The sequence below is a fragment of the Thamnophis sirtalis genome, unplaced genomic scaffold, assembly GCF_051295495.1.
Source record: "Thamnophis sirtalis isolate CommonGarterSnake01/CBP01778 unplaced genomic scaffold, rThaSir2_p1.2 scaffold_2, whole genome shotgun sequence".
Taxonomy (NCBI): domain Eukaryota; kingdom Metazoa; phylum Chordata; class Lepidosauria; order Squamata; family Natricidae; genus Thamnophis; species Thamnophis sirtalis.
In genome coordinates this window covers 120,102,021-120,174,109 of record NW_028261382.1, presented here as the reverse complement: position 1 = coordinate 120,174,109, position 72,089 = coordinate 120,102,021, and the positions used below count along the sequence as shown (strand labels likewise).

Genomic DNA, 72,089 nt, shown 5'->3' with positions numbered 1-72,089 from the left:
ATCAATAAACAGCCCAGACTAAAACAATCTCTCTTTTTTTTCCTCCTTTCATTCAATTGTGCTCAATTCTCAGAGACTGCCTGTTTTCTTGGGGCATTCTTTTCAGAAGTGGTTTATCATTGCCTCATTCTTGGGCTGAGAGAAAGTGACTGGCCCAATGCATACAGCTGGCTTTGTGCTTAAGGCTGGACCAAAACTCAGTCTTCCAGTTTCGAGCCTGTTGCCTTAACTCATTTACCAAATTGGATTTCTTAAAATAATCCAACAGACAGCAAAATCAACCAAGCAAGACAGGGCAATTTTACTTAAATTTATAATATGTCACAGAGCTTATGATACTATGAGATACATATGCAGAGGACAGTATACCAAATAGTTACATATCCTAGAAATGGTACTTTCATTAATTGAAAATATATGTAATTCAGGGGTGAACTGTTGGGTTGTTGGAAATCTCTGAACTTCGTTGTTTTCCTGCAGGCATCTTGTTACCAGGCTGGGTAACATTATCAGTCTTTATTTATTTATTTGTCTTGTATGCCGCCCACTACCGGAGGACTCCGGGCGGCTCACAAAAGACAAGGGAAAGGGGGGAACAAGACAAAGACAACATATTAAAAACAAAACCAACATTCACAATTTCTATGGAGGTAGATGCTTCTCAGCTCCCCCCAGCCTGCTGGAACAGCCAGGACTTGGTGGCTTTGCGGAAGGCCGGGAGGGTAGTAAGGATCCGGATCTCAACAGGGAGCTCGTTCCAGAGGGCCGGAGCTGCAACAGAGAAGGCTCTCCCCCGGGGAGTCGCCAGCCGACATTGGCTGGCAGATGGAATCCGGAGGAGACCCAACCTGTGCAATCTAATTGGTCTGAGATAGGTAATTGGCAGGAGGCGGTCTCTCAGGTACCCAGGTCCGATGCCATGTAGGGCTTTATAGGTAGCGACCAGCACCTTGAAGTGGATTTGGAGACTAATAGGTAGCCAGTGCAGCTCGCGGAGGATAGGTGTAACGTGGGTATACCTTGGTGCACCCACAATCGCTCGCGCGGCTGCATTCTGGACTAATTGGAGTCTGTAAGCAAGTTCAGGTAATATCAAGATCCACTAACTAACTATACTTTCTCCTTGTAGAAAGGAAGAGGAAGGAGAAAATTTCATTTAAATCACGACTGCATTTCTCCTCCTGGGCTGTTAATCTAAACTCTCAATTTTATGTTTATTTCTGGAATTTTCACAATGGCTATAATAATTCTGTTTAAGAAAATAAATAAATAAACCTCTTAGAGCGGAAGGTTTTCTGTTTTTAAGAAGAAAAGAACAGGAAAGTAATTTTCTCCCATCATTCCACCATTGTAACTTTTTAAAGTGAAGTGTTCCCTTACCTGGTGGATTTGAAGAAAAAAAAAACATTGACTGACATGTACGTATTTATTTATTTACCTTCGGTTTAATAGTTCAGCTGAACCACAATCAGCAATTCCATTGCTTTGCTGTAGGGAAAAGGCAAGCTGAAATCTTTTGAGAAATATAACAAAATAAAGCAGAGTCAATCATAGTTTTTATGAAACGCTGCCCAGATATATTTTAGCTTTTTTGGACTGAGGCAACCATAGCTCAACTGAAATGAGGTCAAAATGATGTGCAATGTCATGATCCAAACTCCAGCCTTACATATGTATATCCTGGTTAAGTCCACGTACTTCCAGGGCTTGTCTAGGGAGTCATACACAGTCATACCTGGCCTGACAATGACCACTGTTCGCTGTTGGTTGGGAAGAGCCACCTTAATAATGCTCCGATTCTCAGCCATGGGCCTCCTTCCTATCCTTCTCCTGCAAGAAGCAATCACCGTTGTCAGGCTACTCGAGAAAGGTAAGATGTCCTCACTGCTACCCCCATTTGAAGGATCTCGATCTGGAGAAGGTGAGGAGAAGCCATTGGAGAGCGAGTCGGCGGAGTGTAGGTTACGCCTCATGTGGGTGATTCTGTCAATCAAGCCAAGTTTCTGCTTAGACACAGCTGTGTCTGGAGTGGAGGCAGCTCTTTGTACCGATATTTTTTTTTCCTTATGAAAGGGAAACGAGAGCTGGAGTGAAGGTAAGTTCGTTCACAAAGGGTTCCACCACAAAAGCGCGGAGGACAAAATCGCGCTCGACGAAAGCGCGCATTTGACGTCATCACAGCGCGACGAAAACATCGCGCTGTGATCGAAAAATGTAAAAAAAGCGAAAACCTTACCCTAACCCCCCCAAACCTAACCCTAAACCTAACCCTAAACCTAACCCTTAACCTAACCCTAAATCTAACCCTAAACCTAACTGTTAACGTAACGCTAAACCTAACGCTAACCCTTAACCTAACGCTAAACGTAACCCTAACGCTGTAAACCTAACCCTAACCCTTAACCTAACCCTAACCCTAACCCTAACCCTAACCCTAACCCTAACCCTAACCCTAACCCTAACCCTAACCCTAACCCTAACCCTAACCCTAACCCTAACCCTTACCTTTATGTGAATTGGCTTGCTTTAATTTTAATTTTATTTCATTTTTTAATTTTTTTCGTCGCGCTGTGATGATGTCACATGCACGCTTTCGTCGAGCGCGATTTTGTCCTCCGCGGTTTTGACGGGTCACATTCACAAAGATCTCTTCATTGTTGAAGTGCAGATACTCCGTCCAGAATGGCACAGGGGAAACCATTGTACATGACCGAAGAGGCATGCTCCAGCCGTTCACCCTCCCACTTGTCTACCACCGAGGGGTGGAGCCGAGCCAGGCGAGCGGAATGAAAAAAAAATGTAAAAGACGGATAAAAAAAACCCCTTCCTCCATACTTATATCTTAATTTATGATGCAAGAGTATATATTAAATCTTTGTGACCTGATATTATAATAGACATTTTCTCTCTTTCTTTCCTTGCCTTAAAGGTAAAGGTTCCCCTTGCACATACGTGCTAGTCATTCCTGACTCTAGGGGGTGGTGCTCATCTCTGTTTCAAAGCCGAAGAGCCAGCACTGTCTGAAGAAGTCTCCATGAGACGCACAGAGCGCTGTTACCTTCCCACCAAAGTGGTCCCTATTTTTCTACTTGCATTTTTTATGTGTTTTTGGACTGCTAGGTTGGCAGAATCTGGGACAACAGCACACTACATTACACTGCACTAGGGATTTGAACCGCCAAGCTGCCGACCTTCCTGATCAACAAGCTCAGCGACTTATCCACTGAGCCACTGCGTTCCTTGACTTACCAGTTTTAAAACAGGTGTCATTTCAGTGGTGATGTGAAATACCTGATTCCAGGCAATGTTTGCAATGTTTCTCTGTTCTTCTCTGATCAAGAAAGCTCTGGGCTTTCTCTTCTACAGATGTAAAATAATATATACTTATCCTTTATCTGGCAACACACGTACACAAATACTGGCACACTGTTTTCTTTATCTGTTGCCAGTTCCTATTCTGCCTCCGTGGCATCTCTTCTGAGTCACTGCCAAATGGTGTTGCCTTGATTTATGAGATGGTTGCTTCTTTGCTGTTGATCATTGTTCTTCAGCACATCATGTACTACTGTAACACGCTCTACATGGGGCTGCCCTTGAAGAGTGTTCGAAGACTTCAGTTAGTCCAGAATGTAGCCGCGCGAGCGATTGTGGGTGCACCTAGGTACACCCACGTCACACCTATCCTCTGCGAGCTGCACTGGCTACCCATTAGTCTCCGGACCCGCTTCAAGGTGCTGGTCGTTACCTATAAAGCTCTACATGGCATCGGACCTGGGTACCTGAGAGACCGCCTCCTGCCGATTACCTCCCTTAGACCGATTAGATCTCACAGGTTAGGTCTCCTCCAGATTCCATCTGCCAGCCAATATCGGCTGGCGACTCCCCGGGGGAGAGCCTTCTCTGTTGCAGCTCCAGCCCTCTGGAATGACCTCCCCATGGAGATCCGGACCCTTACTACCCTCCCAGCCTTCCGCAAAGCCACCAAGTCCTGGCTGCTCCAGCAGGCCGGGGGGCTTGTGAAACATCCAGCCCCACGGAAATTGTGAATGTTGCATCTTTTTTAAAGTGTTGTCTTTGTCTATTTATCCCCTTTCCCTTGTCTATTGTGAACCGCCCGGAGTCCTCTGGGAGTGGGCGGCATACAAGACAAATGGAATGAAATGAAATGAAATCTACCCCTAGATAGATTGAATCTATTAATCAGAAAAGAGGTGGGACTGACTTCAGAACTTTGGAACCCTTGATGCTTTCTGAGCTTGGTTGTTTTCTTGCAGGCGTTTCTGTGCCCAACTAGGTAATATCATCAGGGTGTGATTTATCTAGCCTGATTGGTCTGCCTCTCCCACCCTTCATTTGGCCATCTCCCAAGTTTAAAAATTGTAAAAGGAAATCTCCTGTCCTCTGCTTAGTTGCTTGTATTTTCTCCAGTTTCCCACTTTTCAACAACTCTGAAACTTAGCTCAGATCATACCCGCCAGTCACCTGTGTTGGTAGGTGACAAAAATTCTTTAAATGAATTGGTGGCAAAGCATAATTCCTTATTTTGAGGCGGTTTTGGGATGGTATCTGAATAACAGGGAAAATGCTGCCTTTCTATGAGTAAAGCTAATGATGATTAAGACTACTTCATTCTTTTGGTGAGAAAAAAGGCAACATTGTAAGACTAAGATGGGAAATCAGGAATATCCGGGTATTAGTGTGTGTGTGTGGCTCAGACCACAGATAAAAGGTGTAGGGTTTTTATTTTATTTTTATTCATTTATTTGTATTATTCTGCTTTGGTTATTTTTTGCAAATAACTTAAGTGAATGAACAAATCCAACAAATCTTCCATCTTCCATGTTCCTACTGTAATTCTGCCTTTACCGGAGGGTTTTCATTTCCCTTATGGCAACATCAGTAGACATCCTAAAGGCTTTCATCTACCCACATTGTAAATACTTCTTAGTACTCTGAAAGAGCTTCACTGCTTCCTCAGTAGCATGTTGAGTGCAACCCAGCCTGACAGGCCTATCATCTAGCACTAAAGCATCAATCATTTTGTATTTTCTATCTATGTGGCTCTCTTGGTAAAATTATAGGAGGGGCTTCCTGCTGCCTTCTCCAGCACAGTGTGAAATGATGTCTTTGCCATTGTCACTGAAGTGATCCTCTCTTCTGACCTAGGTTCCCTGAGAAAGCATAATTACACTCTTAGTCCCCAAAATCCTCTTTTATTTAAATGGCTGTGAATTATGGTCATTCACAGCCCATAATGATTCACAAACAGTCTGTGAAGAGCCCGATAGATGTCTGCTCGAGTTGCCAAAGTCTTTCAGGTAATGTTGATAAACATCCACCTTTATCTCCCTTGAAACGCTGCCAGAGACCTAATTGCCAGTTTTGCAAGGTCAAATGTAGCAAGTCAAACAGAGCTTCTCAGAGTTTGAACTGACCGGAATGAACTAATTGCTTCCAGCAAAGGCTCACGTCCATTTGCTCCTCTTTTATGTCTTATGGGAGGAGTCAATCATTTCCATGCCTTACTCCCAAATCACCCCTTTTTTCTTAATTGTTCTTACCTTCTGGCAGCTCTGCTCATGTGCGCACTTGGACCATGCACGGGGAACTACCAGATAGCCCTGGCCCCCTCTCTGCCTCTGATACAGAGCCCCTATCCAAGCCTTCCCCAGACTCCAGGATTGGCCCATGTTCCTCCCCAACCTCCTCATTGCCTGACTCTGATGCCAGCTCCGTGGGCCACCGGCAGACCACAACATCATCTGCCCCTAGCATCTTTCAATAATGCTGTTCCCCAGTACAGTTCCGGCTTGTTTTAGCTAGGCAGCTGAGATGCTGGAAATATAGATGTCTGCCATGCATTGCCGAAATGCTTTGCTCATCCCTCTTAGCAACAATTCCCCATCAGAGGAGGCAGCACAGCAGGACTTGAGAGTGGGTACGGATGGGGAGGATGGGATTGCAAGTAAAAGAGAAGGAAGTGATAAAGTTGGCTTGGTGCAATATGCAGCACATTAATGCCTATGTAAAAAAAAAACCAACACCCAGGAGTGTGGCATTGGATAGTAGCCATGCTAATTCCTCCAGAAATTCTGGCAACCAGTGGTCAGCTGCTGGATGGAATGAATCTCCCCCTTCCTCATCAGAGAGGGAAGGATTGTCAGCTGCTAAAGTCCATCCAGCAGTTCAGAATGGCATCTGTAATAATTGGCCGAAAATGTTAAAATTCTAGCCAGCAATGAAGCCTGCTAAACCTAAAGTAACTATAGCTTTGCTAAGAGGTGCTATAACTCAGGTAAGACCCTTCCCCACAATTCACCAGTGAGAGAGTAGCTGAAGAGTGGGATAACAGCCTCAACCACAATAATAGAAGATCAGATGACAGATACAAACTCAAGGTAAACCGTTCCAAACTTGAGTGCAGAAAATACAACTTCAGCAACAGGATGGTCAATGCCTGGAATGCGCTACATGAGTATGTTGTTACATCTTCAAATCCCCAAAACTTTAACCTAAAACTGTCTACTATTGACCTCATCCCATTCCTAAGAGGTCTGTAAGGGGCGTGCATAAGTACACCATCATGTCTACCGTCCCTCTCCTACTGTACCCATTTATTCATAAAATTCACGAATATGAATTTCATTCATATTCATGTTTATTCTTATATCTATTATCTTGTAAGTGACTGACAAATCAAATAAATAAAATAAATAGACTAAGCCTATTACTCTAGATAATTATAGGGAATTTGAACCGGTCTGTAAAGGAGAAGGGGGGGAAATGCATGCAAATACATAATAATGAATAAGAAATGATTAGAAATTGATACAGAGCATAGAGGTAACTTAAAACCATTCAAAATTAGAAACCGACTTACAACCAGTCTTCACACTTACAACTGTAACAGCATACCTACAGTCACATGATCAAAATATAGTTGCTTGGCAACCAGCATGTATTTATGACAGAATTCCAGGATCAAATGATTATTATTTTCAACATTTCCATCTTTCTTCCAACAAGTAAAGTCAACGGAGGATGCTGGGCTATTTAACAACAGTAGAGATTCCTTTAACCATAGAAAAGTTGTAAAATTGGGAGCAACTCACATAACGCTTTGCTTAGCAATGAAAATTCTGGTCCAGTTATGATTGTAAGTTGAGAATTACCTCTATAGAAACAGGCATGTGGCTAGTTATGGTATAAGTACAGTAAGACTTTAGGGTTTAGAAACAAACAGATATCATAAATTTGGTCACTATTTTTGTTCAATAAAGCATAGGATCATGGGACATGAATAACATGAACCTCATCATGCTACTCAGGACAGATCCTCACAGTGAAAGATGAAACCACTGCAAATTGACATCTGAAAAGTCAGCAAATTGATGTGGACTGTGGTTGGATATTTTCACTCAGAAAATCACAAAATAGCCACAACTCACAATTTTTTTGGCACCAGGGACCAGTTTCGTGGAAGACGATTTTTTCCACAGATTGGAGGGGAGGATTGATTTTGCACCTAAACTAGGTCTCTTGCATGCACAGTTTACAGTAAGGTTCATGCTTCACTTGCTCATCTGCCACTCATCTCCAACTGTGTGGCTAATTCTTAATAGGCCACGGACCGGAATTGGGTTTTTTTTGTCTGAGGGTTGGGGACTCCTGCACATAGGACAACAATCTTCTCAACTCAACATCCAAGTATTGGAGGCACTATCTTTATGGCAGAGGTTTAGTTCAGTTACTGTCATACAATTCAAGGATTGGCAGTGAAGGAAAGGATAGGTTTTGTTAGGAATATAATCTAACGGTTGGGTTGGCAATATATAAATCATGTAACAATGTTGTACCTGTTTCTTTAAAGCATACTGTAAAATGTGATTTGTCGCTGTTTTCCTCAATTGGCCATAAGAGGGAGCCAGAAGGACTGTTAGCTCTCTCTCTGTTCATTAGATGCTGGGCTGAACTGATCTGAGTGTCGTGAGCTATTGTAAGTTTTGCAACTGTTAGCAAACTTTGTGTGCTGAACTCATTATATGATTACTGGACTATGTTATTTGAATTATCCCTTAATTGAAAAGACATTGATGACTGACTGTCTTATCTGTATATGACTTGGACTGTTTGATGGACTCTGTTACCTCTATTTCCACAAAAGTAAAAGCCTATTTAAACTGCAGTGTCTCTGTATGCTGGTTTGTGTGTTCTCCAACACAACTCTAACAACGCTTCTCTGAACGCTCTCGCTCTTCCAATGGGGAGCTTACTTAACAGGTTTGTATTAACCATGGTAAGGCTTTCCCATTGTTCATTCACGAAGCAAAAATGCAGCCTTTGTCCAGGTTCAAAGAAGGTAGATCACTCCAATGACAGCCAAGTTTCATGTGATCACACTATTTTAAAAAAAACATCAGAGGTGGGAGTCAGATGCATGGTATACATGACTGAGTGCACCAAAGTGGTCTACTGTAGTATCATAAAGTCCTTAAGGATGTTCAGCTTTTGGATCTATACAGATAACACTATTGTGGCCTGCCAGTGGCCAGCAGAGCTGGCAGCATATTCGGACAGTGAACAGGTTGGGGAGGAACATGGGCCAGTCCTGGAGTCTGGGGGAGGCTCTGATGTGGCAAAGTTGGGGCCAGGGCCATCTGACAGTTATCAGCTCCCTTCAGAGTCAGACATCAGTGATAGAGACAAACAGGTGGAGCTTGTTCCCAGTGTGCGCATGCGCAGAGTTGCCAGATGAATGGTACAGCTAAGAAAAAAGGGTCGACTTAGGAGTAAGGCCACAGGTGGATGATGAATGGCCCCTCCCATAGGGAATAAAAGGGGAGCGAAATGGGAGGGGTATTTGCAGGGTGTCTTGTGTGCATGTGCACACAACAATCAGCTGTCCTTTGTATGTGCAATTGTGCCAAAAACCAGTATGTGCATGCACACCAGCCAGCTGATTGATGGGTGCACATGCATGCCAGAACCCGTAAATTCATCTTTTCCAAAGCGCAATTCCTTCGTGTCCTTTGGATGTGCAGCTGTGCCAAAAACAAGTATGTGCTACTCTCGTAAATTATTTCCACTTTAGAGTCACTTTAATTTCAGTGAATAGATTTCTTAAAATAGTGGCCACTCCTTTTCAGGACAGTCTGGAAAAGAGCACATGCTTCCTGCTCTTTTATTTAAATATAAGACCTTTTCCAGGTTTCATTTTCAGTGCAATTTTACTCAGAAGAAAGTCCTGTGAAATTCATTGAGATTAACTCCCGAGTAAATAGGAGTCATTGGGAATATGCCCATAGAGCTGCTACAGCTAAATAAATAATGTGAAGACAACAATATTTTTTTTCATAATTGAACAAAACAGGGTATCTATCATTTTATTCCTGAGTATTATGCAACAACTAAAATGGCATTACCCAGTCTAGATTCAAATATGTACCATCCAAGATTCTGGAGACGAGATAGAGTGACTCAATGTGTACCCTTTTGGCTTGCCTTTATTTTCACCACTACTCTTCTTCAAAAAGACACATCTGAGTCATGGTCACTGACTCAGACCATGGTATCTTAAAAGAAGGGAAAATATATTTGTGACAAGAACTCTAAAGAACATTATGCAACATTCAATAAAAATAGATGACTTCCATGTATTTTCCTTTTTTTCATCAGATGAGCTCCTGATATAGTGACTTCCCCTAATGCTCAACTATCCTGCAGAGATATTAAGCCATCTCTTTCTTCTTCTTCAACTTTCTTTTGAATGTGTCTTTCTTTCCTTTTTCTTTTTGAAGTTTTCTTTGGAGAAGTCAAATGTAACTGTGAAGAACTTTCTTGACAGTTTTCCAATCCCTTATAATTTTTTAAAAAAACAATGTGGTCTGTATTTCCAAGCATTTCCTTGTGTGTCCAATCATACAATCTTACAATCAGACAAATTCCTTGTGTTTCCAATCACACTTGGCCAATAAACAATTCTATTCTATTCTATTCTATTCTATTCTATTCTATTCTATTCTACTCTACTCTACTCTACTCTACCCTACCCTACCCTACCCTACCCTATCCTACTTTATCCTACCCTACCCTACCCTACTATACTATACTCTATTCTAGTCTGTAACACTCCAGTCTTGCTTTAATTCCTGAGCACCATTTAGGGTTAAATCATGCTATCTTTTGTGCTTTGGTCATTTCCATTATCTTTTTTAGGTAGCCCTTTGGGATATTTAGAAATTATGCATCATTGTTGCATGGCTAGACCATACTTGTTACCACAAATTCTGCAATGAATAGCATATTTACAATTGACTTTGAAAAGTAGGAAAAGATTATCCTATAGCTTCTATTAAGAATCTAGAGAAATGTCTTTAGGATTGCTCAAAAACCTTCAGTTGTATTTCTTTAAAATAAGTGGGAGTACGTGATTATTGTCCCCAAATATGTGATCTTACGATTTTTTTTAAAAATTATCAATTGTTTCACAATTATGGAAGTAGAAACCTCATAGTGTCTAATGGTCATTACAGTTCCTTATTATTCAATTGTGAAATTCCATTTTTCATATTGATAAACAAAACAATAATGTGATATATTGTATAATCACAAAGCAACTAAAAATGGACTTTTATTATTGTTTTCCCCTAAGGCTGCCCTCAAAAAAATATTTTCATATTTGAAACTGTGGAAAATACATACTGAAATTTAGCTCAGATACACAGCTATGTTTTTTGCAAAAAAACAATAATAGTTGGAATGTTTTGTCTGAAAGAGGACCTTACAGAATCATGAAAAACTGTCCATATTGTTTTTTACATCAGGAAACAAATAAACCTAGTATTAATTAACTGGAAAATGTAGATGCAACAGAAAAGGTTTTCAAAAGCTTTTTATATTTTTTTAAAAATTTGCTTTTGACATCTAATTCCAATGTGAGACAATCCAACATGATGTTGAAATATCCTTTGATGTAGAAAGAAAAGGGTAATTAAATAACTTGAATTACTTACTTTATTATGTGATTTGACTTTAGACTCTGTGTGATTTACCTTTGGTAGTCTGTAAATAAGATTGCAAATATGCAAAGCAACAACATAAAGTCACACTTCTTCAATCTGTTGTTGGCTTTTTAAATTTAATAAAGGTTAAATTTCAGAATGCTGTTTTTCTTCCTAATTTGAAGAAAGAGAAGTGGGCGAAGGTAAAATTGTGCTGTATATTTCATGATAGGAAAAGCAATAATTATGTGCTTTGCTATCAGTTTCCCTTGGGTGCAGCCTGTGAATTTGCTAACCAATGCTACAGTCCTTATCCTCCCACATCTTTTACACTCTTTTTTTACTAAAATAATTATAACTGATCAAAGCCGATACAAAAATATTAGTTCTCTTTAGGAGGTATTGCTATAATTAGTGCTTATTTAGAAGTTAAGGAATTGTCTTGGCTGACTGCCAGGTATGGACGCCAGCCAATCTGTAAATATCTGCTTTCTGCCTAGGCTGTTTACAATCTGCAAAACCACATTCAACTTTAGCTCCCATCTAATGCCAGAGTAAGGAAAGTAGTGATACATTTCAAATGTTCTCTATTGTAAAAAAAAATCAGTGATTTTGGGGTGTCCTGATATTGCCAGGATCTCTAAGACCAAGAAAGACACATTGTGATTCTTCCAAGTGGATTTTTAAAAAATATTGTTCTTCACCCATAGACAGAATCTTGCAAAACTAAAGCAAACATAAAGCATATTTCCTGGGAACTATATGGAGGAGCTGTCTTCACCCTTTTTCTGTCAAATAATCTATCTGAACCAAGTTGTCTCTTTCTCCTTTAAAATACACCTCCTCCCACCTGGAAATCTGGACCAGAGATGGTATTCAGCAGGTTCTGACCAGTTCTGGAGAACCGGTAGCAGAAATTTTGAGTAGTTTGGAGAACCGGTAAATACCACCTCTGACCGTCCCTGCCCCCATCTGTTCTGCTCTGCCTCACGAGTCCCAGCTGATCAGGAGGAAATGGGAATTTTGCAGAAACCTTCCTCTGCAGTGGGGAGGGAATGGAGATTTTACAGTATCCTTCCCCTGCCATGCCCACCAAGACACACCCACCAAGCCATGCCCACAGAACTGGTAGTAAAATTTTTTGAATCCCACCACTGATTTCGACCATATTCCATCCAGATATTTAGCATAGCAAAAATTAAATTATCTTTCCCTCATATATCATGATGTACATTATTAATATCAATTATTAGAGGGGAAAGTGATCAAATATACATCCAAGGATGTATAGTATCCATTTTTTAAAATTCTATTTACAATTAGATAGAAAAACAGAGGATATATTAAATGGTGCAATAGTGGCCTTTCTAAATAATATAAACATTAGATTAGATTATACACTTAGATTATACACAAAAACAATTTATATTTGCCCCACTATCTAATGTAAAGATTAAACAAATAATTTTGAAAATATCAAGTGGTAAAACATCAGGATTGGACATATTTTTATAGAGTGATATAAAACATTTATAGATCTTTTGGTGCCAATATTTTGTCAATTGTATAATGAGATAATTGGTAAAGAAATATTATCAGAGATATTTAAGGTATTTATCAAAATCAGGTAAAGACCATCCCTAATATCCTAATTATCATCTAATCTCATTGATTAATATTGATACAAAGATTGTAACGAGATAGATTACAATAAGTGACATATATCTGTTATTAAAAGTGATGAGGCAGGGTTTATAAAATCTAGTCAAGCAGTAAACAACATTAAATTAGTTGTTGTAAGAAAACAGGACGTAGAACCAGGGGGCAGCATCAAGAAAGGACTCAGCCTAGAGTCCTTACATGTCCATAAATACTCCACGTCCAGCCTCCCCTTGAATATTTTGACTCTTATTTAGTGCCAATCTAGTGTTGACCTCTAGTTGACTAGATTCTTGTATTTAGGCTTGAGCAATAAATCTTATGTATAGTTCTGATTCTTTGATAGTTGTAGATTTAATGGACTTGAATAAAAATGAAGACCAATTTGTAATCTTACCATTAGGCAGTGTGTAAAACTCTAACAAAAGATATTTACAGTACATATTTGCTGTATGAAACAGGTTTGGATTTCCTTCCTTTGAAATTCATAAAGTGGATCAAGATATTATATGAGTTGTCCACATCTACAATAAAGTTTAGTTTTTCTCCTACTTTCCCATTACTAGGCAAGTATACTGCTATTTTCACCCTTGATATTTGTGTAGAACTCTTGACTTGTGCAATTAGAGAGTGAGAGAGCATAGAGAACTTTATGGAATGGTGCATAGTTCAGTTGATCATAAACTGGTTTTATTTGCAGATAACATTCTTGTGTTTATTTCAAAACCTCACTTGCTATTCCAGTGTTGATACAAATAATAAATGCCTTTAGTAAAACAGCAGTATACGCAGCTTGCAAACCAGAGTGGATAACAGTAGATAAAAATTTGGATGACTATCCATTTAAGAAACATCAATTCTGTGTACCGTATAATGTCTATGTAATACAGTACTCACTTGAAGGGAGTACATTGTATTAAATCCACAAAGTAACATTTATGCCTTTTCTAAATGGGTTATCATATTTGAACTTTCTCAAAAAAAGTCATTAGAGATGGATGACTTTATCTGTCAACTCAGATTCAGATTTTCATGGTTCACCTACATATTAAAACAGTGAAAACCCATAAAAGGAATATATTGTATGCTATGGCCGTCTGCATTGGGTATCCATCAATAAGAAGTCAAGAATAATAAGCAGTGTTTCAAAATCACCTCTCTTCAAAATAATAAAATATCTGCCTTGGAGCAATGCACAATATTTCAAAGCGAACCTTCTATTCTAAACCAGCGATTTCCTGTAACAGAAATTTCATGTGGTATTGGAAAATAAAATCTTTCTCCTAAATTGAGAATTTTTACTCTGAACTAAAGTCATCAACAGTTGAAACAAACTTGCAAATCCACCATCTGACTCCTGGACCACATGATGGGTTTTGCACTGCTTTGAGGACCAATATTTCTACTGATCACCATTCTGGAACATCAAGATACAGACAATGTCAAATAGAGGTTATTGCTGTATTTCCTTCCGCCATCATTGAGTGTATTTCCCTGCCATCATCTTAGCCAGGATCAACAATTTAAATTTAGGGAATTGCAGGATCTAAGATATCTTAAGAATACTAATCTGCCAATTGAAGAAATGAAAATGCAGCATATCTGGAAAAGAAAATCAGCGAAGATTTTAACTGTAAGCAATTATCTTATGTATGCCTTTGCATTTCCACTTTGTATTAAAAGAAAATGGGCATTTTGAGTTGTGTGTGGAATATTCATGCATGGATATTTATGTATACACATACATTTTCATTTACATAACATCCAAAAATAAACAACCAAGAACAAATTATTTCTGTGAACACCAAGCTGTTAAATAATATCTGAATCTTAATTAGTGCTGAAGAGGACACAAAAAACCACAGAATAACATACCAGTCCCCATTCTTGACAAGAACAGCTTACATTGTCTTTTCTATATATTTTTTTAAAATGAGACTAAAGACCTTTATGTAAGTTTGTAACCCATACAAAGCAGACTAAAATACACGAAATGTTCACAAACAGAATTACATAAATGAATATGATCAAGCTTTGCTACATTCTGCAATGTTAAATGATGCTTTTTATTGCTACTGTTTTATATTATTGTATTGGTTGAAAGCTGCCTAGAATTGTTTGGGGAGGTGGTTACATAACTATTTTAAAGAAACAAATAAAAGAATGTATTTCCTAATGCATTTTCTAAGGCATTTCTAATTTTATTTTTCTTTTAATTAATATTTTGAAATGATGCTGCAAAGCAAAATGCTAGCCCTAAGTATCTTTCCTCCTCCTCCTCCTCCTCCTCCTCCTCCTCCTCCTCCTCCTCCTCCTCCTCCTCCTCCTCCTCCACCACTCTTCCCCCCTCTTCCTCCATCATCTGAATTGGTAGCTGAAAACAGAAAACAAAAAAGACCAAACACTTCCACACCAGCAATCAACAACCAGATAAGCAAAGAATACCATTAGATCAAGAAGCAAACAATACTCCAATCCAGGAACTGGAACGCAGACAAACAAGCTAATAGCAAACAATAGCCCCATGATGGCGAACTTATGGCACATGTGCCAGAGATGGCATGCAGCTCCCTCTCTGATGGCCCATGAGCCATTGCCCCAGTTCGGCTCCACTGCACATGTATGCATGCTTCCCACTGTCAGCTAGTCTTCGGGTCTCTGCCATGCATGCACGGGGGTCAGGATACATGCGAGGGGCATGGGCATATGCTGGGAGCAGGACACATGTGGGGGGAATGCATGCATGCATAGGACAGGGGACAATGTGGGGGTCTGTGTGCATGTGCTTTGGGCACTTGGTCCAGAAAAGGTTAGCCATCACTGCAATAGTCAAATCAAGGAAACACCAAAACCACTCTCAGAGACACTGGTAGGGCAAGCCACTAGCATAGAAAATCAGACCAAATATTCCTTGCTACTAGCATTGATTATGTTATCTAGTTTGGTAAAGAAATTCCTATTTGCTATTGGAAGTGGTCTGGCCCAATAACTTGAGTCTGACATTTGATAAATGGCTATTTTGTAACTACTGGCCATTCTGTGAGAATGCTCAGAAGAGGTTCTCAAATTTCTAAAGAGGTTCATAATTTCACAAGAACTGCCGTTTCCTCCCTCAGGCATTTTCCCTTCTTCCACTACTTATTTATTATTGTTTTTATTTATTAGATATTTACCCCAACTTTATTACTTTATAAATAACTCAAGGTGGCACATATGTATAATACTCCTTTCCCTTCCTATTTTCCTCACAACAACACTGTGAAGGGAGTTGGGCTGAGAGAGAGTGACTGGCCATCACATCCCTTTCATTCCTTTGCCGGGACTAGAATTTACGGTCTCCTGGTTTCTAGGCTAGCACCTTAACCACTAATCTGATTAATCCAATGATGATATTTCACAGAGGGCCACAAATTCAGGACTTGTCCTTAACTTCCCCCTACAATGTGTGTGATTACATGAAAAAAAATCTTTAAAAATTCATAGAAAGGATACTATATTGATAATGAATTTTAAAAGCTCATTCTTAGCAGAATACTTTAACAATGAGCTTTATGTTAGCAGTATTTTAAAAGAAAGCATTTACAGAAGATAACAATTTCCCCTGTTTTGTCACTTGGTTTATTAATAGCCCCCCCCCCCCCCAAAAAAAAATTATAGCTTCTTTTAACACCAAGACTATTCCTGCTGCTGGAAACTTTAATACAGTTCAAGTTAAATATGATATTTGTGTTAAAATACAATATTTTTGGCTCTGTGTGACAGCCCAAGTAATAGCAGGGAAAAAAAAGTTTTACATTTTCTCTGCTGTTTAGATGTAGTAAAAGATGTGCCTCGGGCAGCATCTGCAGATTTTTTTTTCAAATATATTGATCTTATTCTGAACTTGAAATTCATACAGAGCTACCCTGGTCACATACAACCAAAGACATGAAGAAGATTGCTTCAAAATTCTTCCATCAATAGTTCAGTAGAGAAAAAGCTAAGCAGATGGGCTTTTCTGTGGTTTAAATTTCCAGCCCTCTAAATATGATAGAAGAGAAAAAATGTAGATGTTCTCACATTCATTGAATGTGCCACATAGTTTACCCATTTGTTGTTGTTGTTGTTGTTGGTTGTTGTTGTTATAGTACTGCAAGGCTAACTCATTGCTCACTCCACGAGTTCAATTCTCAAGGACTCAGTGGTGGGATTCAAAATTTTTTACTACCAGCTCTGTTGGCATGGCTTGGTGGGTGTGCCATGGCTTGGTGGGCATGGCAGGGAAAGGATACTGTAAAATATCTATTCCCTCCCCACTTCAGGGGAAGGTTACTGCAAAATCCCTGTTTCCTCCCAATCAACTGGGACTCAGGAGGCAGAGAATAGCTCGGGGTAGGGCCAGTCAGAGATGGTATTTACCGGTTCTCCGAACCACTCAAAATTTCCTCTACCAATTCCCCAGAACTGGTCAAAACCTGGTGAACACCATCTCTGCTTAAGGTTGACTTACCCTTCCAACCTTCTGAGGTCAGTAAAATGAGGACCCCAGATGTTGAGAGCAATATGCTGACTTTGTACACTGCTTAGAGAGGGTTGGAAAGCACTGTGAAGTGATATATAAGTCTAACTTCTATTGCCAGTACCTCTTCCCATCCTCTCTGCCAGTCTTCCCACTTTGCAGTAATTTCTCCCTATGTAATCATGCTAAATCCTAAAGATTGCTTTGTACACAACACACACCCATCACCTGATATTTGATATTTGACATAACTATATTCTGAACAAACCAGCAGTGAGATTCACTTACTTTCCCTACCAGTTTGCAAATGTGAGCGTGCATGCACATTTTGCTCACAGTGCTCATGCATGGCATTGGGGCAGGTGGGCAGAGCCTCCTGCAGTTGCTGCTACTGGTTCGCCCGAACCGGAGAGAAACGGCTGAATACCACTTTTGGAGCAAACATGTATAGGATTTGTAATTTGGATTCCACCCAAAACATAGCAGGTTGGTAGCACATGATAGAACCCCCATGTCAGTGAATGTCACCTCAAATAGAGTGGCCATATTTACACAACACAGTGTACCTAAAGAAATATACTGGATTATGCTTTAATTCCCAAAGCAACTAAACTGCATTATCCTTTAATGTGATAGTCTGATTCAGGCAGCATATAAAGATAATGACTGGGCTCTCATAATACAGCAAAATGCATTTTAACCTTCTATAATGTAGTGCGCAATCAATGCCAATAAATTAGATTTGACTGAAATGCAACAACAACAACAGAAGCTTTTGGAGACAAGCTGAATCTGTCCCCAAGTGATGATTGAATTGCCCAGCACCTCAACCAAGATTTTCTAGAAAAGCCCTTCACACCAAACTTTGGGTGTGGCTTACAAAGGGAAAGAAGAATAGGAATAGGAATAGGAATTGGAAAGTAGAATAGAATCTTGGTCTCCCAACTTTGTTCTTCCAGCATCAGCACAAGATTGCCACAAGTGCAACTCTGCATTCAAGTTAATCTTTTTTGGACTTACCTTATTTACATCTTTAGTTAAAAATCCTCTAGATTAGTCCAAAGGTTTTTTTTTTAGTTTTTTTAGTATTATTGAATACTTATAGGCCGCCCTTTTCCCTGAGGGGACTCAGGGCGGCTTACAATAATGAGGGAGGGGAGTGCAAGACAAGACATAAAAGAAAATGTGAGTAAAAAAAAATAACAATAAAAGCACAACATTCACTCAGCATTCGGGCGGGGAGAGAGTAAAGTCCTATCCCCAGGCCTGACGGGATAGCCAGATCTTGAGGGCCGTGCAGAAGGCCTGGACGGTGGTGAGGGTGCGGATCTCCACGGGGAGATTGTTCCATAGCGTCGGAGCTGCAACTGAGAAGGCTCTCCTCCGCGTAGTCGCCAGTCGGCACTGACTGGCGGATGGAATTCGGAGGAGGCCTACCCTGTGCGATCTGATGGGACGCAGGGAGGTAATTGGCAGAAGGCGGTCTCTCAAATAGCCAGATCCACTACCATGGAGCGCTTTGTGGATGGTAAGTAGGACCTTGAAGTGTACCCGGAGATCAACAGGTAGCCAGCGCAGTGTTAAGTGGGCGAACCGCGGTGCGCCCATGATCACTCGCGCAGCCGCATTCTGGACTAGCTGAAGTTGCCGGATTCTCTTCAAGGGCAGTCCCATGTAGAGCACATTGCAGTATTCCAGCCTAGAGATCACAAGGGCTCGAGTGACTGTTGTGAGGGCCTCCCGGTTCAGGTAGGGCCGCAACTGGCGCACCAGGCGAACCTGGGCGAATGCCCCCCTGGTCACAGCTGACAAGTGATGGTCGAAACTCAGCTGTGGGTCCAGGAGGACTCCCAAGTTGCGGACCCTGTCTGAGGGGTATAAATTTTGCCCCCCCAGCCTGATTGATGGGACATTAGCCAAATTGTTGGGAGGAAAACACAACAGCCACTCGGTCTTTTCCGGGTTGAGTACCAGTTTGTTAGCTCTCATCCAGTCTTTAACAGCCTCAAGGCCCCGGTTCATCACGTCCACCACTTCATTGAGTTGGCAAGGGGCGGACAGATACAACTGTGTATCGTCCGCGTATTGATGGTACTTTATCCCGTGCCTCCGAATGATCTCGCCCAGCGGTTTCATGTATATGTTGAATAGTAGGGGGGATAAGACCGAGCCCTGCGGCACCCCATAAGTTAGGGGCCTCGGGGACGATCTCTGCCCCCCCACCAACACCGACTGCGACCTGTCCGAGAGGTAGGAGGAGAACCACTGCAAAACAGTGCCGCCCACCCCCACCTCCCGCAGTCGTCGCAGAAGGATACCATGGTCGATGGTATCGAAAGCCGCTGAGAGGTCAAGGAGAACTAGGATGGACGCATGGCCTCCATCTCTGGCTCTCCAGAGATCATCGGTCAATGCGACCAAAGCGGTTTCTGTGCTGTAACCGGGCCTGAAGCCGGACTGGAAGGGGTCAAGATAGTTAGCTTCCTCCAAGGTACGCTGAAGCTGGAAGGCCACCACCTTCTCAACAACCTTCCCCACAAAGGGAGGTTGGAGACTGGACGGTAGTTATTAAGAACTGCTGGATCCAAAGACGGTTTCTTCAGGAGGGGTCTCACCACCGCCGCCTTAAGCGCAGTGGGGAAGTACCCCTCCCGAAGAGAGGCGGTAACAACCGCCTGGATCCAGCCTCGTGTCACCTCACTGCTGTTGGCAACCAGCCAGGAGGGACATGGGTCCAGTATACAGGTGGAGGCACTCACAGCTCGCATAGCCTTGTCCACATCCCCGGAGGCAACATCCTGAAACTCAACCCAGAGATGGTCTGCCAAATCATTCCCTTGTGTCTCGGCTGGATCTGCAGGAGTGGAGTCCAGGTCCGATCGAAACCGAGCAACTTTGTCCGCCAAGAACTGAACATACTCCTCAGCCTTACCCTGTAGGTGGTTCCCCGTCTCCCTCTTATTTAGGAGGGAGCGGGTTATCCTAAACAGGGCGGCTGGGCGGGACTCGGTGGACGCTACCAAGATGATAAGTGGGTAACTGTAAAGTGCCAATGATGTTTTCTACTTGTGAACTGGTCTTCAACTCCCTTATATTCTTGTACTGGGTAAATGAAGAGCTGTCGTGGTAGTTAGAATGCAGTATTGCAGGATAACTCTGCCCCCTGCTAGTAGTTCGACTTGACTGGCTCAAGATTGACTCAGCCTTCCATCCTTCCAAGGTCAATAAAATGAGAACCTAGATTGTTGGGTTAATATGCTGTCTCTATAAATCACTCAGGGAGAGCTGCATAGCATCATAAAGCAGTATGTAAGTCCAAGTGCTATTGTTGTTGCTATTGCTTGCATTCTATGTTGTATTCTTTGTTCAATTGCTAGTTACAGAGAATTGGTATGATGTATAATGGAGGCAGAGCTAGTATATTGATCCTACTCTAATTGAGATGTATATGAAAGCGGAACATTAGATTTCCAAGACACTAGCAGAATGACTTAAGTCCTATAGTAACTATCTCAGTGTTTTTAATCCGTACGGTATTAATATGTATACATTGAAAACTTAAAATATATTAATGCTTCTATATGAAATAGTTTGTTTTTGAGAAATAGGACATATGTGCTGCTTGCTTATAAGATAGAAACCACCTACTTTGTGCTAAAAATGAGTTACGTACACGCAACAGGGCAAGAAAGGAGCAAAGCTACAAACATAAAATTCAAGTTATTTTTCTTTTCTTTTTTTAGAGAAAATACTTTTTTATGCCACATAAAAAGTCTTGTGTCGCATTATTATAGAAGAGGGCACATGGATTAGTCAATAAACCATTTCATGAACTGACAATAAAATTTCTACTCTGAAACCAATAAGTGGAACGGATGAATCCAATAGACTATCACTCCATTCCTGCATTTGGATAGTCAGAAGAGGGGAATTAAATGGGAAAGACAAATTTGGAAATTTGGGATCTGTCTGGATTGGAATTTTAGTATCAATCTCCATTTTTCAGAAAAATAACGGATTTTTTCCCCCACCAAAAATGCTGCTTGTGGTCTATTCTTGCTATATCATTTGCAATATTTTCCTTCCTTCCTTCCTTCCTTCCTTCCTTCCTTCCTTCCTTCCTTCCTTCCTTCCTTCCTTCCTCCCCCTCCCTCCCTCCTTCCCTCCTTCCCTCCTTCCCTCCATCTTTCCTCTTCCTCCCTCCTCTCTCCCTTCCTTCCTTCCATTTTTCAATGTAGACTCAATTTGACCATTGGTTTAGAATAGAGCTGATGTTTCTTGAACTTTGGAAGTGAACATTTTGTATGTCCTCCAACAACAGGCAGAAATAGGGTTTTAATCTGATATTTAATAAGCTGCTACATGGGTCTCTTTTTTAAATAGATGCTTCATGAATGAATCTCATTCTACAAGAGTACACTTTGTCCTTTCAGGCAGCCAAATATTGGTAGAAGCCTGGTAGCCTCTTTTCCAACTGATACATTTTAATAAAAGGAACAAGCTTTTGTGAGCCGCAGCTCACTGTCAGATATATTGTGTAGGTAAACAATGTAGGATTTAACCAGGCTTGAGAAAGAGAGAGAGAAAAAAAAGGGGGGGTGGGGAGGATGGGTTGAATGTGCAGATGCAGTTTACATGGGAAATAGATTACAAATATATCCTCAATTAACAAATGCAACATCTTAAAAACCTGATATGTGAAATAAAATGAAAGCTTTTGTAACCTGCATATCTACACAGCCGACCTTCGCTTTCATTTCAACTTAAACAGGCTAATTCTGATTTTAGGGTGCCATAGACTAGTATGCCCCCCCTCCTAAATGTCCTTTTGAATACACCTGGTTTTCCTTTGCAAAGTTTCTCTGTGAGATGTTCCGTTTAGCTTGTGCTCAGTTCTATGGAAGATTTACAAATTACAGATTAACAGAGTTGGAAGGGACCTTGTAGGCCATCTAGTCCAACTCTCCGCCCAAGCAGGAGACCCTACACTATTTCTGACAAATGGCAGTCCAATCCCTTTTGAAAACCTCCAATGATGAAGCTGCCACAACATCCGAAGGCAAGCTGTTCCATTGGTCGATTGTTCTCAGGAAATTTATCCTTATTTCTAGGTTGAATCTTGGAAAATCGCTTGACCCCCTCCTCTTTGTGGCAGCCCCTCAAATATTGGAACACTGCTATCATATGTCTCCTGGTCCTGGTCCTTCTCTTCACTTGACTAGCCATGCCCAGTTACTGTAATCTTTCTTCATATGTTTTAGTCTCCAGTTCCCTAATCATCTTCATTGCTCTTCTCTGCACTCTTTCTAGAGTCTCAGCATCTTTTTTATAGTGTGGTGACCAAAATTGGATGCAGTATTCTAGGTGTGGTCTTACTAAGGCTTTATAGAGTGGTATTAGTACCTCACTTGATCTTGATTGTATCCCTCTGTTAATGCAGTTTAGGATTGTATTGGCTTTTTTTGGTTGCCGCTGCACACTGCTGGCTCATATTTAACTGGTGTCCACTAAGACTCCAAGACCCCTCTCACAGCCACTGCTATTAAGCCTGGTTTCACCCAGTCTATATGTGTATTTTTGTTTTTTCTTGCCTAAGTATAGGTCTTTATAATACAATACAATAGCAGAGTTGGAAGGGACCTTGAAGGTCTTCTAGTCCAACCCCATGCCTAGGCAGGAAATCCTATACCATTTCAGACAGATGGCTATCCAACATCTTCTTAAAGACTTCCAGTGTTGGGGCTTTCACAACTTCTGCAGGCAAGTCATTCTACTGATTAATTGTTGTAGCTGTCAGGAAATTTCTCTTTAGTTCTAAGTTGCTTCTCTCCTTGATTAGTTTCCACCCATTGCTTCTTGTTCTACCCTCAGGTACTTTGGAGAATAGTTTGACTCCCTCTTCTTTGTGGCGACTCCTGAGATATTGGAACACTGCTATCATGTCCTTCTTTCTATTAAACTAGAAATACCCATTTCCTGCAACCATTCTTCATATGTTTTAGCCTCCAGTCCCCTAATCATCTTTGCTGCTCTTCTCTGCACTCTTTCTAGAGTCTTTACTTTTCTCTACATTTAATTTTGTTAGATAGGGTCCAATGTTCAAGTCTGGGTAAAAGACTAAAATTAAGCAGCCAATTCTGTTGCTTCTTGAGTCAAAATGGAAATTAAATTTCTCTCTTTGATAGCTAATGCAAGACGTTTTGCCTAGCATTTTAAAATCAATATGTCTGTAACTGTTTTATATCAACTCAGGTCATTGATCTAACATTGTCCTTCTGACCTATCTAGCAGCAGGTCGTGACACTACTTTATTATCCCAAACATCAGATGTTGTGAACTGAATTTGAGCTTTTCATATTGAAAGTTTATGTTCTGTTTTGTATCTTCACCACCATCGTGTTTCTTCTCTTCTTTGGTTGCTCTAGGAAAGGGGTGTCGAACTCAATTTCATTGAGGGCCACACCTGGGTTGTGCTTGACCTTGGGGCGGGGGAAAGGGGGGGTAGAGTGTGTGTGGCCTCAACATCACTAGTGTCAGGACCGCCTGTGATGGCTTGAGTACTCTGCCAGCAAAAACGGGCTCACGAGGCACCACAGGCCGGTCCTTTGCTGTTTCCAGGGTGACCTGGAAGTAGATCTAAGCATCTTGTGGCCCCTAGGAGAGCGGTCAGCAACCCACGGCTCTGGAGCCGCATGTGGCTCCTCCCTCTTCTGTGGCTCCCTGTCGCTGGTTGAGTCCACAATTGATAGGGTTAGGGTTAGGGCTTTTGGTTAGGACAGGTAGAGGAAAAAGGACACCGCACTAGGAGGAGAATCTATTGTGGGGGAACCAGAATTGAGTGGGGGGATTTTGGTTAGGGCCTTTGTGGCTCTTTGAGTGTTTAATGTTTCTGACCCCTGCCCTAGGAAGACCATGCCAATCCCCATTCAGATATCCCAACTCTAGGAATTAAGAGATTACACAGGGTCGTAAAAAGAAAAAAAAATATGATTTCAAAAAAGGCAGAAGAGAGATTGGGGTGATTAGCTCTCTACTATTGGCAAAGCTTCCAAATAAATAGCCAAATGCAATAAGTTCAGAATTTGGAAAAGGGTGCTGGGTTAAGAAGTTAAACGGGTTTAATATAACCATAGCAACAGAAACCGTTTTTAAGCAGAAGGGATCAGGATAGGTCAGAGAGAAATACCAATTAGAGTGCAGTGCTTTTAGACATGGTTCTTTGTAGCCGTGTCTTCATCCCTATTTTGCTGTTCTTAGCCTAACTCTGCAGAATTATGGACCGAGAAAGATGTTTCTCACATACCAAAAGAGCTGCAGAGTTGCTTTTTAGAGTGAAATGGCTGGCGTAGAAATTAAATAAATAAATGCAAGCAGTCCTCAACATACAACCATTCATTTAGTGGCAATTCAAAGTTACAACTTACTGTTACTGTAAATTGTAACTTACAACCACTTTGAACACTTACCACCCTCATGGTCACATGATCAAAATTCAAATGTTTGGCAACTGACTCACATTTATAACGGTTGCAGTGTCTCGGGCTCCTATAGTTACATATTAGCAGAGTTGGGAAGGACCCTGTAGGTCATTTAGTCCATCCCCAGCCCCCCACCCCCACCCCGTTTCCAAGGAGACCCTACACCATTTCATGCGATCAGCTTTTGCAACCTTCTGACAAACAAACTCAACGGAGGATGCAGATTCACTTTAACAACCACGTTACTAACTTAACAAAGGCAATGATTCGCTTAATAACTGTGACAAAAAAGTCGTAAAATGGGGCAAACTCACTTAACAAATGTTTCACTTAGCAACATAAATGTTGGGCTCAATTGTGGTTGTAACCAGAGGACTACCTGTGCATAAATGATCGCATCCATTATTATACAGAACTTTGATGCACAAAGTCACTGTTTAGGAAATTGGGTTACAGACTGTATTTATTTCTCAAACGTCCTGAGTAAAAGAAGGAAGAAAAGAGAAACTTGATAACATTTTTTAAAAAAATGTTGGTTTTGTGATGACAAAAGCTGCTTTGTACTAGAATCCAATTTATCAGATTTAGGGGTCTTCTCCTAAATTGGCATGCATGTCCAGTATATGAGGGCAGATGGGTGAACCAAGGCAAGCTTTAAAGTGGAACAAATAAAAGCCAATTATTTTGGCTCCCAAAATAATCAGGAAAATATGCTTTGTAACAGTAGTCTCCACCCTTTTTGGCTTTGCGGACCAGTGAGGTGGGGGAAAGAGGGGATGGTTCCACATGAGCACAAGTGCACAAGTGTGTGTGCACACACAGCTCCATTTGCACAAGAGCGGGAATGTGCACATTACACACTCGTTGCTCTCGCAAGTGGAGATGTGCACACAAGCTGTCAGCCTCTGTTTTGCTGCTTGCTTTCGGCTGCCATTGAAAGGGAGAGGGGGGGGACATTGTATTTGTGTGGGGAAATGTCTGTACAGGAGTGTCCGTAAAAAGGGAGTTGTTCTCACCATCTACTGTGCATGCTGCAGAGAAAGGATTTGCCGCCAAGGACAACTGTCTGGCATACCAGCCTGATGGTGCTTTTTGAAGATGTCTCCCACATGACACCTGTGGGGTGTACTGATTGGACTATGGGTTGTGGTTACCAGGGGGAAGGGGTTGGGTCACATATTGATATCTATGATTACGCGCGCTTTTGCCCCAGATCTTGCTTTGCTTAGCTGCTATCTTTTCATAACCAGAAAAAGTATTCTTAATTCTGCAAAATGGAGTTGAGTGGTTTCTTTCTTGGTTACTGAGGGAAGCAGCCCTGACACAAGCGCTCACCCATCACTTCCTCGGTCTGGTTCTGAACGGCCTTGGCCCAATAGTGAGCTGGGGCCCAGGGGTTGGAGACCCCTGCTTCAGAGCATACCGAAGTGTTAATGTAGCATCTGTCTGAAAGCCTTGTAAAACACCACATTTCTTCCTGGAATCCTAGTGCTGCCTCTGGAGCTGTCTCATGCTTAACAATAAGTTTGTCTAGAGCAGGGGTGTCTAAGACACTGAGCTTGTCAATCGAAAGGTCGGCAGTTTGGCGGATCGAATCCCTAGCGCCGCGTAATGGAGTGAACTCCCGTTATTTGTCCCAACTTCTGCCAATCTAGCAGTTCAAAAGCATGTAAAAATGCAAGTAGAAAAATAGGAACCACCTTTGGTGGAAAGGTAACAGCGCTCTGTGCACCTTCGGCATTTAGTCATTCCAGCCGCATGACCACGGAGACATCTTTGGACAGCGCTGGCTCTTTGGCTTTGAAACAGAGATGAGCACTGCCCCCTAGAGTCGGGAATGACTAGCACATATGTGCGAGGGGAACCTTTACCTTTAAGGGTGTTTAACTCGCGATGATACCTTGTCATCATGTGACGTATCACAACTTTTTTCCCCTTCACTAAACTGGCGATGGGCATGGCCAGTGCATGACTCCTCAGGCCCGTGAGCCACGGGTTTGACACCCCTGGTCCAGAGGTTAAGGCACCAGGTTAGAAACTGGAAGACTGTGAGTTGTAGTCCCACCTTAGCCATGATAGGCAGCTAGAGGATCACTCTCTCTCTCTCTCTCTTAGACCAGCTCACCTTGTTTGATTGTTGTTGTCGGGAAAATAGGAGGAAGAAAATGAACTAGATATATTCACCACCTTGAGTTGTTCATAAAAAAATAATAAAGCTAGGCCACATAATAATAATAAAAATCCATCTGTTTTAAAGAACTGCCAGGCCAGCACTACTCTAAAGCACCTTTTGAAAATCAAATCCAAGGCACTCCCCATCTCTAACCATACCATTCAGGCTTAAAGCCTTTTAAAAAAAAAACCACAGTGACCAGTCACGAAGCATTATTGATTATAATACAAAAGCTTGGCATTTCTAATCTACTTAGCAAATGCCATGGAATAAAAACATGTCATTTGCTCTCGGGCCCAGGTGATCGAACTGAACCTCTTAACAAATTGTCAATCAGCAATTTTTGTAGGGGGATTCTCCTTTGCAGAATTTTGAGTTGACCTCAGCCACGTTAAGAATTACTAGGAGAAACGTGCTGTGCATATGTTTTAATTTTCTACTTTTGGGCTGCCTCCTTTCACAAATAGGGTAGATTAGGAATGCGTGGAACAATTAAAAGAATTTTTTTCCCTCTAAAACTTTTTAATACAAATCTTGAGGGAAAAAATCATTTATGGATAAGGGGACTTTGAATTTATTTTTTCAAATTGCATTTCTGAGCTAATAGCAATAACACTTATATAAAGCTTTCCAGTGCTTTCCAGCTCTCTCTAAATGGTTTACAGAGTCAGCATATTTGCCTCCAACAATCTGGGTCCTCATTTTACCCGCCTCGGAAGGATGGAAGTCTGAGTCAGCCTTGAGCCTGGTGAGATTCAAACTGCCAAATTGCAGACAGCTGGCAGTCAGCAGAAGTAGCCTGCAGTACTGCCCTCTATCCATGGCGCCACTGCCTAACCAACTCTTCTCATTTCCTTTTTCTACTCCAGGTTTTAATTTTAGAGCTGATCAATCTCTTTGCATCAAGCAGAGTACTTAAATTTGATCCTTGTCCATTAGTTTAAGGTTTTGTATCCACAAGATCATATTTTTACATCTTTTCCAAAGTTTGATATTTCATTCCTTCCCTACATCTGTGCTCACTCAGATCACTTTGGAAGGTCCCCGGTTCTGTGTTCCCCTTTGTCCACTAATAAGTGTCTCATCTCAATCTATGATCTAATCACATTATTTCACTCCTGCTTTCACATTTGAAGCATCTTTCCTACATCCAGCTCATGACTAGCTCTGGATACACAGCAGTGGTGGGTTGCAGGAGGTACGTCCCGGTAGGGGTGTATCGGTGCCTCCCCGGAGCGCTGGGTACCGTTCTGGTACAGTGCTCCAGAGGGCTCACCCGCCCATTGTCCTTACCTGTCTTTAAACTCTTCAGCACTTCCGTGCATGTGCACAGCGTGTACAGTTCCTATGAAATGCTCTGCCGAGCAGCTGGAGCATCACGGAGGTGTGCAGAGGCATCGCTGGAGGGTAGGACGCATGCACGCACTGCGCACATTCATGTGGAGGATGCCGGGCCCCATTGCAACTGATACAGATCCAGAACCTACCACTGGTACACAGCTTCCTTGTATCCAGGAGTGGGCTTCAAAAATTTCAGCAACAGGTTCTCTACCCAATTGCTGGTTAGGTGTGGCCATGGTGGGCATGGCCTAGTTGGCCTCCTATATCATGGGGGGGGGAGTTTTCACCTTCCCCAGGCTCCAGAGGCTTTCCTCAAGGGAAAAAAACTGCCTCCCCCGGGCTCCAGAGACCCTCCGGAGGCCAGAAATGGGTCCCTTTCCAGCCTTCCAAAACTTCCTGGAGGCCCATTTTTCCCTTTCCCCAAGCCTCCGTGCAGGCCCTGCACTTACTTTGCATGCAAAACGGGCCACATGGAGGCTGCTGGGAGGGAAGGGGTGGAATGGGAGGGGCAGGGTGGGAGGCAGGGCAGGGCCGCCAGCGGTGGGATTTGGAGGTTCTCTGAACCGGCCATAACGTTAGCTACGGGTTCTCTCAAACCCGGGCGGACCTATAGCAGCCCACCCCTGCTTGTATCCCATTTTTCAACTACTTATGGCAAATCCCAGGGAGAGGATGTTAAAAGAGAACCAGAATGGTGCCTACACAATCAAAGCTGCCATCTTCTGCAGGCTACTTCAGCTGACTGCAGTTCTGCAGTTCAGCTGTTTAAATCTCACCGGCTCAGGGTTGACTCAGCCTTCCATCCTTCCGAGGTGGGTAAAATGAGGACCCGGATTGTTGTTGGGGGCAATATGCTGACTCTGTAAACCGCTTAGAGAGGGCTGAAAGCCCTATGAAGCGGTATATAAGTCTAACTGCTATTGCTATTGCTATTTATGGGTAGTCCTCGATTATCAACCATTCATTTAGTGTTCAGTTGAAGTTAGAATGACACTCAGGAATTCTGGGAGTTGACATGCACAAGTCATAAAAGGGTCATTGTTCCCCACCCCTGCTCTACCTGGGTTATTATTTTCTCCGATTTTGCTCAGCAGTTGCTCAGTGCCGAAAGCCACTTTATCCTCACCTGTCAGCCTCCTTCTGATGGCTCTCCTGCAAAAGTCGAATTGCTTCTTCCAAAGCCTGTTTGTTTGACTGATGTAGGTCACTTTGCCAGGAACTATGACACCCACCTGCATTGAAATTCTCTGAAAAAGTTCAGCTGTTCTCATCTGGGACATAAGTATTACCAACAAACTTCAGCCGTGGGAATTTACATCGCCATGAAACTTCCCAGTGAGTATCTTCTGTACAATGTCCCAGGGTAGGGCATAGGCTCATCATACTTAAATAGCTTCAGAAAACACATGCGATGAAAATGTCTAATATCCTGTATTGTAGAAATGCACTTTCATGAGGTCCACATTGCAGTAAAAAACCCAACCTTTGTGAATTCATTTGCCAATGGAATTCATAAAAACAGTAATTGAAAAGTCAGGGTTATTTACCACTTGGTTGATTTTATGTTTCTCAGGTTGTAATAGTACTTTTAAAACAAATTCGTTAAGCAAGAATTATTTTTCTACACAAATCTCTGAGTTAGGAAATCTAAAGGAAAGTAGACCTCCTGCCAAACGCCCCTTTTAGATGTTTATGTTCATATTTCCTATTAGTCTTTTTTCCTTTGAGGTTCCTTACACAAATTATGGGCTTCCATAACAGACCTCAAAATGCTTTAAAAAAAAATAGAAGTTTAAGAGCAACATTCAGTGAGAACTCATATGTTGTTGTTAGTTGCGAAATCATGTCCGACCCTTCACAACCTTTTCCTCCAGGCCTTCCTGTTCTCTACCATCCTCTGGAGTCCTTTTACTGAACTCATATACTGTACATCAAAAGGTTTCAGACAATCTCAGAAGGTCTCAGTAAACATAATGGGTTTCCAACGCACTAAAATTGTTAGTTGATAAGGTAATTTGTGTCACATGTATTTTGCATTTGCAGAAACAATCCATCTACCTGTCCCTTTCCGTCAGTTTAGCAACATATTGTAACAGGCTGAGCAATAGTTAGGCTTATATACCGCTTCATAGGGCTTTCAGCCCTCTCTAAGCGGTTTACAGAGTCAGCGTATTGCCCCCAACAACAATCTGGGTCCTCATTTTACCCACCTCGGAAGGATGGAAGGCTGAGTCAACCTTGAGCCTGATGGGATTTGAACAGCCAAACTGCTGAACTGCAGTGCTGAATTTAACCACTGTGCCACCTCGGCTCTATGATATAGTGACTCTGCTCTGCTCTGCTCTATGCAGGGTGGAGAAGCTGCAGTAATTTGTGGAACATATCTGAGGGTCTCTGACATGTTAACTGCATATACTTCTTTTTCAGCACACCATAGTAGATCCAGCTTTCAACATCAAGGTATTAAGCCATGTTTTTACCCATTCCGGTGACAGACAAATAAACCAACAGACTGACAGACTGACAGACAGACTGACAGACAGAAGAGATTAATAGATGATAGATAGATAGACAGACAGACAGACAGATAGATAGACAGCAGATTAATTCACAATGTAAACCCAATGCTAGATTCAGGTTGGCTAGTTTGATTAAATATGATTATTTTCCTGGGGCAATTATGTACTGTATGTGTGCATCAATATTGTTAGCAAGTCTGGTTCTTAAAATTAGATACTTACAGACTTAACTGATGGTTTTTTGCTTTTTTAGAAAGTTAAAACCAGAATAAAGTACATTATTGTAAAAAAAAATTGTTTAAGAGATTGTTCTTTGAACAACAACATATTCCTGCTTTGTTAAGAAATCAATGCCACCTTGCCAGTTATTATTTCCCAAATTGCTGCAATTGAGGCAAGAGACACAAAAGAACTGTTCTATACATCAAAAAGACAATCGAATTTCAAAAATGATTTTTATCTTTCAAATTCAATGCCCCATGTCGAGAGTACCACGCTATAATTTAATTTCAGTACAATACATAAGGGTACAAAAGGGCTTTTCATACACACATATATATACACACATATAGATTCACAAATACACCCACATATATTCCGACATGCACTGATTTGGAAGCTAGCCTCATCCTTTTTCTCATATATGACAAAATGTGGAAACTGAGCAGCGAAAGGGAGAAAAAGAGCCAGCACACAGATTCATAGATAGAATCAAACCTGACATAAATGACTATTTGGATTTCCCCCATTAGCACTTACTTCTCCATAAACTAGCTAGACTACTGGCTATGTCTGTGTAGGTTTATTGTTTTATTTTAAACAGTCCTCTTGAGTTAAAGCTGAACGGTTCTTTTTCCTTCCACACGGAGAATAAAGCTGTGTACCAGGAGCAGTGTTTGTGGCTGCCCTCATTAATAGGCAATTTTGTGATTTGACAGCTTTGCCGCTTGGAGAGGCTCCGTTTCGGGAGGGCTTGGAAGATGCTGATGCCACGAAGCTTGAGCCCACTGTCACAGAATTGATCTACTCCAGCCCATTTGCCGGGGGGGGGGGGGAAGTATCACCCTCGGAAGGTTTTGTCTCTGCTGCTCAAAGTTGAGACGAGCCGGTGCCCTCTATGCAGACAGAACATGCTCCTTTCAAAGAACTCAAGGAAGCTGCAGGTAAGTTTTGCCTGGCATATTACATCCAAGAGCAGGAGAGGGAAAGGGAACAGTTTTAATTTTTCTCCCCCTTGCAGCATAGATTCCTATGTAGATTAACAAATGTGATGTGCCTGGAAGGGAGTTATCTCCTCTGCCTCTCAGTAAGAGCTGATCAACGCAACAACTAAGCTGGGATAATCAAGGCATGTAGCTCTAATTGTCTAATTGTAAATCTCCTTTTCATCAACTTGCTGGCTTCCCTCAAAGCTACGCCAAAGGGGTTCTTAAGCTGGGTTGCTTGATCCTTGTGTTCAGCCACAAACAAAGCTGGAAACGGCAAGGGATACATTTCTGCTTTCCCCACTCAAGTGGGGGAATTTCCCCAAACCCTTTTTGAAATTTGTTCTCCTCCTTTCAATTTCAACTCTGGCAGTGGGGCAGGAGCGTGGAAGACCTGCCTTCAGACCTTTTGTCATTCATCTCTGCCAGGGGATGTCGGTAAATGGTGAGAAGAACAAACTCTGATAGCTTATCTTTCCTCTCTTTCACAATCTACTTGGCAGGGGGGAGGGAATCATCATAGGAGTTGTGTTCTAGCATAATTGTCTACCAACCCCCTCCCCCCAAATCTAGCTGATTAAGGAGATGGAGAGAATAACCTTCTTGTAGGGTAGTCAGATCTGTGCATGGGGTTTTTGTAATCGGGTCAATGCATTGTTGGAAGCCAAGGGTTTAATATAGGTGGGATGGAAAACCTAGAGACAGGAATTTCACCTTACATTAGACTCCCTGTGATTACTTTTTTTTTCCCTAGGAAGGCAATGAGAAAATGTGTTGACCAGAACGGACAGAAGCAGCCAGACAACAATGGAGAACAACACAGGCAATGGACAGAACGAGACAGAAGTTCTGCCAAATCTGGAGGTGGTCACTACTGAATACCAAGTGGTCACTATCTTTTTGGTTCTCCTTATTTGTGGGTTAGGCATTGTGGGCAACATCATGGTGGTATTGGTGGTACTTAGGACAAAGCACATGAGGACCCCCACTAATTGTTACCTGGTCAGCCTTGCAGTAGCTGATCTCATGGTCCTTGTGGCTGCTGGACTACCCAACATTACTGAAAGCATTTATGGATTCTGGGTTTATGGCTACATTGGATGCCTCTGCATTACTTACCTCCAATATCTTGGCATCAATGCTTCTTCTTGCTCTATTACTGCCTTCACTATTGAGAGGTACATTGCCATTTGCCATCCCATCAAAGCTCAGTTTCTATGCACTTTCTCCAGAGCCAAAAAAATCATCCTTTTTGTCTGGGCGTTCACCTCTGTCTATTGCATGCTCTGGTTTTTCTTACTGGATCTTAAGATGGAAGTCTACAAAGAAGCCACGGTTGTGTCTTGTGGGTATAAAGTGTCTCGGAGTTACTACTCTCCAATTTATATGATGGACTTTGGGATATTCTATGTCATGCCAATGGTCTTAGCAACTGTCCTCTATGGGTTGATTGCTAGAATTTTGTTTCTGAGCCCAATTTCATCTGACTCTAAAGAAAACTCAGCAACATGGAAGAATGATTTGGTTCTCTCAAGCAAAACCAAAGCAACCAATAAGAGCATCAACAGTGCTGTGGCTTCAAGAAGACAGGTAAGAAAACTACCCTCCAAATCAGGGGTCTCCAACCTTGGCAACTTTAAGACTTGTGGACTTCAACTCCCAGAATTCCTCAGCCAGCAAAGCATGGAAGCATGGTTGAGGAACTCTGGGAATTGAAGTCCACAAGTCTTAAAGTCAAGGTTGGAAACCTCTGCTCCAAATGGTTTGGGAGGTTCCATTTGTAGCAGGAGTCTTCTGGATGGAAAGTCCAGACCAAATGAGGCTTCCATGTTCACAGATGCTACATTTGCATTTATACATCATACAAAACTTCCTTAGTTTATTTGGTTATTTCTATTACAATAAATATGTCACTAACAATCAAATATTTATGTTCTAAAAATATAAACCCAGAAAAAAATTAAACTATCCACACTTTAAGACTGCCCAAAAAGTATGGTGACTAAATGGTTCTTACAATACCAGTCAATATCTGCACCATAATTTCAACCACAATTTCAATCTAAATTCACCATAATTTCTGATTCTAGAGATCAGAAGCTGGCAACAACTTAGAGCAAGAAGAATTTTCAGTTGACCTTCTCTGAATGATCTCAGCTAAGAGGAAAGATTTTTTCTTCAGTGATCCACACCCAAGATATTTAACGCTTTAAGAATAATAAGTTTGTATGTTGTTTGGAAACAAATGGATGGCCGACATGATACCTTTTGCATAGACATAATAGTTCCTTTGATTCTTTCCCTAGATGAATCTGACTGTTGAATTTTTGCAGGAAATATCTGGGCTAGATCCAAAGACAGTCCTATAAACAGTCCACTGCAGTAATCTAGCTTGCAGGTTACCAATGCATTTAACACTGTTTTGATGTGATTCATGGAGTTTGGCTTAGCAGATTGTATGAAGTGTGATTTGTAAACTGTGTTTTATGGTTTAGCATGTTGTATGAATCCAGACAATGGTTGTTTATTTTATCAACTATCTTTTTTTTAAAGTAAAGTGCTTTATGCAATGTGTGAACCAGACCATTTAATCTGAATGACAGAAGCTGAGGATGAACAGTGGAATGAGGGGGAATTGCAGAATTTATGCCCTGGTTTGTTTGATTTTATAAATATTTTTGGAGTAATTTCAGCCGTTAGTTTGTTTGACAAATGAGTTTCTAATGTAACATGCTAATGCTTTTCTAATGAGTTCCAAATGTAACATGCATTCTTTTTTAGTACATCGAGTATACAACTACAGTATACTCTGTAATAAGCATAGTGATATCTCAGCATGCAACACCTTTAAGTTATAACTGGTAGGATTATCATATCATAACTATTTAAAAAGCAGGGAAATCCAAAATGATGAGACTTAGTGCTATAGGATTGAGCAAGTTCTGGAGAACCAGTAGCAGAGATTTTGAGTAGGTCGGAGAACCTGTAGTGGAAATTTTGAGTAGTTCGGAGAACCAGCAAATTCCACCTCTGGCTGGAATGGAGTGGGAATGGAGATTTTGCAGTATCTTTCTCCTGCCACGCCCACCAAGTAATGCCCACCAAGCTACACCACGCCCACCAAGCCATGCCCACAGAACCAGCAGTAAAAAAATTTGAATTTCACCACTGCAGCGGTGGCTCTGCAATCCGAAACTGGAAGTGCCAAGTCTAGCACAATGGGGGAACCAAACATCACTGTTGTCGTAACTATGTGTATTATTCTGTGGTTACATTGATGGTTGTATATGATTTTTGGCAGTACCTATCTTCAAAGCCAATGGAGGCTTCATAGCACAGTAGGTTTTTGTCAGCAGTTGCAGCATCTAGTTCCCTAGGTTGAACATCACAGTGGCATAGGCTTCTTTCACAGCATCTGTGTAGTTGTTGACCTCAAGTCTCTTCTTAGATTCCCATACACTCTAACTGGTGAGACTTACAGTACTCATTCATTCTGATGCAACCCATTTCATCTGGGCTCTTCATTTGGGAGTCAATGCTGGTAGCAGTGATGTGCGGTGAGGTTTATGGCTGGTGAGGCAGTCCTCTCCCCCGACACCCCACCTCTGCTCCGAGCACAGGCGGGCGAAAGAAAGTCACTTTCTTTCGCCTGCCTGTGCTCGCGGCAGAGCTCAGGCGGGCTGCCGCGAGCTCAGGCGGGCGAAAGAAAGTGCTTTAGTCAGTGGGTGTTGCGGGAGAGGAGAGAATGCCTGAGCATTGCATTTATTAAAGAAAAAAAAGGAAATTTGAAGGAAAAGAGGGAGCATGGGGTGGGAGTGGGGAACACCAGAAATGGAGAAAGAGAGGAGGAAGAGTGACTGCGATGCTGCAGCTTTAAACAGAATGACAGAGTTGAAGCCTCTAAAAATGCGCCCTCTACCATGAGGCAGGAGAACTGCGTGCCTCAACTATCTTGGGATTTTTTAGGCTTTTAACCCTCGCATAACTCTGCTCAAGCACCTAAAAAGTCAGACTAGATGAGGCATGCAGTTCTCCTGCCTCATAGTAGAGGGCGCTTTTTTAGAGGCTTTTTTTAAACAGGCAGTCATTCACGGTGTGGCAGCAGCTAGCTAGCCTAACCTCAGCACTCGCCTTTTCCTGTTTACATTTTTTTTCCTTTTCATGATTGACAGTCGTGAGGCTGTGCCTCTCCTGCCTCCCCTGACTGCATGTCACTGGCTGGTAGACTCTGTGATCCAAGACTTCTAGGTTGGAGACACAGTTTTGTCAACAAATGCCAAGGATGGAGCAGAGAATGTACCAAAGGTGGTATTCAAAATTTTGTACTATTGGTTCTGTGGGTGTGGCTTGGTGGGCATGGCATGGCTTGGTGGGTGTGCTTGGTGGGCATGGCAGGGGAAGGATACTGTAAAATCTCCATTCCCACCCCACTCCAGGGGAAAGTTATTGCAAAATCCCCATTTCCTCCTGATCAGCTGAGACTCAGGGACTCAGGAGGCAGAGACTAGATGTTCAGTCAGAGGTGGTATTTACTGGTTTTCTAAACTACCCAAAATTTCTGCTACCGGTTCTCCAGAACTGGTCTGAACTTGCTGAATACCACTTCTGGAGTGTACATGTGACATTTCATTGTTGGATATCCTTTTGGTACAGAGTCCAGGACTCAAATCTGGAGACGAGGTAAGGGACTCATGATGATGATGATGCTTTCCAAGTATTTGAAGCGATTTACATTTGTCAGTTGGGTGTCATTGCAATGGTTTTTGGTTCTGTGGGCTTGGTGTTTTGCATAGACTGGTAAAGCACTTCAGTCTTGTTGAGGCTGATAGTCAGATGGAAGAGAAACATATAGGAATTTGTTCAGTGTCAACTGTCGATCATTGTTCTTGTCCACTAGGAATACGTAGTCATCTTGAATGATGGCATGGAGGCATTTTGTCTCTGCATTCAAGTGGTGAAGGTCAAAATAAAGCCTTCTAGTTGGTACTTTATGTGTATCCCTCTTTCAGACTCTGAACAGCATTTGGAAATGAAGAATAGATTGAATAGGATATTATCAGACTCTTAAAACCACATGAAAAGTCACTGACCTTTCATTCTGGCATCACAGATTTAATATCAATGCTATTATAATTATTATTTAAGTTCTAACTTATCTATTAGACTTGCATATTTGTTTTAATTTAAGCCATACTTATTGTACGACTTGTTGTTGTTAGTGGCAAAGTCATATCCAACCCATCAGGACCCCATGGACAATGTTCCTCCAGACCTTCCTGTCCTCTACCATCCTCTGGAGTCCATTTAAGCTCAGACTGACTGCTTTGGTGACTCCATCCAGCCACCTCATTCTTTGTCATCCCCTTCTTCTTTTGCCCTCAATCGTTCCCAGCATTAGGCTCTTCTCCAGTGAGAACCTTCCTTCTCATTAGGTGGCTTATAATCCATAAAAAGAACTCTGGACAATGAGTAGATAATAGACATTTTAAATAAATTAAAAATAAAACATTAATACATGGAAAATGCAGATAAAGAGATGTCTTTCTGCCTCTCTCACAAAAGGTGAAGAGATCCACTGTCATTGCATTCATTGAGGCACTAGGGATGATAAAGGGAATGACTTTTTTGACACAATACAAAACTAAACGTATGGATAATCTCCAACAGCTATGGTAATGATGTTGATCTACAGTGTAGAAAATTGAAAAGGGCGACTTGAAAAATCCATGGCAGAAGAGGTAATCAATGAGGGAATTTAACACAATTGGACTTCAAGAGCAGCTATTAGGGAATAACAATGGAAATTGACTAACCTACTATAGGTTGCATGGTTCTAAATGCAGCCTGTTGGTCACTCTACGTGAATGCTATGTGAGAGGATGTTTTTAGCCTGATCCAGTAGGGCTGTCTTTAACTTTTTCATACTGAAGTTGTCTGGCTAGATGGAGAAAATAGTGCAGGCAGCCTAACATTTTTTTTCTCCATCAGACCACCAAATTAGATGCCTGCTTAATAGGCTTGTTTTGGTGAGAAGTTTGAGGATGCTGTGGTTGACATGTGGAGATCTTTGGTGGTCCTTGTTGGTTTGGTGGATGGCCAGTGGTATTGATGCCAGAGCTAGCAGGAGAAATGGAATGAACAGTGGTAGCAGCAACAGAGGTAAAGACAGCTGGCATGGTGGCAGTGGTTCAGTGGTGAGTTCTGGATTCCGTTCCGACTGATACAGTTGGAATGGTCCCTGAGCCTCCCACATGCACTCATGCACTCGTGCAGTGCGCATGCACATGCGTGCATTCCGCACATGCATCGTACTTGCCTGCGACACTCCCCCAAAGCTCCGCAATGCTCCAGCTGCTCGGCAGAATGTCGCACAGGTGCCGTATGCGCGCTGCATGCATGGAAGCGCCAAAAGCTTAAAGCACGGGCATGTGGGTCCTCCGGAGCACCATAACAGAATGGAATCTGGTGCGCCGGGCTGGCTCCCATACACCTGTACCGGGATGTACCGCCTGCAAACCACCACTGCAGTGGATCAAAAATTAGAGGCTGGCTTGTTGCTGAATGGAACTGCATTGGGTAATGATCTTGTAATTGCAGAAGTTCCCTGTTGAGTGGACTGTAGTTTGAGGGTTCAGAAGCTGTGATCTGTTGTCCTTCCTTCAGCTGACAAGTAATGTGGAATTTCCCTTCTCCCCAATTCTTGGGATTGCCATCATAGAGATTGTCAAGACAGATTGGCTGATACAGGATGAGGAAATGGCAGTGGATGTGGGACCCTGGTATAGTGAGGTGTTTAGACTATCCGTCTATAAAGTTTCAGTCCCAAAAGATCTGTTATAACTTTAGACTGGATTTATCTAAGGATCAGAGTATCATGATGGTAATTTAAGGGTGGTACTGCATAAACCACAAATTCAATATACTCTTGTCAATACCATTACAGTTTTATATAATATATAGAGAAAGGGAAAAAGTGGAAGAGAAAAGAAATACCTCTGCCAAAATCTGTGTATTAACAAAAGTACATGGAGAAAATACCGTATATGTGCTTTCTTAGCTAGTCGTAATGTGTAATAAAAACTCTTGCTTTACATTTAGTGTAGAATTAAACTGGACACAGTGTACATATTTAAAATTTGGATTTCCACACTTTGGGAGATCAAAACATCAAAAGATGTTTTATATATTATCTTGTCAGACTTCTACATATGGTTTGAATGAGGTATCTGACTGAGTGATGGATCATGTCTAGTTCCATTGATTTATTGATGTATCTTTGATATGAGGACCATGGCTTCCAGAAATTCTTTAGTCCTTCCCACCCTTCGTGGGCAATTATTTCTGTGTTTGTGTAGTTCAATATGTGGTTCTTTCTGAGCATATCGGTGGCTATTATTTCTGACCTTCTTTGGTTTATTTGTTATCTCTTGTTTTGCCATGGCAGAGGAAATCTACAGAGCACACTTCAGAAAACATTAAAATCTTTTGTCTTAACCTGATATTAGATTAGTCTTTCGCAAATTTTGCCTTCCACATCTACATTGAGATAGACAAAATCTGGTAGAACAGAGCTTCTGTAAAAGTATAGTTCCATTTCACAATAGGTAGGTTTCATAGAATCACAGTGACAAATAAAATATACCACTTAATTTTTATTAAGGGAAACATACATGTACATACATGTCATTTTCCCAATACATCTTGGAAACCATTAGCCCAATAAATCCTAAATAAATGTATGTATGTATGTATGTATGTATGTATGTATATATATATATATGTATATATATATATATATATATATATATATATATATATATATATATATATATATATATATATATATATATATATATATATATATATATATATATATATATCAGAGAAACCAAAATGACAAAACAAGGTATACCATAGCCAATAATAGAACTTAATGTACTTATCCAAGCATGTTTTTCCCCTTTTTTTGACGACAGATCTCAGATCAAACAGGATTCATTAGCTCCATATTTACGTTATTCACAGTGCAAACAATCAGACACACACACCCAGAGTTCAAGTTAACGACTTTATTATGTTCTGCCTATAATAACGTCTGGCAGTCTATTCCAGGGAACAATTAGATAAGACTCCAAGGAACTTGGGAAGGTCAGTCCTAGCCTTTTTGTACTTGTGTAGTGATTCTAGTGTCAGGGCTGAAAGTCATTTTTTGCATTGGGCCTTCTGGTCTGCCGCATTCAATGCTATGGGAAAATGGAGGGGGGGGATTATATGGCGTATGGGAGATATATAGTCAAAATAACATTCCTTTCTCAGAGAATCAAGGACATCTTGCCCTGCACCTGTAAGGGCATGAGTAGGAGGCATCTCCAGTTGGGACAGTGTCTGAATGGGCCATGTGATGGATATGTGGGTCCTGGACAGGGATTTGGACTTTCATTTGGGTGGGAAAAACCTGGAAGCTTCCAGATTCGGGTTTTCCTAGATGTGCCAATATGACATCTCTAATGAAATGGAACTTTGAGGAACCTCAAACCTCATAGTCTTCTTTCATTGGGGGTTACTTGGAACCCTGACATTTAGACAAGCTCCATGCTTGATCCTTCCTCTCTGCCAGGCTGGATGCTTCTGAACAGCTACAGAAGATATTTCTTAGGTAGATCCACAATTAATTCATGGAATTCATGAAGTTAAGAATGGAAAAGCAATTCTTTCAGAGATATCTATATATGGGGCCTCCATGCCTTGTAGCACTCTACAATTGATTGCTAACTGCTGAGGAGTGACTCTCAAAGAGCCCAATATTACTTCAAATGTGAGAGTTGGGTTCTTCTTTCTGGTTCTCCTTGATCCAGCAGGACTTGTTTGATGTTCTGAAGCATCAAAAGGACGGTATGGAGCACACAGGCATTTGATTATAAAAACTATCTGCAACTCATTAAACCCAATGTGTCTTTTTTCAGGACCGCAGGACAGCTGAGCTAAAGAGAAGTCTTAGCAGCTTTAAAAAGCTCCATAAATGGGCTCCAGAAACACTTCTGCCTTCCACATAATATCTTTTTTGCCCTTGAAGCTAAAGCAGAAACATTTCTGATGCTGATAGTCTTAGCAGACGTTCAGGGCTACATGGCAAAGGAAGCAGAGCTGAGAACCATAAAGTTTCATAAAGTTGCATAAAGTTTCTATATTTCTAAAGGTTTTAAAGACAAAATAACTCCCAGCAGCAATGCTGTGGAAGATTTCCTACCTTAGAAGGGGCAGAACAAGATGATTCCTTGAAGTATAGTTAGTTCTTGACTTACAACAGTTTGTTTAATGTCTGTTCAAAATTACGATGGCCCTAAAAAAAGTGACATGACTGTTTTCCACACTTATGACCATCACAGCATCCCCGTGATTTTTTGTTGTTAGTTGTGAAGTTGTGTCTGACACATCATGACCTCATGGACAACGTTCCTCCAGGCCTTCCTGTCCTCTACCATCCTCTGGCATCCATTTAAACTGACACCTACTGCTTCAGTGACTCCATCCAGCCACCTTATTCTCTATTGTTCCCTTCTTTTGCGCTCAGTCTTTCCAAGCATGAGGCTCTTCTCCAGTGAGTCCTTCCTTCTCATTAGGTGGCCAAAGTATTTGAGTTTCATCTTCAGGATCTGGCCTTCTAAAGAGCAGTCAGGGTTGATCTCCTCTAGGACTGACCGGGTTGATCGTGTTGCAGTCCAGGGGACCCGCAGGAGTTTTCTCCAGCACTATAGTTCAAAGACCTCAATTTTTTGGCACTCACAGCCTTCCTTATGGTCCAACTTTCACAGCCATACATTGCAACTGGGAAAACCAAAGTCTTGACTATACACACTTTTGTTGGCAGGGTGATGTCTCTGCTTTTTAGCATGCTGTCTTGATTTGCTGTAATCCCCATGATTATGTGATCCAAATTCACATGCTCGGTAAAGGACTCATATTTATGACAGTTGCATTATCCTGGGTCATGTGATCATCTTTTGCAAACTTCTGACAAGCAAAGTCAATGGGGAAGCCAGATTCACTTAACAACCATGTTACTTGACAAATGTAGTGACTCACCTAACAAATGTGGCAAGGAAGGTCATGAAATGGGGCAAAATTCACTTAGCAAATGATTCTTAACAACAGATAGATGCTCAGTTGAGGTCATAAGCCAAGGCTACCTATACCTTCCAACATTATGATCTTAATATGATATACATACAGTAGGCAATTTGCAACAGACTGGAGTCTGCAATTCTTTTTGTTTGGTGCTAAAGGTTGCAGTGGGTTAGGTGAGGATGGGGCCATGGACAGATAGTGACAAGGAGATGGTGTTGTGTTATGGAAATGGATAAAGTGACAGGATTCAAATTTTTTCACTACCGGTTCTGTAGACCTGGCTTGGGGGGCATGGTTTGGTGGGTGTGGCATGGGAAGGATACTGCAAAATCCCCATTCCCTCCCCCACTCCACTAACCTGCTTTCCAGCTCTGTTCTGTGCAAGGCAACAAAAGAAGACCCAGGCAATCAGCTAGGACTTGAGAGGCAGTGAATAGATTGGAGGCAGGGCCAGGCGGAGGTGGCATTTGCCGGTTCTCTGAATTACTCAAAATTTCTGCTACCGGTTCGCTAGAATTGATCAGACCCTGCTGAATACCACCTCTGATAAGGCTCCTTTTGCACAACTTTGGTAAGTAGGGATGTTCAACTATGAAACATTGCAATGACATTTTATTCTTATGCCTCCCTAAATCTGATAGAAGCTCATTTAATGTTGACTGTAAAACAGAGGAGGACTCCAACGGTTTTAAAATAGAATATCTAAAATAGTGATACAAGGATTACATCTAATTTATAACATATGATTTGCCCCTCCTTCTCCAATTTAGACAAATCACAAGATTTGATCTTATAGAGTTATTATTAGGATAACTTAAATAGCCCCATTGAAAAAGTTAGATTGCATAGTCAGAATATAGATCTAGAAGTAGATGGAGTAAAAGTCTTAAGAGAAGAATATGGGAGGCAGCAAAAAAAAAAAGACTAAAAGGTCAGATGTGGGCAAGAAATGATGGATTAAAAAAAAGAGAGAGAGATTAAAATATCTTCCATGAATACATATCAATAAAAACATGTATATTGATATTAGAATTATATAGGCTGGATAATTATTTTGTATGTAGTGTGACAGACATTAGGATAAATAGATATGAAGAGTGAAATATGGCAACTATAAATAAGAATTAAGCATTAATTGCAAAATTAGAAATTGGATGATGGTATTATTAAACATGCATAAAATATGATTAGCAGTGAAATGATAAAATTAAACAATGAGTGATTAGATAATGAAAGAATATATTTTAATGTAAACACATGTATTAATAGTATAGTCACTTAGATTGGATGATTGGAAAGATCATGAATAAATATATTTTAAATGTTCAACTGATTGTGATTGGCACTAGAAGTATACATTGAGACATTGGATAATGAAAGAATGAAGGATGAAATTTTAACATAAGAAGATGTAAAGAACTAAATAAGGGAAATATGAATAATAAAACAGGTGAAAGATGGAAAATAGAAAAGAAATGAATATTACAGTGACATGGGGAAAAATTAAAATAGAGATAGAAATAAGAGGGGAATAATAGTATGTATGTATGTATGTGTGTGTGTGTGTGTGTATGTGTGTGTACATACATACATACATACATACATACATACGTATATATATATATATATATATATATATATATATATATATATATATATATATATATATATATACACACATACATATATATATATATATGTATGTATATATATATATATATATATATATATATATATATATATATATATATATATATATATATATATATATACATACATACATACATACATACATACATACATACATACATACATACATACATACATATATATATATATATATATATATATGTATGTATGTATATATAATGTTGTATTTGTGCTGATAAATAAATAAAGGGAGACTAGTATAGATCTATTTCAAGCTATTTAGCTCTCATCAGCTAGCCATACCCTTACTGGGATTCGAACCAGTGCTGTATTGGAAGCATATCTTATATATAACCCACAACCCACAATGCCCAAATATGAGAGGAAGCCCACTGCTTCCATTCTCTGTCCATCGGCTTGTCATAAGAGACCATCCAGACAGAAACTCAATATTTTTACTGTTGCCTTTTGTTACATTTGTGTTGTATTTGTGCTGATAAATAAATAAAGGGAGACTAGTATAGATCTATTTCAAGCTATTTAGCTCTCATCAGCTAACCTAATCCCAGTAAGGGTATGGCTAGCTGATGAGAGCTAAATAGCTTGAAATAGATCTATACTAGTCTCCCTTTATTTATTTATCAGCACAAATACAACACACACACACACAAACGTATGTATGTATGTATGTATGTATGTATGTATGTATGTGTGTATGTATGTATGTATATGAAAGGACAAGAGGGAGGTTTAGAAACTGAAGGGTGGTAGTATAAGGTATGTGTAAAAATATAAAACAATGAAAATGAAATGTATTAACTATGAGTAATAATACTATGTCTATTTGTATCATCTATTTGTATCAAAATGGATGATACCCAGATATCACACCATTCACACATTGATATGTATAAATAATATAAAATAAAAAAACTTGATGGGGAAAAAAGAAAGCACCCCCATTACGCAGATCTGAATTTTAAGCTCAGTACAGCATAAGTCACTGGATAACCAATGGGGTCCAATGCGGACCTGTGAAGTCTAGGAAAGCAGCCTGTGAGTCAAATGGATCAGGATACATGACATGAGCACACAAGGCACAGAACTGGGCACATTGCTCCAGCAATACTCAAGTCCTCAGGGTGGGATTAAGTAGGGGACATTGGTGCAGTCCTTCATGAGAGGCAAGGTTTCCTCCTTGCGAGTAGTCTAGCTGACTGGCATTGTGCCTCTCTGCTCTCTGCTCTCTGCTCTCTGTGTCATTGGATCAGGAGGAGGAGGTGTGGACTCCACCTTTTCCTTGTTGCTAATGAGTGGCAGCTTCCTAGCCAACGTGCTGCAGCTATGGCTTTCCTTGCTCAACCTGTCACTCGTCCAATTGACGGAGCTGAGGCTGCTCCGTCAGGCTAGTACTCTCTAAACCCTGATCTTGACCAACACTTGGCTGTGCCCTTTCCTCTGCCGACTGAAACTGATCCCCCTCCTCTGAACTGACTTCTGGAGAGAGGTCCAGTGTTGGATCCATGAGAGAAGCTGTCTTTGCTCTTGTTTGGTGGTTCATTACTTCATTCCTTTCACATAGAACTAAGAGCAATTTATTTCAGGTGCCTTTCTTCATTACCTAACTTGAACCTAGAGGAGTTCAAGCATCTCTCCTGCCAGGGAAGAAAGCTCTTAACAGAGGACATAATTTCATTATAGCTTTTGAAATCAAGGGTGTCCTTTGCAAAATGTAGAGTTTTGTGTTGCGATAAAGGAGTCTTAATTCCTTTCATAATGGCGTTTTTATGAAACTATTTCTTTTTACCTCAGTTTTTTCCCCTAAAGATGTATTGTCCTTTTTGGGGGGGGGGGGGAAGAAGTCTGTGCCAAATGCCTTACATTTTATAATTAAGATTACATTAGTCTGGAATCCTCCAGCATAACTCCAGATAGCCAAATGTATCCAATATGTTCCAACTGATATTGCCAGTAGGTTCTACTACAAACATTAATAATATTTATATTTATTTTCCCAAAATTCTGTTTCAGGTTTTTAGCAAAACAACAACAACAACAACAACAACCCTTCCTCCCAAACTGTCTGTTATCTCACTACTACAGTAATACTTCTGGTTAGAAGAGAACACTATGGGCACATAGTCAAACTTTCTTTCATTCTCTTCTTCTGAATTTGAAATGTTAGATTATCTATTATACTTTTTTTAATTGATTAGGAGCAGTGTCCAGGGAAGAAACAGAAGCCTAATTACCTCATCTGGAAACAAGAATTTTACTACATCTAGTTACCAGATGTGGATGTTTGAATCAGCTAATTTGACAGTTGTAACCCAGTGGTGGGGTTCATTTTTTTTTACTACTGGTTCTGTGGGTGTGGCTTGGTGGGTGTGGCATGGCTTGATGGGCATGGCAGGGGCAGTATACTATAAAATCTCCATTCCCACCCCACTCCAGGGCAAAGTTACTGCATGGGAAGGTTACTCTTTATTTCCTCCTGATCAGCTGGGACTCAGGAGGCAGAAAATAGATGGGGCAGGGGCAGTCAGAGGTTGTATTTACCGGTTCTCTGAACTACTAATCTCCGCTACTGGTTCTCCAGAACTGGTCAGAATCTGCTGAGTACCACTTCTGGCTCTGACCCTAGAGCAAAGCACACACAAGCTTGAAATCCAAAAGGTGCTCTTTTCAAGAGGCAACTGGGCTTCCTTGTTTTTCTTTGAAGAAGTTTCACTTCTCATCCAAGAAGCTCATCCAATTGTCTGCAAGGACTACCCGGAGGAGAGCCTTCTCTGTGGCTGCTCCGACCCTCTGGAACGAACTCCCCGTGGAGATTTGTACCCTCACCACCCTCCAGGTCTTCCGCATAGCCCTTAAAACCTGGCTTTTCCGACAGGCCTGGGGCTAAAGACTCGCTGCCCCACTACGAATGGTATGATTGTTGTGCTTTTAACTATGTATGGTTTTTATGTTTTTGTTACTCTGTCTGTATTCCCCCTCCCTCTTTGAGTTGTGAGCCGCCCTGAGTCCCTTCAGGGAAAAGGGCGGCATACAAATAAATTAAACCTAAACCTAAACCTAAACCTTATACTCCTTGCAGACAATTGAAAAAAGCACCTTTGGGACCACCATGACCTGGCTGACTGAGAATCTCTATAGACACTCAAATTTGAAATGTAGACAAAATTCATCCCCTTGACTTGGGTGTGACAATCAATTAGTTCAGCACTGGAAAAGTGGTATTAAAACCAAAGGGCATTTAAGTCCCTCGGAAGCACCTGAAACGCCTGTTTTCCCCTCCAGTATCCCTATCCATATAATTGCATATCACATATCCTGGGTACGTGTGTTTTTCTGCATGTCAGCTGTAGAGAGAACACAGGAAGCCTTATGTTCACCTGAAGTGGCCGCAATCAATTTCCTCTAAAACCTTCAAGCCCTCTTTTCAGAAATAATAATTAAAAAAATGACAGAACTCCTTCAGCACACTGCAGGCCAAGAAAAGATCATAATTTTATGTTGCTGTCCTGAAAAGTGATCATTAATACTCAAGGGTTAATTTGTTACTGCATGAAATAATCCTGTTTAAATCTGCAGTAAGGCAGAAATGGGATGCAGGGCTGGGGCTTCAGGAGGCCAAAAAATGCTGTATTCGGTGTATAAGACGCACCAAAATTTCTGCACTCTTTTTTTTTGGGGGGGGGGGAAGGTCCATCTTATACTCTGAAAAATACAGTATGTGAAGTCCCAGTAAACTTTATTAGAGCACATTCCTGGTTAAGCCTTCTGGGAAGTAAGTTCACACATTTAGGATTCAACATTTGTAGACGATATCAAGCTGGGAGGGATAGCCTACTCTTGAGAAATAGGCTCAAACTCCAGAAAGATCTTCTTGACAGACTTGGGCATTGGTCCCTATCCAGCAAGGGGAAGTTCAGTCATGAGAAAAAGAAGGTCCTACACATGAGCAGGAAAAACAAATGCATAAGTATAGAATAGATGGTACCAGTGGTGGGATTCAAATAATTTAACAACCGGTTCTCTGCCTTCATGATTTCTTCCAACAACCAGTTCATCAAACTGCTCAGAAAATTAACAACAGGTTCTCCCGAAGTGGTGCGAGCTGGCTGAATCCCACCACTGGATAGCTGTCTTCCATTCCTTGAGGGGCTGTCACAAGGGAGAAGGGATTGATTTATTCTTTAAAGCACTAGAGGGTAAGACAAGAAGTAATGGGTAAAAGCTTGTCAAAGACAGATCCAACTTAGAAGTGAGGGGAAATTTTCTGATACTGAGAGCAATTAATCAATAGAATAGTTTGACTCTTGGAGTTGTGGGTGCACCATCATTGGAGGTTCTCAAGAATAGCCTGGACAACCATTTGACTGGGATGATATAAGGCTCCTGTCTTGAGCAGGGAGTTGGACTAGAAGACCTCTGAGGTCCCTTCCAGCCCTATGATCACCCTATTGTGAATGTGTCTTGACTGTTTTGACCACATCCTGCAGACAACCCTGGGGAAAGCTGTGCCTATTTACAGCAATGAAACATCTGGTTGGGATGGCATTGCTTTATCCTAGCAAAGTATGGGAACCATCAGAATAGAAGCTGCCTAGCATTAGCACTGTGGTTTAAATGCTTTCTACAATAGTTAAAAACAAAACATAAATTGAAAAAAATTAAGTATCTTCCTGATAAATTGAGATACTTAACTCAGAATTCTTTTAAATCCCAACTGTGCATAGTTTATCATGTAAAGTCCATAGACGTGGCCAATCCAAACAAGAATATTTTTCAATCAGAGTCATTGTCTTCTGCTGGATTGTTTCATTAGTAAAGAGGATTAAGCCTTTTTCCCCCCTTAGAAACCATAATTCAGAGTAGCAATTATAGCACTTAGCTAATTAATAATATTATGCTCATTGGAATATTTTGAAAGATTAAAAATGGTTGTAATATAAAGAAGGTCTTTAACAAGAATACAAAAAAGATAATTATAAAATGAGCCTTTTCAAGTATCAATTGAAAATTAAACAATTAAGAGTTTTCTTAACAAGGACCCTAACAAAATGTTTTCTTGACAAAAAGCTCTTTTGATAATTGAATAACAGAGGGCTTTTAATGAAGCTGCAGACCTGCATAGATGGTATCATCATTTCGAATGATGGTTAAAACAGATGAGTTCAAAACACTTCATTTTGTTTTCAATTTCCTTTATTAAGCGTCATTTATACTCTGCCATGCAAAGAAAAGGAAGGAAGAAACGAGATATATTAAAATCAATGAGAATAATGGTTTAAAGGTAAAAGTAAAGGTTACCCTGGCACTTATGTGCTAGTCGTTCCCAACTCTAGGGGGCGGTGCTCATCTCCATTTCAAAGCTGAAGAGCCAGCATTGTCCAAAGACATCTCCATGGTCATGTGGCTAGCATGACTAAATGCCGAAGGCACACGGAATGCTGTTACTTTCCCACCAAAGGTGGTTCCTATTTTTTCTACTTGCATTTTTACATGTCTCGAACTGTGAGGTTGGCAGAAGCTGGGAGAAGTAACGGGAGCTCACTCCATTACACGGTGCTAGGGATTCAAATCACCGAACTGCTGACTTTTCTGATCGACAGGCTCAGTGTCTTAGCTGAGCTAAAACAAAGAATGTTAGTGAGCAGAGGCAAATATACATGTCCCAGGATAATGTTGCAAGAATGAATCTGCATCGGTCACCAGGGATCGATTCTTCTAAAATTTTGGATTCATGCTGGAGCTTATCCTCGGGGAAATTTTTCTCCTTTCCTTCCCCTTCTCTTCTTTAGATGTGGCTCATGCATATGTGAATATTAGAGATTGTTAGACCCATCTCTGATCCATTCTATGACTGCCTTGGTCCACCACAGTGACGTGCGGTGAGGTTTATGGCTGGTGAGGCACTGACACAGTGGTGGGTTTCAAATTTTTTTAGACTTGCAGACTTCAACTCCCAGAATTCCACAGCCAGGCATGCTCAGTTCCGATTTAAAGCGACAGCATTTGTTTTTCTCCTTTGTGAAAAAGTTTCCTTCATTCTTTTTCTTCTCCCTCCACCTCCTTCCTCCCTCCCACCCTCCCCCCTCTCTCAAACAGACACACGCACACAGAGAAGTTGGATTGGACTATCTCTCCTACCCCCTTCACTCTCTCACTCACTCTCTCTCAAACAAACACAAACACAAAAGTTGGATTGGATATATTTTCCAATGGCTTGAAAACCGATCCGAGCCTTTGATTGCAGGAGGAGCCACGTTGCCTTTTCAAACTTGTAATCAGTGAAGCTGGGCTTATATAGTTTTATCCAGCTGTTTGTGCATGTGTGTGTGTGTGTGTGTGTACGTGTGTGTGTGTGTGTGTGTTTGAAAAGGCAACGTGGCTCTGCCTGCAATCAAACTACACTTGGGGAGGGATCTACACTTGAGGATGAAGTTTGAATTCCTCCCCCTCCCTTCAACCCTGACTTCACGTCCCTGGTCCACCAGCCATCAGTTCTTGCTATGCGACCAGCCTGTTTCCATTTCAATTTTTTTTAACTCTCTTGATGATATTGTACACTTTCATTTGATCTCTAATCCATGTGCAGGTCTTTCTATCTTATCTTGGAATGCCGAGCATGTATCTTTATTTATTTATTAAACTTATAGGCTGCCAGTCTCACTATGGAAGAGACTCTTTTAGATCTCTCACTTTCTGGAATAGGTCCAGCTTCATCTTCATCCAGCTGGTTTCATAATTCATATCAAACAATGAAGAAGGCAAGGCCATCTGGATTTAAACAGGTCCTCATATCCTCTATACACCAGCCAGCCTCATCAGCATTCATATCATCCCCCACCATCTCCTTACAGCAACAGAAAGAGAAAATTACTCCATAAGCCATCATATTAATGATATTGCATTATTCAAACTGCAATTGGAATTATATAAATCAATTTTGTTTCTGTCTTCAATCTACCTACGTTTTGGGTGGCCCTTGTACTCTCCTTCCCCTCCCAAATTGTGCACTCTTGATTTATGGTAAGTACTTGGGGCATTTATTTCTATAGACTAGAGAGCAAGATAGATTCCCCCTTCATCTTCTCTGTCATTTATTTCATAGTCACTGCACTAACAGAGCCTCACAATGCTCTTATATTAATGGTTAGTCCTTATTTCCTAATGAAATGGACCACTCTTAATTAAATGCAATAGAATCAAGGATCGCTGAGCTCTTCATCAGTTGAAACGATTTTCACTTATTCTCTGACTCCTTCAGCAGAGGCGTTACTGTCAACACAAAGATGGATAAATTGCTTAAAATTGGCTGGCGCCACCTGACTGGTGAAACCTGAATCTCAATTGTGCAAAAGTAGATTCCATTTGCAATTATAGCTATTATATATTATAATTATAGCAATTATAGCTTTTTTTAGTCTGAGTCACTGTAGGTGACCAGCATTTTGTTCCTAACAGAGGAGATATTCTACTGGTTCGCACTGGTTCGCCCGAACCGCTAGCAGAAATCGTGGGTGCATCCCACGATTTATACTAGCAGTTCTACGGCATCCCATTTAGGCCCCCTTTTTTGGCAAAAGTGCAAGCATGGAAGGTTGTGGACATGCACGGAGGTGGTGCGAGCGCTCACATTTGCGAACCGGTAAGAAAGGTAAGTGAATACCACCCCTGGTTCCTAAAACACCCCATGTGAACCAAAAACAGGATGATTCTGTGCTTTTTGAAAAAGGTTTTCATTACTTGTTCTAGAAAGGTAACAACAATAAAGGCAATACTATTATTCTCCTGGTTAAATATTGATGCAGTCTGAAATCCAGTCTGAAATTAATTAAAAAATTAGAAGAATATGGTGAAGTGGCAGGATTTAAAAAATCAATAAAGGCAAAACAAAAATGATAACCAAGAACATGACAAAAAAGCAAGAAGAGGAACTGGAATTAGCAACTAGAATGCAAATAACTAAGAAAGTTGAATACTTGGGGATCTGGGTGTCTACAAAATGTTCCAAAATTAAGGACCATAATTATAATAAACTAGTGACCCAAATAAAGAAAGATTTAGAAAGCTGGAAAAAAATATTCAGCTATCACTAATGGCACGTATAGCCAAATCAAAATGAATATTTTACCAAGAATCTTATTCTCGTTGCAAGCCATACCTATTAACCCAGGTAAAACATTCTTTCAAGAATTAAACAAAATAACTGCTAGGTTCATTTGGGAAGGACGAAAAGCAAGGATTAAACTAAAGTCAATGCAAGATAGCAAGGAGAGGGGAGGTTTAGCATTATCAAATTGGGAATTATACACATTAGCAGTAACAAAACATGGGTGAAAGATTGGATAGAGCTAAAGAATAAAAGAATTTTGACCTTAGAAGGCTATGATTTGCAAGTAGGTTGGGATACATTCCTATGGGATGATAAAAATAAAACCCACAAATACTTTTAAAAACATTTAATTAGAAGACCATTATTGCAAAACTGGCTCAAATAAAAAAAATCTACTATGTGAAAAATCCGGAATTGGCTATCACCGACAGAAAGGACGATCCATCCAAATTTTATAGATATGAATAAAATGCTAAGATACAGAGACATAATTGACGGACAGGGAAATTTAAAAACAATTGAAGAATTGGCAGAACAAAACATGCAAGTTGACTGGCTAACCTACTTGCAAATCAAAACTAAACATAATAATGGTACTAAAATATATGACATCGAAACAGAACCACACGAATTGGATAAAATAATTCATAGCTCGGATAAAAAGATGATAGGGAGAATATATACATTTCTCCTGAAGCATAAAATGGAAGAGGAAATCGTGAAAGAACAAATGATAAAATGGGCACAGAACTTTGGCTATAATATTGAATTGGATAAATGGGAAAAATTTGGGGAACAAACTTAAAAATGACACTATCAGTTACATACATGGAAAATCAGTACAAAATGTTTTACAGATGGCACCTGGCACCAACAAGGTTAGTTAACAACAAATACCTCCCCAAAATATTGGAAATGTGAATCAATACATGGAACATACTACCACTTATGGTGGACCTGTGAGGAGGCTAAATTTTTTTTGAAAAGGATCAAAAAGTGGCTAGAGGTAATAACAGGTTTTAAAATAGAAAGGAAACCTGAAGGTTTTTTTTAATTAAGAATAATGACTGTGAAATATAAAAAAGAAATTCAGTATTTAATATTACATATAATTACGGCGGCAAGGATTGCCTTTGCCCAAAAATGGAAAAAGAAATTAATTCCAAGCGAAGATGAAATAATAAGAAAGGCTATGGACTGTGGTAAAATGGACAAATTAACAAAAGAAATCCAGAGAAAAAAAGAAACAGAATACTACCAGATGTGGGATAAATGGTATAGGTGGATGGAGGAAAGAAACAAGGATCAATGAAGGAACACAACAAAGCCCAAAAATAGTAGTTAAGGAGAATTAACACATATATATGTATCCAAGTGGTTTAAACTTACTAGAGGTAATCAGCAATATAGCAGACAGAGGAGTAAGATAAGAGGGTTAAGAATGGTGAAATACAAATGAAATATAATAGAAGGGGAAACAGTATAAGGTGAGCAATATCAATTGGCTATTGCTATTAGAAAGAACAGGAAGCTCCTGTTCATATTGTATTGTGTAAATATGGTGTATGTCTAAGTTTTGTGTGTGTGTATTTTACATGTTTGTAAATAAAATTTAAAACTAAAAAAAAAAAAATCCAGATAAGAAATGAGTTGTTGGTAAAGAGCAAAGGAACTCAGGGGTTGAGGTGACATTTATGTTCTAGATGGGGCTGCATCCCCCTCGAATCCCCTGTTTCACAGTTTAAAATCCCTAGGTGTCATTGGATTTGCTGGTCATAGCTGCATTATGTATCTCATTTACACATCCATTAGTACTGCACCAGTGGTGGGTTTCAAAAATTGTTTGAACCTATTTTGTGGGTGTGGCCTCCTTTGTGGGAGTGGCTTGCTGCCCATGTGACCGGATATGAAGATGCCGACGACACTTGTCAGAACCACCTTACCTTACCTCACACACAGCACTGGCATGCATAAGAATATGATGTAAACTTGTTTTTTAAAAGGCATCTTTGGTTTGCGTTAAAACAACTTCAACACACGCAATATTCTGATGGCACCACAAACGCAGTAGTCATCCTCACCTTTCACAGAGGCACTGAGTTTTATAAATATGAGCATAATAGTGTAGAATAATCATATGCAAGAACCAATGGTGGGTTTCAAAATTTTTTGGACCCTCTTCTGTAGGTGTGGCCTGCTTTCCGGGTCCACTGGTGGAACCTCTTCTAAACGGTTCGGTAGATTTGACGAACCGGTTCTACCGAATAGGTGCGGTACTGGTAGGAACCCACCTCTGTACTGCACCAATGTCTTCTTGAGCAGGTGATTATTTTAACATATTTTACATGACACTTTCTTAAAAAGCATCCAGAAATTGCCGTTGAATAAAATACGCCATCATGGCGCTTAAGAACAGAGATCACCCGACACTTGCAGGGAAAGATCTGTAAGGGTTCCTGAGTGCCTAAATAACAGGATAGCAATGTTCCAATATTTAAGGTTGGTGCAGTGGTTACAGTGCAGTAATTTTGCAATTTTGCAATTTTAATAGATTTGTATGCCACCCAATCCCGAAGGACTCCGGGCGGCTTACATAAAAACAGTTTAAAAGCATTGAAAAAAAGTTTAAAATACAGAACAAAGATGAGTTAAGGAGGGCGCAACATACACTCGATCTTAATGGGGTGAAGATCAATCTAGATCAACAGCCTCAGGCCTGCCAGAACAGCCAGGTCTTAACAGACTTACGGAAGGCCAAGAGTGTGGGGAGGGTCCAGATCTCAGGGGGTAGATCATTCCAGAGGGCCGAGGCAGCTACAGAGAAGGCTCTCCCCCACGGAGCCGCCAGACAGCACTGCGCAGTCGATGGTACTCGGAGGAGGCCCGCCCTGTGTGATCTTATTGGGCGCGGGAGGTATGTTACAGGAGGCGGTCACGGAGATATCCAGGTCCTAGGCCATGTAGGGCTTTAAAGGTAATAACCAGCACCTTGAAGCGTGTTCGGAGACCAATGGGGAGCCAGTGCAGCTCGCGGAGGATAGGTGTAACGTGGGTGTACCTATGTACACCCAATATCGCTCGCGCGGCTGCATTCTGGACCAATTGTAGTCTCCGAACATTCTTCAGGGGCAGCCCCCGTACTGCAGGATACTTTTGCTGCCTGCCAGCTGTCTGCAATTTGACAATTCAAATCTCACCAGGTTGACTCAGCCTTATATCCTTCCAAGGTGGGTAAAATGGGGACCCAAATTGCCGGGAGCAATATGCTGATTCTGTAAACCCCTTAGAGAGGGCTGCAAAGCACTGTAAAGCAGTATTAAGTCTAAGTGCTATTGCTAAGGATTGTCATAAAGAAAAGGGGACCAGTCTATTCTTCAAAGCACCTGAAGGCAGAAGATGGAGCAATGGATGGGAACACTCAAAGAGAGGACCAACCTAGAATTAAGGAGAAATTTCCTGATAGAACAATAAATCAGTGGAATGCCTTCTCGTCAGTAGTTGTAGATGCTCCATCGCTAGAGGTTTTTAAAGAAGAGCTTGGAAAACCATTTGTCTGAAATGGTATAGAGCAGTGATGGCTAACCTTTTCCAGGCCAAGTGCCCAAAGCGCATACATGCACAAGGGAATGCACATGGGTGTGTATAAACCCCCCAAATGAAATGCACCCTCCCACGCATGTGCCCCACCCCTGCACATTTCTGTGCATACCCTGCACGTGCCCCGCCTCCCACACACATGCATGTGCAACCCCCTCACATGTGTGTGACCCCATTGCACCCCCGCCTCCCTCACTTGACCCCACCCCCTATGAATGCACGCACAACTCCCACACATGCTTCTTCCCGTGCATATGCACGCACAACCTCCCCCATGCACCCTACCCTCTGTGAATGTGCAGCAGAGACCCAAAGGCCAGCTGGCCTGTGGAAGGCTTGTGTGCATGCACATTGAAGCTGAACTAGGGAGACGGCTTGCATGCCATCAGAGAGGGCGCTGTGTGCCACTTCTGGAAAGCACATCATAGGTTTGCCATCATGGGTATAGAGTGCCCTTGCTTGAGCAGGGTGTGGGATTAGAATAGCCACAGGGTCCCTACTAGCTCTGTTTTTCTGTTATTTTATAGGACTTTACTTCCCTCTGTCCCACCCTGAGTAATAATATTGACAGAATTGTGCATAGTAAATTACAGTAAAAGTTCTCTGTCTCTTCATTAAGTCATTGAAAAGGATTATGTCACTCTACGTTTGCTCATCAGATATGTCCATTCAATACCCCCAGGTTACAAAGATGCTGGCTGTGGTTGTAGTCCTTTTTGCCTTCTTGTGGATGCCCTACAGGACCTTGGTGGTCATTAACTCCTTCCTGTCTCAACCTTTCCAAGAACAATGGTTCCTGCTGTTCTGTAGGATTTGCATTTACCTCAATAGTGCCATCAACCCTGTTATTTATAACCTCATGTCCCAAAAATTCCGAGCAGCCTTCAAAAAACTCTGGAAGTGCCAACAGAAACAGCTGGAGAAACCTACCAACTACAGTGTAGCCCTCAACTACAGCATCATTAAAGAAACTGAACATTTCAACACTGAACTAGAGGACATCACAGTTACAGATGCTTACCTGTCATCCACAAAAGTATCCTTTGAAGATAACTGTGTGACCTCTGAGGTAAGAACCAGAATAACAACTTGAATTAGTGTCATTTCAATCAATAGCCATAAGAGAGATAATTGGCATGGTTGGACAATTTTGGACATAGAAGTCTTATAAAGTATGTATCCTTTACTGTTTAGTATATTAAAGTGTAAAAAGATGTCTCTACTATTCATACTATAATATAATAAGTCCTAATTTAATAAAAGTGAAGATATATTTGGGTGAAATTATCAAAAGTGAAATGTGTTGCACCAAATATGGCAAAGGGGTTGAGCTCTCAGTGTAAAGGTTCCTCCCTCGCACATGTGTGCTAACTGTTCCTGACTCTAGGGGGTGGTGCTCATCTCTGTTTCAAAACTGAAGAGCCAGCACTGCCTGAAGAAGTCTCCGTGGTCATGTGGCCAGCATGACTACATGCCAAAGTCTCACGGATCACTGTTACCTTTCCACCAAGGTGGTCCCTATTTTTTTACTTGCACTTTTATATGCTTCCAAACTGCTAGGTTGGCAGAAGCTGGGACAAGTAGCGGGAGATCATTCCATTACATGGCACTAGGGATTCAAACCGCTGAACTGCCGACCTTCTGATCGATAAGTTCAACGTCTTAGCCACTGAGCCACCACGTTCCCCCATCTCAATGTAGAATCTTCTCTCCAAGGTCAAGGAACCTCTCTGGTTTCTCACAATTCACTGTGAAACATAAGGAAAAACCTTTGCTGTGGGCTTTCTCAGGTCGAAACGTGTAGACATCTAGAAATATGATTAAATACGAAATAAGAGGTACAATTAAAGACAACTTCAACATAACACTTTTTATCCAAGATACTTCGAAACAGGACCTCAATTCCAAAGAAATTATCTCTGGGAATAATAGCAATAGCAATAGCAATAGCAGTAGACTTATATACCGCTTCATAGGGCTTTCAGCCCTCTCTAAGCGGTTTACAGAGAGTCAGCATATTGCCCCCAACAATCTGGGTCCTCATTTTACCCACCTCGGAAGGATGGAAGGCTGAGTCAACCCTGAGCTGGTGAGATTTGAACCGCTGAACTGCTGATCTAGCAGTAGCCTGCAGTGCTGCATTTAACCACTGCGCCACCTTGGCTCTTAAGGCAAATGAGCAATGTTTTTTGCAGGGAAAATCTGTCTGAGAATGTGAGGTAGTCTAGTCTTAATTCCTACATCTTTGGGGAATTTACCTATATTTGGATAGGTAGAAGTGAGTTTTGCCATAATTTTCCTGAAAGGTCTTTTTTTAAGCATTGTCTGCCTAGCAATAGATGATAGTATTTCACATCCACTTGCAAGCAGGAGCATCCAATGAATAGTACAGTTTCAAGACCGTGAAAGCTAATATCAGAAGTTAACTTTAAAGCTGCCTGTGTATCAACTTAAAGGCATTGTGGTCCTCCAAAGTGACTCATCCTTCAATTTCTCATTTCAGGTGATGTGAAGTTGGAAGAAGCTGCATCTCTCATTCCATTTTGCTTTTGTTCTATTTGATCTCAGAACAACCTTCGCCCAACTGATGTCCTCCGGATGTATTGAGAAATCGATTCCCAGAATTTTTGTAGCTGGGAGAGTGCTGGGTTGGGCAAGGTTTTCATAGATGATCCACTTCTGAGTCATCCTGCCTATTAACCTAAACATATCCAAACGTCAATATGCTCATACTTATTGAAACTACTGTACTGTATGTTATTCATGCTTGTTTTGTGGAAACTTACAGGTAAACTGCAGATATGTATGCATGCATTAATATTCATTTGCTATCTATATTTGAGTGAGTTTCCCAAGATATACTTAATATTCATTTACTATCTATATTTGAGTGAGTTGCTCAGTCCCTTTCATGAGAGAACTTTAGATGTGATATTTTTGTGACTATTGCTCAGTCATTAAGAACATTGGTGCAATACTGCACTTTATGACAAGCACTGTGGGAGTGGCTTGCTTGAATTATTTTAGCTTCCTAAGCCACATCATTTCCCCACAGGTCCTATAGGTATATGTAATTATCTCCAGTTGAATTGAACACTGTACCATAGCTATTTGCTGCCCAATTGACAGCTGAAGCTGAAGGACATGGATCACATTGGCAAAATTGGAGCCATCTCACTATGGAAGACAGCAATTCCAGGAAAGAAATTCCAATCCAGGCCAAATCCATGAGACCACTTTCCTTCAATATTAACAAATAGTAACATGTAGCATCTAGGTAAATTCCTGACTCTAGCATCTACATCACAATAATTCTTATCTTGTTGCAAGCTGCCTAAACCCTATTTCTCATTTTATTCCAGTTTAGAGAACTAAATTGAACTAGTGTGCAATTTAGCAATGGCACTTAGACTTATATACCGCTTCACAGTGTTTTACAGGCCTCTCTAAGCAGTTTACAGAGTCAGCATATTGCCCCCAAACAACCTGGGACCTCATTTTACCCACCTTGGAAGGATAAGCCAACCTTGAGCCAGGTGTGATTCGATCTGCCAAACTGCTGCCAGCCGGTGATCAACAGAATTAGCCTGCAGTACTGCACTCTAACCACTGTGCCACTGCAGCTCATAACATGGCTGGAGATAAAGCAGAGGTGTCAAACTCACATCATCATGACAGCATCACATGACATACCGGGACTTCCCCCCCTTCACTAAACTGGGTTGGGCGTGGCCAATGCATGGCACTGGAATTTTGACAGCCTTGAGAGAAATGATTTTTTCCCCTCCTTTTCACAATGTTACAATTTTGGGTCAGTCAAGTAAAATTAAATGGTGCTGTAACATTTTTTTCTTCAACTTCTTAAATGGAAATGAGGAGAACATGTCAACATCAATTGCACTGTTTCCTCCAGCCCAAGTTCATAATTCAACTCTAAAGTGTTCCTGCCCTGGTAGAACATAACACAGACTATTGTCAGAGCAGTGATGAGTGAATTCTTTATCTTACTTTCTCCTCCTACTGAGCATCACCAACCAGCTGGAAAATTGACCGCCAATTGTTCTTCTGAATGTAGATCAGGGCATCATGTCAACCGTCTCCCAAAAGAAACAAGATGCAGAAACTATGGTAGGTGTCCACCACACTTGTCGCTAAAGGCAAAATGATCATGCAGGATTATGTCTCATGCCGTAGTGGATTTTCACATTGAGAAGAACATGAAAAGTCCTGACCATCCTGAACCCCTGCCCAAAGTGACCTATAGTAGATTGTCTGAACAGCATGTTTTAGCTTAAAAGAAGAAAGAAAACACTACTTCCACAGTCAATTAAAACTAAAGGCTTTCTAGGCAGCAAGTTAGACAAAGGTAATATCAAGAAAACACATATCTCAAAGTTATGCTGTAGCAAGCAGGACATAAGGAAGCAAACAGGATATGAAGGCAGACACTGACTGGGTAATAATTTCCATTTAATTGAACTGTCCTGTTTCCAACTCAATATGGACAATACCCTAGATGTTTCCCTGTATGTTAAAATCAAAGCAATTTTACGTTGTCAACAAATAGACAAAATAACCCAGCATGGATTATGAGCTGAATTAGAACCCCTTTTTCATGATGTTTTAAGGTTCTATGTAGAAGACTATTCAAAACTGATATTTGTACACTTAAATTTACAGCTGACATTACCACTTTGTACTTGATATCTGAAATGCAGACATATAACTGAATTGATCAAAGGATGTCTTATAATGCTCCAGTAGGGGAAGGAATCAGTGTCACAGATAGAATCCCAAAGTTGGAAGAGGACTTATGGGTTACCTGGTCCAACTTCCTATTTGAAACAGGAAATTCAAATTTTCTTCAGCCCTAATTTAGGAATGGGTAATCTCTGCCGGAAGATCTCCAGTGATCTACTCTTGAATCAATAAGAAATTTGTCTCAACATACAAACAAAATCTCTTGTAAATCAAGCCCATTAGATTCGGGCCCATCACCCTAGGCCTAGGGAGTGTTATCCCTCTTTTTATGGTGAGACCTGAATCTAATTTCCTACTTTTGAGACCCAAGGAACCCATTGGCAGATAAAATTGTGCACAGCATCTACCAAATGAAATGGGAGGAAGAATGGTTCTCAAATGCAGTGATCGTGATGGATTGCTATTCATCTTACTATTTAGGGAACATATGTGTGCAAAATCAGGATATCAATAAATGAAAACGATACCCTAAACTAGACCATTTGAAAGTAGTAAATTTGCTGTGGGTATTCTATAACATGATTTTGTTGTATTAGCTTGACTTGGTATTGTTTAAATGTGCTTTGCCAACAATTGGAAATGCAATTTATTATGCATGTTATTATACAACTGCACATACTAAGTGTGCAAAATTGTAGTAGTTTGGTATGAAAAACAAATGGCTTCTTAGTTTTTTTCAAAGAGATGTTCTTATATCTGTTCCCAATTTATTTTATTATCAGCAAGCATGTGATAGTATCTGGTAAACAAATTGTCCCTATTTGCTTTAAATATTCTTGTTCTTTTGAATGTTTGTGAAATTAATCTTTTAAAAGTGTACAGGATTTTAATAGGGTTGGAATGAATTTATATGTCTGCTTTTTGCTTGTTTTATACTATCATATATTGAGCATAAAAGAAAATGCTATCTCAAAATATTTGAATTGCTTGCTTGCTATTGTGGTGAGGAAAATATTGTGAAGTAGTGTCTAAATAATTAATTGAACATAGTATGCTCAGATATATTGGATTTATTTCCCATATTCTGGTTAGGGATTATCAGAATTCTGGTTGAATGTACACCTGAATGTTACATATCTGGAAAGGCGCTTAAGTGGGTAATATAAAAATAGTTCAAGACAAAACATTGTGGTGAAATTGTTTACCAGTATGCTCAGTAATAGGTTGCAGATATGTAATGTGAATTAATTTTCTATGGCACTAAGAATATAGTGATTAAAATAAAATAAATTTTCAATGTGGAAATCCTTGAAAGTTCAAATGATCAGTGTCAGGAAAAGGAACATTTCTAATCCTCAAATTATTCTGCTGATAAGTGACATTCTTTTCCACTTGGGTAGATGTTTACTTTTCTTTACTGAGGAAGAAAATTGGTCCTGATTTTGCCAAACGTCATCTCAAAGCTTAGTCAGTACAGTCTCCATGCTGAACTTCATGTAATACTGATAATATACTTCTTCTAAGGGTCCTCTGAAGTTGGGATGAAAGCAGGGGTGAAATGCTACCGGTTCGGAGTAGTTCACCCGAACCTGTAGCATTATTTTTTACTACCAGTTCAGGCGAACCGGTATTTCAGAGTATCAGCTGTGACGTGCAATTTATATTAGCTAGAATTGTCAGATTTCCTGTTTTCTAGCTAATTTAAATTGTATGTCACAGCTGATCGTCGGAAATTGAGGGTTGTGCACATGCACAGAAGGTGCTCATATTTGCGAACCGGTAGCAAAGGTAAGTTGATTTCACCCCTGGGTGAAAGTTACCACTTTCACTACCATATTCCCCAAAAGGGATGTCTAGAAACAGGTCTAAAGTTGTCCAAAATACAGGTGGTTCTCATTCAGTGATCACAAGTGGTATCCACAAATCAATTTAGAGTGAAGCAGTATTAAGTTAAAACATCATGGTTTTACAATCTTACTTCAGCTTTCCTTAGCTTTACAGACCTGCAAAGGTCATGAATGTAAGGACTGATTGCAAAATTACTTTTCTATCACTATGATAACTGTGAAGAGTCACTAAACAAGGCAGTCCCTAAATGAAGGCTGACTGTGGTTGGATTGGATCAAGGGATGGCTTCTTAAGAAAGGTCCATATCCTCATCCAAACTGGTGTTGATAATTGCTCAGATTCAATTCCTCATCACCTTACAGAAACCTTAATCAGCCATAAGAGGCATCAACAGAGGTTGTATTCAGCCAGTTCTGACAGGTTCTGGAGAACCGGTAGCAGAAATTTTGAGTAGTTTGGAGAACCGGCAAATAGGCTGGCCCTGCCCCCGCTGCTTCCCAGCCTCACAGCTGATCTTCTTTTGTTGCCCTGAACAGGAGAACTGAGCTGGGAAGCAGGTTAGTGGGGTGGGGAGGGAATGGAGATTTTGCAGTAACCTTCCCCTGCCATGCCCACAAAATGATGCCCACAAAAACCATGCCACACCCACAAAGCCACACCACAGAACCGGTAGGAAAAAAAATGATTTTTATGTGCTAAATATCATGAGAATTCTTACAGTGGCCAATCAGCTTGTTCTTAGCAAACCTTCTTCCCAAGGAAGGAATGGGTGATGTTAAAATGGGTTGTTTGTTGGCACTCAATAAATATGACAAGAGTGACAAATACGTCATTCTCACCTCCTGCATCACCACTGCATAGGCTCTAATATGAGGTCTTATCAATGACCAGTTGCATTTGAAATGGGTCTTCCTCCATCTGCAACTTCAAATGTTTCCTCTGTCTCACAGAATCATCTTTCTAAGTCCCCCAGAGAATCAAGGAGTTGCATTAAATTGTGAGAAAGCAGAGTTCATTCTGGTGCAATTCAAGTTTTTATTGCAATAGGCAACCACCATATTCTCAGGAAACTTCCTAAACCTCTTCTCAAACCCTCAATATAAATTAAGCACCTGAGTCCATTAACTTCTTTATGGGTACCACTTTAGAGACACAAGAAAATGGGACGTTCACCTCAGCTCTATTTAATTCAGCATTGTCTACACTCACAAGTAACATCTTCCCTAAATTAGGAAAAGGGGTTTTCTTAAGTCAAACCTGACTAATTGAGGGCTTCCCAAAAATTCAGTTTGATTCAACACATGAGATGTAAGTCTATGTAATGTTGTAATGTTTGTTATAATGTTTATTGCATTTGTATGCCGCCCTATCCCGAGAGACTCAGGGCGGCTAACAAGCAAGGGGGAAGGAAAATACAAAATTTCTGTATGTATTATGTTTATACATTAGAGTTTCTGGGTGAATTTGGCATTATGCACAATGGAGGAATGATTAGTGAAGATGATGGAACTTGCCGATATGACTTAATTGACTTATTTGATTAGAGAAAATGTCATATGTATGTTTATTGCTGACTGGGAATTCCATATGAAGTTTTCATGTGAAACATCAAAAAATGAACTTATGGTTTCGATAATTAGACAGACTAGATAATAGAAAGAAGAAAGTTTTTCTGATCCCATAGAATAAAAGATAAATTTATAATTGTATTTAGAATAGAATAGGACAGGATAGGATAGGATAGGACAGAATAGAATAGAATGGAATGGAATGGAATAGAATAGAATAGAATAGAATAGAATAGAATAGAATAGAATAGAATAGAATAGAATAGAATAGAATAGAATAGAATAACTTTATTGGCCAAGTGTGATTGGGCACACGAGGAATTTGCCTTTGGTACATATGCTCTCAGTGTAGATAAAAAGACAAGATACATTCATCAAGAATCATAAGGTACAACACTTAATGATAGTCATAGGGTACAAATAAGCAATTAGGAAACAATCAATATAAATATAAATAGTAAGGATACAAGGAAGAAAGTTACAGTCCTGCAGTCATAAGTGGGAGGAGATGGGTGATAGGGACGATGTGAAGATTAATAGTAATAGCAATGCAGCCTTAATGGTTTGACAGTGATGAGGGGATTATTTATTTAGCAGAGTGATGGTGTTTGTGGGGGGAAAACTGTTGCTGTGTCTAATTGTCTTGGTGTGCAGTGCTCTAAAGCCTTGTTTTAAGGGTAGGAGTTGAAACAATTTATGTCCAGGATGTGAAAGGTCTGTAAATATTTTCACAGCCCTCTTTTTGACTCGTGCAGTGTACAGGTCCACAATGGAAGGCAGGTTGGCAGTAATTGTTTTCTCTGTAGTTCTGATTATTCTTTGAAATCTTTGTCTGTCTTGTTGGGTTTCAGAACCAAACCAGACAGTTATAGAGGTGTTATAGAACTGTATCAGCAGCTCCTTGGGCAGTTTGAGCTTCTGGATTTGGTGCAGAAAGAACATTCTTTGTTGTGCTTTTTTAATGCAATTTTTGATATTAGATGTCCATTTTAGGTCTTGAGATATGATAGAAATTTGAAGGTCTCTATTGTTGATGCTATGTTGTCTAGTATTAGAAGAGGTGGTCATATGGGAGGGTTTCTCCTAAACTCTACCACCATTTCTATGGTTTTGAGTGTGTTCAGTTCCAAATTGTTCCAGTCACACCACGAGACAAGTTGTTCAACCTCCCATCTGTATAATTGCTGGAAAGCAAATCAGAAACCACTACTTTATTTTTTTTCCTTTTAGTTATTTTCCCCTTTCTTGCACTTCTCATATTAAATTGAGATATACAATTTGATTTCTAAACATGCTGGGTGAGACAGGATAAAAACAAACTATATTTTGTTTATATTAACATTTCATTATCATTAATATTAATATGGCTACTTAAATGTTATTAATATGATTGTATCTTTCTGACACATAGAATCTTAGCATTAGAAAGGTTACTTAGGCTATGAAATTCTGCCATCTGCTTCATGTATAGTCCAGATTAAAGTATTTCTGAGTTACTCAGCAAGGCAGAATTGCTACATTTTTGAGTAATGGTCCTACTCTTGAACTGCTCTGTCTGTTCTTGTCCTCCCTCCTTCCCTCCTTCCCTCCCTCCCTCCCTCCCTCCCTCCCCCTCTCTCTCTCTCTCTGCCAACAATAAAGCACAGACTTCAAGTATGATGTCTTTTCAGGATTTTAAGGAGGGATATTATATTCTTAGTTTACATTCCAAGTTTCTTTCATCTCTCGTTTTAAGATTTTATAGTCTCCTTATCATCCTGTTTGCTCTTCTATGAATGTTCCAGATTATCTAAATCCTCTTTAAAGTGTGATACTTACATTCAGTACTTCCAACAGAGCAACTGCCTTACATTCTTGAAATTTCACTTCTACAGTGTTTAAATAATACATGAATAAAGACTGATACATAGGGATGTGGTGGTTCAGTGGCTAAGATGCTGATCTTGTTGATCAGAAAGGTTGGCAGTTAGGTGGTTTGAATCCCCAGTGCCGCGTAATGTCCCAATTTCTGCTACCCTAGCAGTTCGAAAGCATGTAAAAATGCAAGTAGAAAAATAGGGACCACCTTTGGTGGGAAGATGACGGCATTCTGTGCACCTTCGGCATTTAGTCATGCCAGCAGCATGACCACGGAGAGGTCTTTGGACAGTGCTGGCTCTTCGGCTTTGAAACAGGGATGAGCACTGCCCCCTAGAGACTGGAATGACTAGCATATATGTGCGAGGGGAAACTTTACCTTTATCTTTAAAGACTGGTAAAAATCATCTTTTCTTTACCGTTAAATCTCTCTTCCTGGTTTTCTACCCTTAGATCAAGATACTGAAGTATCTTGAAGCAGCGGCCATTTTTCTTCTATTTTCTGTCCTGTTTATCAAACAGCCATCAGCTGTTAATAATTCAGTTGCTACTTGTTCTGTTCTCTCATTAAATCCATTTTTGGAAAAGCTCTGATCTAATCTCCATGACTTTTCATTTGCATAGTTTATCTCACTATGGAAAATTACTTAGGCTAAGTGATTGAAATATTATCCATGCTTAACTCCTTTTGATGTTTTGGTTCCCATAAAACAGTGGTTCTCAACCTGTGGATCGGGACCCCTTTGGGGGTCGAACAACCCTTTCTTTTTTTTTTTTAAACTGTTTATTTCATTTTCATTTTCATTTTATACAATCACTTATATACTGTGCATTTAAAAAAAAGGGAAAATCAATGAACACAACTCATCTTCCACCATAGAAAACCAACATAGCACTTCAATCCCCCATACACCCTTTCTTCTCCCCCTCCAACTTTCATTTCTCCCCTCCAACATTCCCCTCTTCTACTTCCCTTCCCCCTCAAACATTCCTTTCTCCCCTTCCCTCCATCTCACCCTCCTTACATTCCCCTCTCACTCCCTCTTTACTTCTCCCTCTTCTTTCCCTCTACTCCTCACTTTGGTGTATCTCTACAATTCATTAATCTATTCAGTTTATAAGAAAAATGAAAAGAAAAAAGAGAAAAAAAAAGAAAAAAAAGAAAAAAAAGAAAAGAGAGCAACAGTATACAAGTGCATTCTGATTGTTCTGAAAATTGGGACTGTATTTCCACCCTCCCCCCTCCCCCCCTAAACCCCCCTCCCTAACCCCCTTTCGGCTTCCCAGATCCCATACCCGGCATAACTTTTTATCAAGCACAGTCTGGAGTATATTAAAATCAAATAACTTTAGAATTAAAAGATAAAAGATAAATGAAAAACAAAAAAAAGGAAATAGTAAAAAAAGAAAAAAAACCACACACACACACACAAAAAAGGAAAAACCATTTTTGGAAAAGCTCTGATCTAATCTCCATGACTTTTCATTTGCATAGTTTATCTCACTATGGAAAATTACTTAGGCTAAGTGATTGAAATATTATCCATGCTTAACTCCTTTTGATGTTTTGGTTCCCATAAAACAGTGGTTCTCAACCTGTGGATCGGGACCCCTTTGGGGGTCGAACGACCCTTTCATAGGGGTCACCTAAGACCATAGGAAAACACATATTTCCAATGGTCTTAGGAACCGAGACACCAATTTTATGGTTGGGGGTCACCACAACATGAGGAACTGTATTAAAGGGTTGTGGCATTGGGAAGGTTGAGAACCACTGCCATAAAACATGTCAGCAGCTCCCCCAAGACCCATTTTTTTCAGTACTTATATCCCTCTAATTAAAGACCAGAAGAGTAATTTCTTGTCCTGTTTGACAACAAAACTAAACAAAAAAAAAATTGCAGTGGAAGCCTGAAAAAGAATTAACAGAATAACAGAGTTGGAAGGGACCTTGGAGGTCTTCTAGTCCAATCCCCTGCTCAAGCAGGAAACCCTATTCCATTTCAGACAAATGGTTGTCTAATCTCTTTTTCAATGCCTTCAATGTTGGAGCACCCACAATTTCTGCAGGCAAGTCATTTTACTGATTAATTGTTGTAACTGTCAGGAAATTTCTCTTTAGTTCTAAGTTGGTTCTCCCCTTGATTAGATTCCATCTGTTGTTTCTTGCCCTGCCTTCAGGTACTTTGGAGAATAGGTTGACTCCCTCTTCTTCACTGCGCCACCAGAGCCGAGGTGGCGCAGTGGTTAAATGCAGCATTGCAGGCTACTTCAGCTGACTGCAGTTCTGCAGTTCGGCTGTTCAAATCTCACCGGCTCAGGGTTGACTCAGCCTTCCATCCTTCCGAGGTGGGTAAAATGAGGACCCGGATTGTTGTTGGGGGCAATATGCTGACTCTGTAAACTGCTTAGAGAGGGCTGAAAGGCCTATGGAGCCGTATATAAGTCTAACTGCTATTGCTATTGCTATTCTTTGTGGCAGCCCTTAGATATTGAAACACTGTTATCATATCATCCTTGGTCCTCCTTTTCATTAAAATAGACATACCCATTTCCTGCAACCTTCTTCATATATTTTAGCCTCCAACCATTATCTTAGTTACTCCTTCATAACCCAAGCCCAGGAAAAAGCCTATGGCCCTTACTCCATCCAGACAAATAATGTAGTATGACCCACTTGGCATTATCTTCTTGTCTCCTGCACTTTTTAGCCTTTTCCCATGTTTTGCCATCAGAAGGTCACCTGCTCCTGTAGATTGCTTTAGTACAGGGCTGTCAAATTCGTGTCGTCACAGCAGCATCACGTAACGTATTAGGATTCCCCCCCCTCCCGTTTACTAAACTGGGCATGGGTGTGGCCAGCGTGTGATGCATTTGACCTGTGGGCTGCAAGTTGGACAGCCCTGTTTTAGTAGAAACAATGAGGCTGGCAGATGTTCCAAATAGTAAGACAGGACCATTTCCTATCCTAGGAGATAGGCAGAGACCCAGAATTGACCTAACATCCTTTCTCTTCTAAAAAGAAGATATTTAAACAGCTCAGAGAAATCCTTAAATCCATTGATGAATGGATGCTAGAATATGGTTTTATTCCATTTCCATGATTTTGTATATTAACTCCTTAATTTCTTGACAAGAAACTCTACTAATGGTGCTTATTATGAATCTTTCTTGCAGGATTCAATTCTGCAGTTATGGGCTTAATACATATTATTATTTTAAATCTAGAAATTCTTTTATCAAATGGACAGACACTTATAACCATTTGACTGCCCAGAAATAATTGCTCTTTTCCTATGATAAATGTAAACTACCATGTATGCAAATATGTAAAAGAATTTAAGCTTCATTGAATTCATTCACTCACCCTTTAATTGAAATTATGCAACTATTCATATTCCTCTTGCCTCAAACCTATTCTCTTTTTCAAACACATGCTTAGGTATTGTCTTTAAATATAATGAAAAATCCATTTGACAATATACACAATGAAATGTTTAAAACAACAAATAACTTTGTCTAGTAACGTTTTGTGACTTCACTTTGGAAATTCATTTTAAAGGTGACCCATGCAAATTTCCATGCTGATTGGAAAGAATGAAATAAATTATATGCCTCTAATTTGGAACTTGCTGAACTGATTCAATGATTCATATATGTACAATTCCATCTGAAAATCTGAAACAACCGACAGCCTAAGAGCTACACAATTTATTTCGTTAACAGAAATGTGCCAGAGGCTCATTTCATGAAAACAGATTTCATGAATGATAAAGAAAGTCAAATGTTCTATTTCAAAATAATAGAATTATTTTGAAGCCTAGATAATTTTAACATATACAAGTAATCGTCGGCTTACAAAAGTTACAGTGACGCTGGAAAAAAGTAAGTTATGATCGTTTTTCACTATTATTACAGCATCCCCATGGTCATGTGTTCAAAATTCAGATGTTCAACAACTGTCTCATATTTATGACGGTTGCAGTGTCCCAGGGTCATGTGATCACCGTTGTGCAACCTTCTGACCAAGCAAACTCAATGGGGAAGCCAGATTCACTTAACAGTTGTGTTGAACAACTGCAGTGATTCCCTTAACAACTGTGACAAGAAAGGTCCTAAAATGGGGCAATACTCACTTAACAACTGCCTGGCTTAGAAACAGAAATTTTGGGTTCAATTGCGGTTGTAAGTTGAGGACTACCTCTATAGTGAGTTTATTTACATCCAGTTGTGCTGCCGTCTTATATAGGATATAAGCAATAATTGCACCCCATTGTTCCAATGAAGCTTTTTAATGTGGTCGATATCAAGAGATAAACAATATTCTTTCATTCCACTTCTTATTTATAAAGACCAAAATCAGTTGCTATCCAAACTTTGCCTTGCCCAAAAGGTTTTGAAATGACGCCTGAGAAGTTGTCAGCTAGTGATCGAGAAGTGGTCTGTAAGGAGTTATTCCCTGCCTCCGTCTTGTTGCAAAAGTTCCAAATGTGCTTTCTCTGAACTGCCTCTCATTGATTATTTCATGCTGGGTTTTCAGAAAAGAAAAAGAAACAAGGAAAATCCAGACTTGATGTTCTTTGCCTGAATCTGCTAAAAGGGGTTGGCAACATCAAGTTCTTTTCTTGATGGTTTTCTGCAAATACAGATCTCTGACTATTGGTGGGGGATATTTTCGTGGCTTGTTTTATTAACTTAGTTGTGGGTTGCATAGGAAGTTCAAGGTATAGTGTTGCACAAATCCAGGGGTGGGCTGCTGGGGGTTTGCGGGGTTTCAGGAGAACCTCTAGCTATGATTCTGAGCAATTTGGAGAACCCCCAAATCCCACTCCTGGCTGGCCCCGACCACCCAGCCCATCTCAAGAGTCCCCGTGCGGCTCGTTTTGGATGTAGGTAAGTGTAGGTCGTGTGTGGAGGCTTGGGGAGGGTGAAAAGTTTGGGAAGGCCAGAAATGGGCCCATTTTCAGCCTCCATAAAGCCCTTTAAGAGCCAAGGTGGCGCAGTGGTTAAATGCAGCACTGCAGGCTACTGCTAGATCAGCAGTTCAGCGGTTCAAATCTCACCGGCTCAGGGTTGACTCAGCCTTCCATCCTTCCGAGGTGGGTAAAATGAGGACCCAGATTGTTGGAGGCAATATGCTGACTCTTTGTAAACCGCTTAGAGAGGGCTGAAAGCCCTATGAAGCGGTATATAAGTCTACTGCTATTGCTATTGCTGCTCTGGAGCCTGGGGAGGCTGTTTTTGCCCTCCTAGTGGCCCAAGGAAAGCCTCTGGAGCCATGGCAGGGGGGGAAGAAAATACCCCCCTGCCATGGTGCAGGAGGTCGACTAGGCCACACCCACCATGGCCACACCCATCCAGCAATTGGGCAGAGAACTCCTTGCTAAAAAATTTGAAGCCCACCCATACACAAAACACACAGAAATCCCCATTTTCTTTAAAGTGGTTTAACCTCATATTTTCATAGGCCTTTTTTTGGGGGGGGGTAAATTGGTTGATTATCATCAAGCATGATAATGTTATTGTATTTGATTTGTATTTTGATGTTATTGTATTTAATTTCATTCATTCTCCTGGGAAAATATATTGTAGTCTTTTCCTCCGCTTGCATAAGAGAGTTAAATTAAATACCTAGGTTGGGCATATATTAATCGTGCTTAATCATACACTGAAATCAGTAAAAGTTAGTTAAACACAACTATATCTGGAACCATTCAATAATATTTCAGTTTAATTACATTGTAAATCACAGCAGTAAAACTTTCTGGTTTTTAATCATAGGTAGTTTATTGATGTAATTCATATATATTTGTTTGTAGTGGGCTTTTTAGAGTCATTGCTTAGGCTAAGGGGCCATATAAATCCTGTAATTAAATAAATATTTACTTAGTTTAATGCCTCTGCCAAGATCCCAGGTCAGGATTCCTTTAGATAGCCATCCCCATTTTTGCTTACAGAACACATGGTTATGAAACACAGGTCTGGAAACTTGTACACAACTGATGAGAAAGCAAGTGTGATTCATGTATTTGTACATAATAGTTGCACTGATATTGAATTAATGGAAGTGATTGATTTTATGAATAGAAAGGATGTGGTGGCCATGATGGCATAGTGGTTAGAAAGCATGAACAGTATCAAAAACTGCCTAGAGATCAAAGAGCACTGGAATGGAGGCTCATATCCCAACTCTGCTAAAAGTTATCAAAAATTGCAACCTGTGCTATCTCTGGCTGCCACAAAAAAGAGGTCAACCTATTTTGCAAAGCAACTGAAGGCAGAACAAGAAGCAATGGATGGAAACTAATCAAGGAGAGAACCAAACTAGAATTAAGGAGAAATTTCCTGACAGAACAATTAATCAATGGAATTACTTGTCTCCAGAAGTTGTAGGAACTCCAACAACTGGAGGTTTTTAAGCCATTTGTCCATTTCCACCATTTCAGAATGGTATAGGGTCTCTTGCTTGAGCAAGGAATTGGACTAGAAGACCTCCAAGGTCTCTTCCAAGACTGTTATTCTGTTATTTTGTCCCAGACTGAGATGACCGGACTGAGTCCCGATAATCTATTTCCTCTAGGATTCTTGGGAACTATTGTTTGATCACATTGTCAAAAATCTTTCCCCAAAAATAAAGTTGAAGTTGCCCCAATTTATGGGACATAAATTGTACAGAATCTATGGATCAAATAATGGTTTATAGAGCAGAGGTGGCATCACTGCCATTTTCAAGGTTGAAAGAACT

At 40.6% G+C, this 72,089-nt stretch overlaps 1 protein-coding gene across 1 annotated transcript; it reads left to right on the top strand.

Annotated features, from left to right (window-relative positions):
* The first annotated feature begins 32,646 nt into the window (after positions 1-32,646).
* On the top strand, positions 32,647-58,373 carry TRHR (thyrotropin releasing hormone receptor). The gene is made up of 3 exons (XM_087703849.1): positions 32,647-33,463; positions 56,053-56,439; positions 57,874-58,373. The coding sequence occupies exons 1-3, from the start codon at positions 32,681-32,683 to the stop codon at positions 57,880-57,882; spliced, it is 1,179 nt and encodes a 392-aa protein (XP_087559975.1). The 5' UTR covers positions 32,647-32,680; the 3' UTR covers positions 57,883-58,373.
* The last annotated feature ends 13,716 nt before the right edge of the window (positions 58,374-72,089 follow it).

Excerpts from the sequence above, each read along its gene's own strand:
- TRHR (XM_087703849.1), top strand. The coding sequence starts at position 32,681 with ATGGAGAACAACACAGGCAATGGACAGAACGAGACAGAAGTTCTGCCA. Across the intron at positions 33,464-56,052 it reads CTGTGGCTTCAAGAAGACAG|GTTACAAAGATGCTGGCTGT; the intron begins GTAAGAAAACTA and ends CAATACCCCCAG.